General features: G+C 32.1%; 11 protein-coding genes and 1 pseudogene across 15 annotated transcripts in view; 5 read left to right on the top strand and 7 right to left on the bottom strand.

The window, feature by feature from the left end:
* The window catches only part of LOC107911258 (vesicle transport v-SNARE 11), a 3,098-nt gene extending 858 nt beyond the window's left edge, over positions 1-2,240 (bottom strand). Inside the window, exons 1-4 of the mRNA XM_016839131.2 lie at positions 2,105-2,240; positions 1,895-2,019; positions 668-726; positions 390-578 (exon numbers count right to left, since the gene is read on the bottom strand). Coding sequence (XP_016694620.2) covers positions 390-578; positions 668-726; positions 1,895-1,988 — 342 coding nt within the window. The 5' untranslated portion in view covers positions 1,989-2,019; positions 2,105-2,240. The remainder of the gene's footprint in view (positions 1-389; positions 579-667; positions 727-1,894; positions 2,020-2,104) is intronic.
* Positions 2,241-4,312: 2,072 nt separating this feature from the next.
* Positions 4,313-5,296, bottom strand: LOC121223627 (uncharacterized). The gene is made up of 2 exons (XM_041105509.1): positions 4,689-5,296; positions 4,313-4,587 (listed from the first exon to the last, which is right to left on the bottom strand). The coding sequence occupies exons 1-2, from the start codon at positions 5,226-5,228 to the stop codon at positions 4,507-4,509; spliced, it is 621 nt and encodes a 206-aa protein (XP_040961443.1). The 5' UTR covers positions 5,229-5,296; the 3' UTR covers positions 4,313-4,506.
* A 742-nt stretch (positions 5,297-6,038) lies between these two features.
* LOC121203491 (protein NEN3-like) lies at positions 6,039-9,548 on the bottom strand (annotated as a pseudogene).
* LOC107910910 (protein NEN2) lies at positions 6,241-6,972 on the bottom strand. Its single transcript, XM_016838833.1, has 2 exons — positions 6,572-6,972; positions 6,241-6,478 (listed from the first exon to the last, which is right to left on the bottom strand). The coding sequence occupies exons 1-2, from the start codon at positions 6,970-6,972 to the stop codon at positions 6,241-6,243; spliced, it is 639 nt and encodes a 212-aa protein (XP_016694322.1).
* Positions 9,549-10,913: 1,365 nt separating the features above from the next.
* Positions 10,914-12,521, bottom strand: LOC107912127 (NAC domain-containing protein 100). Its single transcript, XM_016840192.2, has 3 exons — positions 12,075-12,521; positions 11,686-11,963; positions 10,914-11,611 (listed from the first exon to the last, which is right to left on the bottom strand). Exons 1-3 carry the CDS (start codon positions 12,250-12,252, stop codon positions 11,069-11,071), a joined length of 999 nt encoding a protein of 332 aa, XP_016695681.1. The 5' UTR covers positions 12,253-12,521; the 3' UTR covers positions 10,914-11,068.
* A 21,759-nt stretch (positions 12,522-34,280) lies between these two features.
* LOC107912128 (GDSL esterase/lipase At1g74460) lies at positions 34,281-37,190 on the bottom strand. The gene is made up of 5 exons (XM_016840193.2): positions 36,697-37,190; positions 36,434-36,564; positions 35,770-36,009; positions 35,434-35,683; positions 34,281-34,671 (listed from the first exon to the last, which is right to left on the bottom strand). Exons 1-5 carry the CDS (start codon positions 36,935-36,937, stop codon positions 34,430-34,432), a joined length of 1,104 nt encoding a protein of 367 aa, XP_016695682.1. The 5' UTR covers positions 36,938-37,190; the 3' UTR covers positions 34,281-34,429.
* Positions 37,191-40,999: 3,809 nt separating this feature from the next.
* Positions 41,000-43,082, top strand: LOC107912129 (malate dehydrogenase, chloroplastic). Of its 2 annotated transcripts, none has more exons than XM_016840194.2 (2): positions 41,000-41,124; positions 41,619-43,082. In XM_016840194.2, the coding sequence occupies exon 2, from the start codon at positions 41,625-41,627 to the stop codon at positions 42,846-42,848; it is 1,224 nt and encodes a 407-aa protein (XP_016695683.1). In that variant the 5' UTR covers positions 41,000-41,124; positions 41,619-41,624; the 3' UTR covers positions 42,849-43,082. The 2 variants fall into 2 exon arrangements, with proteins under 2 accessions (XP_016695683.1, XP_016695684.1); XM_016840195.2 differs by lacking the exon at positions 41,000-41,124 and adding an exon at positions 41,133-41,192.
* On the bottom strand, positions 43,003-44,352 carry LOC121202960 (protein EMBRYO DEFECTIVE 514). Of its 2 annotated transcripts, XR_005920927.1 has the most exons (3): positions 43,700-44,266; positions 43,257-43,628; positions 43,003-43,083 (listed from the first exon to the last, which is right to left on the bottom strand). XR_005920927.1 is itself a non-coding variant. In XM_041105507.1 (2 exons), the coding sequence occupies exons 1-2, from the start codon at positions 44,060-44,062 to the stop codon at positions 43,341-43,343; spliced, it is 651 nt and encodes a 216-aa protein (XP_040961441.1). In that variant the 5' UTR covers positions 44,063-44,352; the 3' UTR covers positions 43,062-43,340. The 2 variants fall into 2 exon arrangements, 1 of the variants encoding a protein (XP_040961441.1); XM_041105507.1 differs by having other exon boundaries at positions 43,062-43,628; positions 43,700-44,352.
* Positions 44,353-48,031: 3,679 nt separating this feature from the next.
* Positions 48,032-54,669, top strand: LOC107912131 (uncharacterized). Of its 3 annotated transcripts, XR_001688078.2 has the most exons (9): positions 48,052-48,232; positions 48,687-48,969; positions 49,083-49,154; positions 49,323-49,390; positions 49,584-49,734; positions 49,821-49,901; positions 49,997-50,086; positions 50,268-51,119; positions 54,559-54,669. XR_001688078.2 is itself a non-coding variant. In XM_016840198.2 (8 exons), exons 2-8 carry the CDS (start codon positions 48,697-48,699, stop codon positions 50,634-50,636), a joined length of 1,104 nt encoding a protein of 367 aa, XP_016695687.1. In that variant the 5' UTR covers positions 48,032-48,232; positions 48,687-48,696; the 3' UTR covers positions 50,637-51,230. The 3 variants fall into 3 exon arrangements, 2 of the variants coding, with proteins under 2 accessions (XP_016695687.1, XP_040961440.1); XM_016840198.2 differs by lacking the exon at positions 54,559-54,669 and having other exon boundaries at positions 48,032-48,232; positions 50,268-51,230; XM_041105506.1 differs by lacking the exons at positions 48,052-48,232; positions 54,559-54,669 and adding an exon at positions 48,343-48,559 and having other exon boundaries at positions 50,268-51,230.
* LOC107910914 (protein EMBRYO DEFECTIVE 514-like) lies at positions 51,636-54,203 on the top strand. Its single transcript, XM_016838834.2, has 2 exons — positions 51,636-51,995; positions 53,916-54,203. Exons 1-2 carry the CDS (start codon positions 51,636-51,638, stop codon positions 54,201-54,203), a joined length of 648 nt encoding a protein of 215 aa, XP_016694323.1.
* Positions 54,670-54,779: 110 nt separating the features above from the next.
* On the top strand, positions 54,780-58,122 carry LOC107910915 (protein EMBRYO DEFECTIVE 514-like). The gene is made up of 2 exons (XM_016838836.2): positions 54,780-55,434; positions 57,835-58,122. Exons 1-2 carry the CDS (start codon positions 55,075-55,077, stop codon positions 58,120-58,122), a joined length of 648 nt encoding a protein of 215 aa, XP_016694325.1. The 5' UTR covers positions 54,780-55,074.
* Positions 58,123-59,732: 1,610 nt separating this feature from the next.
* LOC107912130 (uncharacterized) lies at positions 59,733-62,623 on the top strand. Its single transcript, XM_016840197.2, has 8 exons — positions 59,733-59,999; positions 60,468-60,749; positions 60,835-60,906; positions 61,071-61,138; positions 61,332-61,482; positions 61,569-61,649; positions 61,738-61,827; positions 61,939-62,623. The coding sequence occupies exons 2-8, from the start codon at positions 60,477-60,479 to the stop codon at positions 62,311-62,313; spliced, it is 1,110 nt and encodes a 369-aa protein (XP_016695686.2). The 5' UTR covers positions 59,733-59,999; positions 60,468-60,476; the 3' UTR covers positions 62,314-62,623.
* Positions 62,624-69,668: the final 7,045 nt, after the last annotated feature.

The raw sequence follows: 69,668 nt of genomic DNA, 5'->3' as shown, positions 1-69,668 counted from the left end.
TGCAAGTTGTTCCTCTCGAAACAAAATTTAAAAACTAGGACTGTTATCAATGAACAAACTGTCAAAGAGACATTTCAGGCCAAAGAGGTGTCAAACGCCAAGCATTTTAACAATATAAGTTCCAGTTTCAGCTCATAGAATCCTGTAAGCAGAACATTTCATATATATGGATGAGACCCTGAACTATCGGTACTTCAGAAAATTTTATACTACAGGCTTGGCTTTGGTCAAAGTGTGAAGGAAAGTGATGGTGAACGATCATGTGAATCAATAAGATTGCAAGATATGCTTAACAGATTTGTAGAAAGGAGAAGTAAATTATTTTACTGTAGATTATTTATAGCTTAACTAAATGATGACCATTTAGATAAATGAGTAGTTCCAGTTACCGTCATTGTTCCATCGATTCCTGACTCCAACAACTCGTCTCGGGCGGCCTGATTTGTATCGGTTGAAGTAATTCTTTTAACATCAGTCTTCAAGTTGTTCAGATAATGTTTATATTCCCTTAATTTAGCAAGAAGTGTGGCCTTTATGCTTGGCTGCAAACTCCTTGCTTCAAGGTCCATTTTCCGAATCTGGAACAATTCAGAAAAGGACCAAATTACAAACCCAGGAATGTAGAAAGAAATAAAAATTTACCAATGGAAAACGGCTTCTCCATTACCAAAGCATCAGCTTCATCCAGTCCCTCTTTTATTTCAGAAAGTTTCTGCTTCTTCAGCTCTGTTAATCAAGAGAACATGAAACAGATTACGTACTTGAATGCCCAAGACAAATCATCCAGTAGAAAATACATTGATAATCTCCAAACCAATCTTTAAAGAATGAACATATATCTATACATATAAATAATTCACTTGCACACACTGTAAATGTGTTGCCTGCAGTGCTAAAATGCAGTGTTTCTTCTGAATTCATCCAAAAAAACCTATAGAAACAGTGGCTGTAATCTCACAGTAACCTAGAAATAACATTTTACCTGTTGAGCTGAAACCTAAGCATTTGGAACTAGGGTGCATTTGGATTGCTCACCACCCGTAAAAACCTAGAGATACAGTTGCTCTAATGCCAAAGTACCCTCAAATAACATTTTACCAGTTGAGCAGAAACCAGAGCATTTAGAACTAGGGTGCATTTGGATTTCCCTGCACAACCAATGCAGGAAATCCAATGCCTTAATCGAAGCAAAATGCACTGCAAAGACATATTTAGTACCCCATTTCTTTCTTTCTACGCATTAGCACAAACAAAATCAATAAAGCATTGTAGAAACCAATCATGCCCAAATCAGATTCCGTCTTTTCTGCTACTTTCTGATAAACGGTTATATCTTGAATAATTTTTTAAAGAAAAGAACAACACAATGTATCATTTCTCGTTTTATGGAACTAATTGTCATCAAAGTGAGTTGTTATTATTATTATTTTTAGCCAAATAAACTTATATTGCATTACAATTTACAAACAAGATTGCATTTGGAAACTTAGATTTTAAAAGATGAATTTGGATTTCAAAGATACTTAATTTATATGATAAAACACATGCAAACGCAATAATCATACGGATTTGTTTAATGATTAATTTGAAATACTTACTACAGTTTGTGAATTAGAAATTCATACACATAATCATCTTAAATCTTAATTAATTCATATCATAATGCATGCATTTCATCGTAATCGAAATAGCAATTAAGATTCAAAACCAAAATTTTGAATTTATGTTTTCAAACACTATATAATGGAAAAGTAAAATCCAAACAGGCCAAAAGGAAAATAATAAAAACAACAATCAGATGCACCAGAGCTTCGATCCAATCTCGCTACAAAATTCTAACTATAAACACGGAAGGGGATCAATGACGTGATAAACTAGCACCGTGTGATATTACCTCCATGAAGAACGCTGGCGGAGGTGCAGCTGCGGGTCAAATTGTCGGAGAGCTCGCAGTATTGGCGTTCATAACCTTCGAACACCTCACTCATTTTGGATTTTCCCCAACTCTCGCCCGCCAACCTACATTCGTCACGATTTTTTTTTTCTAAATCAATGAAGAAAAATTTTCAGAGGAAATTTTAACATTGAAAAATGGGTGACGTACCGAATGGAATCGCGCGGGAGAGATCAACGGAGATTGAACGGAGAAATGAAAGGAAATTAATTATTTCTTTTGGTATATATACATACTGCATGAAATATTGGCAGTTTCAGATGGAAGGTCGTTAACGCCCTTGCTTTTCACTTGAAATTACACATAGGCAATAAAATCAGATGTTTTTTTTCCCTAAAATAACAAATAAATAAATCCTTTTATTTATATCTTAATATTGGTAAAAAAAAATTTATCAGTCTCCCTCAATTTCTATATTGAGTAAATTGGTCCCTCTGAAAAATTAGAGTAATTTAATTTAATCCTATCAATTTTGAATTTCAAAAGTAAGTAACTATAGACAATTAATCATAATGTTAATATTTTACGTCAATTTTATATTATTTTTATTGCTATAATAATAAATTTAGCTCTTAATGTCTATGTGTTTTATGTAAATGTTGACAAAATTTGTAAATATTGCAATCTAAGTTTGTTAAATCAAAACCAATTTGATAGTATGCGTTGACATTGCATGCTATTAAATCAAGACCAAATTGATAAAATATGTAAACTTTGAAGACTAATTTTATTAATATTTTAATAAAACATATGCATAATTGGTAAAAAAAACATTAGCGTTGTGATTCATTGTTCTTAGTTGCCCATTTTCGAAATTGACAAAAATTAAATAAATCAAGTTTTTTTTAAAGAAATTAATCTACTCAATATCAAAATTAAAAAACATCAAAGATTTATTTTTAGCTTTAATATTTAAGTCTATATACCAAAAATAAACTTTAATTATTAGTTTGCACCGATAAACTTAAGTTTTATATTTAAATAAACATAATGTTTAATCTATACGTGATTAAATATTAATATTGAATCAATTTTCAATAAAAAATATTTAAACAATAAAAATGAATATTTATTTAAATATAAAATTAATATTTTAATTTTATTTAAAATTGAAATAGTTCAGTTTTTTATATTTTATCCTTTTCTATTGGATTATAAATTTGATATCCTTACTCCATGTTTAGTTGGGTGTAATGGCTATTCCGTGGGCCTCACTTAATTCTGTGTTTGGTTCGGTGTATTGCCCTGATACGGGCATATTACGTTACGGACGTATTCCCCAAAATTCACGGATTTCTATTCCCTTCCTTTTGGTCAGTTTAGGTCCTGCTTTACTTTTACATCATGTTTGAGCCATTCATCAAGGATACCTTTGGTCAAAAATAATTTTGTTTTGGTGATATGTAAAATTTTTATCTCATAAATATGAATATTCAAAAAAAAAAATAGAAGGCTAGATATTAAGTAAGTATAATTTATCAAATTTAAATATTTATATATACTAACCACATAAATAAAGTTACAAAAGAGGTAAAAGTACTAAGGATGTCTCAATACTATGAGTTTGATTGCATCCTACCCCTCTAGTAAACTGGTGTGGCTGACGAAATAACCAAACAGTTACACATGTAATGCATTATTTGTATCTCATGCTGGCGTTCAAAGACCAGTTTTTAATAGCAGAAGTAGATGAAATTTTTAATAAAATGACCAGTTTGCTTTTTTATTAAAGGTATAGGGACTATTTACTCATTTTTTGAATAGAATGAACAAAATGCAATTCGATCCATAGCATCAAGACCTTCATGATACTTTTACCTTACAAAAGAAGATCTACAAATCTTTACTAATATTTTTGAAATCAATCAGACAAACCAATCAAACCGTTGATTTTTTATCTAATTATTTCAAATAAAATAAATTATTAAGAATTATAAAATAAAATCCAACTCGATCACATGTTCAATCGATTTTTTAGCCCGATTCAATCAATTCATACCAGTTGACAAGTCAATCAATTTTTTGCTTCTATTTGACCTAATACTCCAATCGGTCCGAGTCAATCAACCAAGTTCGATTCTGATAACATTGAAACTAACAAAAATAACTAGTGAAATCTCTTCAACGAGTGGAGTAGTCACACCAAACACTCTAAAGTAATAAGTAGATGCATCAATCCCACGTTAAAGAAAATGGGGAGCATTAATCCACATTGTAAAAAATAAAAAGGTCCTGAGACATGTCTTTGCCTAATTTAGGAGAGCTTCAAGAAAGATGAATCCTTGTTTATTATAGTATAATTAATATTCAAAACATTGATATTAATATCAACTAGATCAATCAAATAAAAAATTAAACTAATAATTAAAAAGTCCAATTGATTTGATCGGTATAAACTCATAATTTCCATAGAGATGAATAAATAAACCATATATACAATCTACTCACTAAATTAACTAAATTTGGGGGGATAAAATGTACTCTAAAGATCGCCACGGTCTTCATCTTCATCAGCATTTGATGTTGAAATTGAAGCAGATACCATCAATAGTTCAATTTGAAGCTAAAAGTTTATGGCGTTCTACCAATACTTTATTCATTTCAGCAATCTGGTTTAACAATCCTGTAATTTTCTGCACAAATATACTATGATTCAATTCAAATCCTAAAATTTTTCATTGAAAAAATATATATGAACTAATTTTCACACAAGCATTTCAACAAACACCTTTACCTCATCTTTCTCCTTTATAATCATCTTCAGCCGTTCCACGCTCTCCTTCCGGCACCTCCGCCGCCATAGCAGCTTACACAACCACCACAACAGCATCACGGCCGCCAAGTCAGTAACCCCTCGTAAAGACCGAAATACCTTTCCAGTCTTCGTCTCATTTTTGCAACCGAAATAGCCAACGATTTTAGCACGCAAAATCTCAAGCCCAATTCCCAACCATTCTCCTATCCCACGACCACAGGACGACGGGATGACGTTGCCGGCATCGCGAGGAGGTAAAAGATCCGATTTCGAATGCGGGTTTTGTTGCTGCTGCTGCGGTTGTTGCATTTGATGGTGTAGATTTTCATGGTTGACGGGAGGGAAAACGCAGAGGTCGCTGTTAGAAACGGAATCTCTGATCACAACCATCGACCATTGCTGCTTTATTTGAGGATTGTGTTTCGTTTCTGAGAATTGCTTTTGCTTGTGATGATTGTTGGAATGGAAATTTTCCCATTCAAGTAATAAGCTTTCTAAGATTCTATCGTTTTCCACCATTTTTGAAGCTTAAAAGAAGAAAGAATTGAAACAGTACTGTTGTGTATTTGATGGTTTCGGCTCCTTAAAACTCAAGTGCTTTTTATTAAAGAAGAAGCCCAAGTTTCAACGTATTGCTTCATGGGCTATTTTCATTGCTCCGAAATAGGCCCTTCTGTGAAGTACAACGCTATTACAATGGGTGATATATTGTAAATGTCGCTAGAAGCAAGGAAAAAAAACTTTTAATTAATTAAATTATAATTTTTTAAAGATCAAAATGTATATTTATTATTATATTAATTTTTAAAAAAATTTTTGAAAAGATTTAATTTCAATTATATGGGTTTGAGTTCGAGGTCAGATTATTTTTTATAGATAAGTTTATCGCATCAAATCAATTTACTATAATTACTTTTTTTTATTTATTGATTGAATTCTATTCGAATAGTTGATTTTATATTTTTTTCATAAATAAATTAAATAAGTTTAATTTTAATTTTATATACTGTTTTTAAAATTGAATTAGATTAGTCAATCGCCAAATACATAAATCCGAAACAAGATAAAAAATTAATTAATCCGCCAATCAAAACAAACCAATTGAATCATTAGATTCAACCGAATTTTTTAGTTTTTTTTACTTTACAAAATTTCAGAATGAACCGATGAGATGGAGAAAGACTTGCTTAGTTTGTATATTTTCAAGATCTGTTTTTATTTCCTCGATTTTGCTTTTCCTTCTGCTGATTGAACCGGCTTTTCAAACAGTTAATTGATCCTCGATTCATCCAGACGGTCCAGTCCGGTGTTCTCATCGCTAACTTTATATCCTTGCAAATTCTCCATGTAACACTACAGTTAAATTGCAGTAACATCAATACGAAGTATGGGTGTATTCATCTTAGGGTGTGAATTTGAGAAATCAATTCATATACATGTATCAAGCTTAAACATTAGACATTGCTGTAAATTGCATTGAGAAATTTTTTTTTCTAAAAATGGACTAAATCACCTATTCTACAATTAAATTCTACTGACTAGGATGTATAACTAACTTTTTCGCCACTAAATGAATACCGGCACTTTGTTGATAATCATAAGTATCCAAGCTGAAAAATGCGTCCACGGAGATTCTGGTTCTCAATAAGTTACTGAGTTCGGTAACATCGAATTTGTCAAATATGTACTGTTGCACATTACCGGAGTGGTCTTTTCGATGTATCTCCGTGCCATATTGGGCAGTATCACCGTTGACAATAGTAGGAATGCTGAAGGAAAGAGTCAAAGAAACAATGTATTGTTGAATTGTGATTTCATGAGAAAGTAAAGAAACGAAAATGTACCGAGTTACAAGAACTTACTGCAATCGGACAGTTGGGGTGTTGATGTAACTATAATTTCGGATCACGGCATGCCTCCACTCAGAACTGCTTCCATGATCCTCGGAAATTTTCTTCGCCACAGCATCGCAAGAATCAAGGATCTCACAAAAAATCGGAGAAGCATCAACCAGAAAACTCAAACATGGCCAACCTGCCTGATCGACAAATTTTGGATTGATTCCAAATCTCACTCGTGTAAGATTTTTGTGTAACAATTTTATCCGGTGAGTGCCGTGATAATGCAGGGTTATAGATGCACTGATGGAAGTTGTAGAAACTTCATCCAGCTCTAGGAATCCAGCATATCCACTACAACCTTCAACAGTAGCCCTCGCTGCAGAAATACCGGGAGACTGTGGCTTTTTCTTCGGCGATGGCATCTAATTTTGAGGGCCTCGGTTTTTATTTCGTTTTTGAGTTGAGTCATGTCAAAAGGATCAGATTGAGCTGGAGTAGTCGCATCTGAATTAACCTCACCAGTGACCAGTGTGACAAGTTTGAAGAGAGACTATAGGATGGTCTTCACCATTTTCAAGATCCATCAGAGATATATTAGGAACACTTTCAGAAGGCGAACTTGGAGAAAGGGTGTACATGTCAAGGATAGGCGACTCAGAATATAACTTGCTACTACTACTTGTCGTAGGTCCCGGGGAAACTGCACAATCTGCTGTGAATATATCTGGGAGGCTTGACTCCTGTGGGTAAATAAAAGAATCGGTCAAACTATGGATAATTAATCTTACAAAACATGCCCATTTAACCATCACGAAGATAGAGGTAATCCTTGACTTGTATAGACCACCAAGGTATTCAAAGACCAACTCGAAGTCACATCCATACAATGCAAACACTTTTATATCCATAGAGCAATTATAGTACATTTGCCATATTAAACGGACACAATTAAACTACATCAAGATTAAAGGAAATGGCGGTACACAGATATAAAGTAGTTCACTTATACTGCTATCCACTAAATGCAAGGACTACACAACCAGTAGGTCCAGCACCGACAATAATACAAGAAAAAAGTGACAAGAAAGGAAAACGTAGTCATAAAGAAAATCAGCTTCCTTTACGAGAGGAAAGAGGACTAGCAAAAGTTCTCAAAAGATTGACCTCAATAACTTGTAACCAAAGTGCAGACCATTATTCAAATAAGTAACAGGTAATGATCAAAAGAGGAGCTGCATTACAAACATGGTTGAAACTTGCTGAAGGATTGTAAATTCCCACTTCCAATCAAAAAGCTTATCCACATACGATATGAATAAAGCACCTATTTGATAAAATTCTCGGTTTAACTTGTCAGAAGTTACAGCAAGTCAAATATGGTTCTTAAATTTGCGAATTCGAAAAAAATAACTCCTAATTAAAAAAAAATCAAAGCCACATCCTTCAAAACAACAAAAAGGCTACTGAATTTGGCACTTAAAACTACCATACCAGGAACAAAACCGTTGCGCAGTACTTGAGAACTTCAAGGTTCATGCGAACATCATCCAAGCTCCTGAATAATCATAACAAAACGTTTATATCAAGGCAACATAAATTGCCACTACTATCATAGGTGAAAATAGTTTATATTCATAATCAACTTGCCTATGTGTCTGTTTTCCAAGCCCAAAATAGTTTGCAAGGGTTTCCATCTGCATAGAAGTACATAAATATGTCATCAACCAAAACTTCATATCAATCCTAAAACTTATAATGTGTTAATTAGCAAATTGCATGCTGTTAAGAAACCAAATGATTAAGCAAGAATCTCAAACTTGTTAGGCACCTGAACAACATATATTGCAACAGAATTTCCATGCCCCCCATGGTATGTTTATAACTCAGACAAACACAAAAGCAGCAAGATTGGAAGTGGTAATTGATCATATTGGATATTTTTGTAGATTTTGATAGTTTGGGTTGTATTTAGGTGAACTTTTACCACATCTATTCTATAAGTAGGAAATAACCGAGTCTAAATTAGGATCAGATTCGAGTTCAAGTTCAAGACATTTTCGGGCATAGCTTATAGTCTTTACCAACACAACCTGGCTGTGTGTCATAGTCCTAGAGAGGAACCATGAATCTCGTAACGGTTCAGTATTAAAGTTTGACTAGGTATTATAAGTGTTCAAACCATTTTCAACCTATGAGTCAACTTTAGTGCAGAAAGCCGTGTGACCCAATAAGCGGAAGCAGACAATACTATGTAGGTTAATGTCGAGTGTGACATTTGATATCAAAGTCGATTACGAGGGAATCAACTATGTGCTAAAGAGGAGTCATGAATCCTATATCGGTTGTGTTCTAAAGTTCGACTAGGTATATAGAAGTGATCACACGATTTTCATTTCAATATGAAGGTTGTCCTTTGTGTTTGAAAACTGTAAGCTCCAATCGGCCAAAACAAGCAAACATCCACATATTATCCAAAAGAAAACCCTAAACTTCAATAGTTTACTGAATTCAGTTTCCACAACTTATTTTTCATAAAATCGACGATGAAGCTAAGGTTCCTAATATGAACAAAACATACCTTCATGTCACCGGCTCTCCTGCCAAATTTTTGAGTCAACAACGCCAGTGAATCAATAATTCCCTTAGGTTCCGGCGCCGGCCTACCAATCTTCTCGAAAGCTTCCCTTATTCTCACGCAGTCAAACTTCACTATATTATGCCCCGCCCACACCCTTCCTACAGAAAACAAACTTATATTTTAAAGCTTCAAATATTTGAAAAAGGAAAAGAAAAAGAAGATGAATTTTAAGTGTGAGCGACGGACCGTGGAGGAAACGTAAACTTCTTCGGCGATATCGGAAAAGGAACGTGCCTCGGCAACGGCATCTCGGGTGATACCGTTACAGCGAACGGAATCGAGGGAAATGGAAGAGAGGTAGTCGGACAAGGGATGGTGAATTATTTTTAACAGATCACATTTAATAAATTTAAACTTTGAAATCTAATATTTATAATTTTATTTTAAAAATATATTATTCATTGCAAACTATGATTAAAACTTTAACCACTCCATAATGAAAAAAAAACACTTTATTGAGTCCCTCATTTTCAACGTTGTTTTCAAAATCAAATAAGTCGATCAAATAACTATTTCTACATAGTTTGGTCTGGGGGAACGACCTAGTTAGGGATGGCGGAGGGAGCGGTGGAGGGGGTAGGGCAGGAGGTCTATGTCTATCCATGTCATCAACCAATATGGGACCCCCATGGGACAATCATGTCAACTTGTCCGCCAGACATTGGGCGATAACGCAACAACTCAAAACGTGAAACGGGCTGGGCAGTGGGCCCCACTTGATTACGTGTCGACCGTTAAGAATGGCCGCCTAACTTCGACCTCATCTTTCTTTTGGGGGCTCACCCCAATCAAAAAATACTTGATTAAGACTTAGCGCTAGCGGTGGGGCTGCTTAATACGAATTGACGTATTTGGCCTTAAGGGTACTAATATGTGAAATAATGTAATAGAGCCATGTAAAATTTTAAAACTTTTTATTAAAGCCCTTTATTTAATCTTTAAAAAATCTTTGATTAGTTTGGTCCACTTAATCCGTGAACTTCCTTATAGTTAAAGGACCATGTCGTGTAGGTCTCTAAATTGTATTTTGAGTGGCATGTGTATAGGTTCTGGGACACTATTTTCTCACGTGCCTAAAAATCCTCTATTATTTTAACCTAACATAATTTTTCTATTTATTAATATTATATGTTGAAACAATTACAATTTATAATTATATTAATAAATGAAAAATATAAAAGAAACGGATAAAACTCACAAAAGATATAAACACATAGCAACTGAACATGATAAAACTAAAAAAGAGTACAAAATAATTATTTTGGTGAGATTAAATACTCATACATCCCAATTGTACTTGGTCGAACTAATTTAACAAAATATAAAGGAGTTAATGAATTACGAAATTAATGATTCGGTAATTTTTAACAAGAGTTTCATCGGGCTAATATACCTATTTTTTCAATATATAGGGATTAATCGATTTATTTTTTTAAATAAAATGAACAAAATACCATCCAACTTGTAATATAAATATTTGCATACTACTCTTACCGAGATTGATTTTATAATTAATAAGTTAAAAATCACCGTTCTTTTATTCAATTTTGTTTTTTATATGCTTTTTAATATTATATTCTATAGCATCCCCTGGTTAGGCTTTAATTCACTTTCTCTCTGTTTTTCCAATGTTTTTCGCACATCAACAATCTCAAGCCCCTCGTTATTTTTAAGTTGCACAGAATGTATAAAAATTACAATTAATTTCATCCCATTATGCTCCAATTTTCCAAAACAAGAAAAAAAGTTTCGATTAAGAAAAATCTATACAACGATTCAACTCACCATCTTTTCCAAACAATAACAGCAACATGAAAGCTTAATCTTCTAAGTTTATACATTTTCGTTTCAATCCATCGAATGTTTTTTTTCCCTTAAATTCAGTAATGCCAAAAACAATCAAGATCCACTGGTCCAGCTGAAGAAGAAGAAGGTGCATGTTGATCATCAAATGGCTTCTTTCCACTCTCCAGAGTCGATACAACAGATAACATTTCTGGTTTTCTAACAATCTCCCTCTCCGCTTGAACCTTCGATCCATGGTTTTCAATCAAAGTCCTCAACATCGACTGTTCTTGCACCGAACCAAGGGATTCAAACTCAGCAGCGTAGAACGGGTTTTGCGGGAGAACGTGACAAGGATTCGACGAAACGTGAAGAGTGCGATAATTGAAATTGTGATCGATCGTGATTTGTTGGTTTGTTTGAGAACCGATAGGATTGGAGAAGCAGGGCACGTATCTTGAATCGGCGAAAACAGGTTCGCTTTTGCGGCCATTGTATGGTGAAGAATCCATTAATGGTGGTAAACCAGTAGCAGGACCTAATTCATTGCTTAAACAACTAGCCTTAACCAGGCTTGAAATAGGAATTTTTTTCCCATCTGAACTCTTTTGAAATACCCTGCAAATCACCCATTCATTCTGCCAAAAAATAAAACCTCCATTAACAAGTTGATTCATATAATCATTCTTAAGAAAGTGAATTAATGATTTACCTTGGCAGTTTTAGGGAGATTTTGGATTGAGAATTTGCCATCAAGTCTATATTCATGCATGACCCAATTGGTTTTAGCTCCTTTAGGAGCTCTGCCTTGGTAAAAAACAAGAGTTTTCTTCATTCCAACCAATGATTTTCCCATGTAAATCTCTTTATCTTTCCCAGTGGCTTTCCAATACCCAGAATCAGTGGCTCTATTTGTTCTCAAACCAGTTGGGTATTTTCTATCTCTCACACAGAAAAAATACCATTCTTTTTCTCCCATTTTCGCCTTCCCTGTTTTCCAAGAAAAAAAACAAAGAGAAAGTGTTAGAATAGAAAATTCCCGGGAAACAAACACAACTAGGACAAAAAAAGGAAATAGAAAAGTGAAAGAAGAATCTTAACATGGTAAATCCCAGGGCTCAGATTTGTTCAAATCCACCTCTTCAATAGCTATTGAACTGAAATTGATGCCAAGAACTTTTTTGTATAAATATTGGTGAATTAGCTCTTCATCTGTTGGGTGAAATCTGAAACCTGGGGGCAAATCCATTTTATCATCTTCTTCACCAATGTTTGCCATTTCTTCAATTTGATCACAATCTTGGTTCCAATCAGAATTCTCAGCTTAAAATCCTAACAGAACCCACACTTTATATATAAACAAACAGCTGAAATATTTCCCAAAGCACCTAAAAAGAGAAAAAAAAAACAGCAGATAAAGAACTCAAAAGGGATTCAAATGGAAATATGTGCAACAAAGCAATAAGGAGAAAGGTTATATAAAGCTAAGTTGGAGGTGAAAAAAGCCAAGGATTTAGAGAAAAGTGAGAAGCCATGGAAGTAAAAAGTAGTAAACCTAAAATATGGATAGGTTTTAAAGAGAAAAGAAAATGAAAGAGGGCAAAATAATATGTAGTCCCTAAATTTGGTAACTTTTCTCATCTTGGTCCCTGAATATTTTTGTCCATATTAATCCTTGAACTTGGCATCTTTTCTCAATTTGTTTCCTGAACTTAGATATTATTAAGGAATGATGATCATGTGGCACTCCTTTTTTTTTTTGGAAAATATAAATTTTTCATAATTTATTTATAATTTATAGTTTTTTTTAGATTATATATATTTAAAACTTTCTGGTGATGATGTGGAATAATCTTAAAAGTGTCACTATAGAATTCAAGTTCAAAAACCCAATTGAGAAAAGATGCTAAATTTTGAGACTAACGTGAATTAAATAAATAAGGAACTAAATTGTAAAAAATTGACAAAATCAAGACCAAATGTTGTTTTATCCCAAAAGGAAAATAAATAAAAGCGTTGCTTGATATTATTCTGTCCGTGAAGACAGAAGAGAAAGATACGTAGTATTTAAGGCAACCCGGTAAGCTCTTTAATAATAATAATACGTGATGTAGCAAGAAGAACCTCTAAGTTAAAAGGAATTTGAACATGAATTTGATTTAGAATTTAAGGTTTGAAATTTGAGCTCGTTTCAAATTTAACTTTGACTTTTTTAAAAAAAAATTAGATTATTTAAAAATTTATTTAATTAGCTCAGTTTTGGTTCAATTGATATTAATATTGTTGTCAGTGTAGGAAGATGTGCGTTCAAATGTGTTGAAAGATTATGATAAATTATGAGTAATTCTAGACATTGTATCAACTTTACAATTTTAAAATACTTTCACAATTAAATTAGATTTATTTAATTTAATTTTTTTTAGTTTTTAATGACGTTATATTATTTGATTCATATATACATTATCGTAAATATACACTATAATATAATTATTGTAATACAACTAATGATGATGACTATAATTTTATTCTATCCTACCTAATTGTTTGATTAGAGACAATTCTGAAAAAATCATGTATCTAGTTTTCATCATAAGATGGTAAATGTATTAAACACAAATAATAATAAATAATGACTTCGAAATTTGAATTAATACTTACATTTACTGCATTTTCAATAAGTTTCATATGTTATGATAAATTATATAACGTTATTTAGGCTTAATGTATGGTACCTGACTTTGATTTTTATTTTTTAATGTCATATATGTTTTTTTTTTCGATGCAATATTAGGGGTAAGGAATGAGGTAATATGGTTTGAATCTATGTCAAGTAGGGGCTTGACAAGACTTTTAATTACCACTCTATTCAAGTCAAGACAATGGCATGTGTTATTTTTAGGTCTAATGTATTACTTGTATTTGATAAAAGTAATATATTTTGAAATTTGAAGATAACAGTGTTAACCTTTTAGTTTCAATTCAAGTTTTAAAGTTAATTTGATGAAAATTCACAATTAGTTAGTAATATTAGTAATTAACTTAGTTTTTTCACCCAGATAATATAAAATAAATAAATAAATAATTACTGAAATAGGATAGTAAAACAATTAATTATCGAACTAGGCATTTACTACAATAAATCACTGGTGCCGCCTGACCAATCGACGGCACCACCCTCACTTCCCTCCAATCATTGCAGCATGATTACTTTTTTTTTAATTTGGTGTCACCGCTGTGTAAGGCATTAGTAATAATTTTAGTATTCTTTTAGTTGAAAATTTAACAAGTTAGTTTAGTTGGTTAGATAGTTAAGTGTTAGAGTTTTTATCTCTAAGTCTCATGTTCGATTCTTCTTTTACTCATATTTGCATTTTTTGGTGCAGCCACTAGGCAACATCAGTAATATTTTTAATATTTTTTTAGTTGAAAAATTAATAAGCTAGTTTATTTGGTTAGATTAGACCTGTCTATGGGTCGGGCCAGGCCGACGGCCCGCCCGAAATATAGGAGGGTTTGGATAAAAATATAGGCCCGAAATATGGACTTGGACAAAAATTGAGGCCCGTTTAGAAAACGGGCCGGCCTCGAGCAATTTTTTTTTGGCCCGGGCCCGGCCCGAAAATATATTAAATATATATTTTTTAAATATAATAGTTTTTTATTTAAGTTTCATTTACTTTCATTTCCTTATTGGCCAACTAATTTATCCAACTAATAGTTTTTTATTTTAAGTTTCATTTACTTTCATTTCCTTATTTTTAAATTATAATAGTTTTTTATTTTAAATTTTTTTTATTTGTCCAACTAATTTATGTATAAATAAGAAATAGAACAGATTTGCTTATTGGCTAGGAAATATCAAAATAAAAATAGAAATGGAATAAATAAATCCATGTATTGTATGAGTTTAATAATACATAACTCCAGTTAAAAGAAAGAGACCCACTTAGCTTACTAACAATTAATACAATCAAGTTTGTTACAAAATAATAATAATAAAATAAGAATAAAACATCAAGTTTGTTTTACTAATCAAATGTTAGATTTTGTTACAACAATTAATACAAAATAATAATAAAAAATCAAGTTTATTTTACTAATCAAATGTTAGATTTTGTTACAACAATTAATACAATTAATAAAATTAATAATTTGATAATTTTACTAATCAAATGTTAGATTTTGTTACAACAATTAATACAATTAACAATTAATAATTTGATAATTTTACTAACAATTAATTTTAATAACAATTAGTTTTAATTTTATTAAAAAAATAATTTTAATTTTAATTAAAAACGGGCCGGGCCGGGCTGAGCTCGGGCCCCATATTTTTTCTCCAGGTCGGGCCTGGACAAAATCTCAGGCCCATATTTCGGGCCGGGACAAAAAAATTTTGGGCCCGGCCCATGGACACCTCTAGGTTAGATGGTTAAATGTTAGAGTTTTTATTTCTAAGTCTCAGGTTCGATTCTTCTCTTATTCATATTTGTATTTTTTGGTGCAACCACTGTGTTAGGCGACACAAGTAATATTTTTAATACTTTTTGTAACAGCCTGTTTTCAGTGAAATCGGAATAGTAGTTTCGGGACCACAAATCGAAGTTGGAAGAAATTTTATATTAATATTATTTTATGGTCTACAATATGATAAAAATATCGTATGAAAATTTCGTTAAGAAATTTTATCGATTACATGTCTAATTTGATAAAAAGGACTAAATTGCATAAAGTGTAAAAGTTGAATTCTAGTAGCTAAAGCTATCAAATAGCTATGGAATTTAAAACTAGAGGTCCTTATATGACAAATAGACCATTTTGTGTAGTTAGTAGATAAGAATGATTATTCATCAATGGAAATTTAATAAATTAGTAAGGTTAATTTTTTAAATTAATGAATTAGGTGATATTAAATCAAATAAAAAAATATATTATCATCATCTTTCATAAAAAAAAAGATGGAAACCCTAACCATGGAAGCTTGAAGTTAGAAAGCTTATTCTTAATCATTTGGGTAAGTATTCTTGTCCCGTTTTTAATGATTTTTATATTTCCGAGATCGTAATAGCTTAATCTAACTATCTCAGGGATTAATTTGCAAAACCACTAAAGCATTAGAGTTTTTCCATAGATGAGGGTTGTTGAATTTTGAAGTTTTATGGTAGAAAATGAAAGGTTGTTGTTAGATAAACAACTTTTGTAAAGAGAATTTTGATGAAATTATCAATTAGGGACTAAATTGAAAATATGAAAAATTTATGGAAAAATTCTGAACTTTGTGAAATACATGGGCTGCTATTGATATGTGTGAAAATCGGCTAGGCTTGAATAAGGATTAAATTGTATGAATTTTATTTTTCGAACCTAGGGACTAAATTGTAATTAATTAAAAGTATAGGGGCAATATAGTAATTTTTCCAAATATCTGTGTTGGATTAAATTGAATATGAATTATATTAAATTTTGTTAAATTCATTTGTATAGATCCGGATAGACCTAATACGGAGTTAGATCGAGGCAGAGAAAAAGTATCGGATTAGTATCTTTCGTATCTACATATACTTGTCGAGGTAAGTTCGTGTAACTAAATTGTATATTTAAATGTTTTAAATTGAATATTGTTGTGTGTGATTTGCACAAAATGTCATGTGTAATTATGATCACATATCCGATAATTTCTGCATCCCGTTTGAACCTTAGAAATTAGAAGGATACAAATGATGGTTCCCGATTTGGTTGTGATCCTGCATATGTTGCAGACACACCACAACTCTCATGAGCTTCCCAATTAAAGGCTCTTTTGAGCTTCCCGATATTTGACTCGCAAGAGCTTCCCGATATACAACTTGTATGAGCTTTCCGTTACTTAGCTCACATGAGCTTCCTGTTATATGGCTCGAAAGAGCTTCCCGTTTACATGCTCGTATGAGCACATATGTATATGAATTGACGGACTACAGTTTTGTACACCTCGTGTGTACCACCCATGTATCCAACGATATTTTAAATGGTTCAACGAGGAAAGTTCTAATAAGAAACAATATGAGTTCGAAATGAACAAATACGGGTATATACTTGAATTACATGGAAATGATATTACATGATATATTGAAATATGAGATGGATGATACATGTATGTGAATCTTACCTAGTGATTATGTACATCCATGTTTATTTGTTATGAAAAGTTTCACATGGCTAACATATTAAGGACATGTGTTTAGGCTTTTGGCCAAATTGGTTTGGTTATGTTAGCTTGCTTGCCTTAAATGTGATTGAATGATAAGTTAATTTCCGTGTTACACAAACTTACTAAGTATTAAATGCTTACTCTATGTTATTTTTTATTTTTTATAGTAATTCGGAAGCTCGTCTGGGTTGGAAGCTGGTCGGAGTTGATTCACACTATCCATCGGCCTTTTCGGTACAATTAGCAAATTAATTTTGGTTATAATGACATGTATAAATTAGTTTGGCCAATGTTGGCAAGTGTTTGAAATGGTTGAATGATGGAAATCTTATAGGTATATTGATGGTTGGGTTGAATTGGTATATTTGGTAAAATATGCATATATGTGTATTTAGTCAATTAGGTAAGTTTGGATATTTGGATTTATGTGAAGATATCTCATTTATAAGACTTGAGTTTGGCTTGATTTGAATGCCTTGTTATGGCTTGCTGATGTTCAAAAATGTTGATGACAAATTGGCTGAGAAATATGGCTAGGAAAATGACCTATATTTGTCCACATGGGCTGAGACACATGTGTGTCTCAGCCGTGTGTGACAAACGGCCAGGTGACATGACCGTGTGTCCCCTGTATCTTTAAAATTGTGCAAGTCACTATGCTCAACACGGCCTAGCACACGGGCGTGTGACTTGGCCGTGTGACCCAAGTTAGAGAGTTACACGAGTTAGGACACGGCCGTGTGCCCCTATTTCGAATATCCACATGGCCTGAGACACGTGCGTGTCTCTTGACCGTGTGAGCCACACGGCCTGGCCACACAGGCGTGTGTCCCCTGTATCTTTGAAAATTTTTTAGTGTTTTCTGAAAAATTCTTTAAGTGCCTGATTTAGTCCCGACTTATTTCCAATGTGTGTTTTGAGCCTCGAGGGCTCGCATAAGGGACAATATGATTGATCTTGATTGGTTCCCGATATGAATGTTAGATGATATGAAATATTTGTTAATTAATCTGTAAATTTTGGTAATGCTGTATAACCCTATTCCGACGATGGATACGGGTTAGGGGTGTTACACTTTTTTAGTCAGAGATAAAAGTTCTAACATTAAATCATCTAACCAAATGAACAAGCTTATAAATTTACCAACTAAAAAAATATTTTAAAAAATTCTTTTTAAAAAAAAGTAATCATGCTGCAATGATTGGAGGGGAAGTGAGGGTGGTGCTGTCGATTGGTCAGGCAGCAACGGTAGTTTACTATAGCAAATGCCTAGTTCGGTAATTAATTGTTTTAATTCTTATCCTATTTCAATAACTAATTAATTATTTTATATTATTTGAGTAAAAATCTCAATTAACTTTCATCAAATCAACCGTAAAGCCCATATTAAATCACACCCATTAAACTGTATTTGACAAATTAAATGTAAAATTAAACAAATTCACAATTAACACTAATTTTGTTCTATTAACAAGATCATGAAAAATTAAAATATAATAATATTAGTAATTAACTTTCACTAGGTCAATCCTAAAACCTGAATTAAATACTAAAAAATTAATATTATTATCTTTTGGTACCAAACTCTATAACGTTTATTAAATGTAGGTATTAAATTGGACAAAACAAATACGTATATCAAATTAATTCAAAATATAAAACTCAAGTGTCTATCATTTATTAATAAGTAATATTTGTAATTTTATTGGAAAACTTGAAATTTTACATTTTTTTATTGGTGGAGTGATATTTAAGAGAAAAAAAATATTATTGTAATGCAATGACGGAGCCAAGGGGCTAGTAAGGGACCTGAATTCTTTTAAAATGGAAAATTTTTCATTTAAGCCTTTTATAATTTATAAAATTTTAAATTAGTAATGATAAAAAATTTGATTTAATCATTTAAAAATTATAAATATATAAATTATTAAAATGGTGAAATTGTACTTTTACTATCGTAAAAATATACAATTTAATTTCGACCATTTAAAAAAAATTCTGACTCCGCCACTGTTGTAATATATACAATCTCAAATAAAAACCTGAAATAGATTTAAGTTTTTGATAATGCTAGTTGCTATATTATTATACAGCAAATAAAAAGTGATGATGTATTTGGGTAATGACACAATTACTGTACAGTTAAACTATGCAAATTACATTTACCATATATCTCAATAGAGAATATAAATAAAGATAAACAAATTGTTCCAAGGCAATTATTTATATATTTAAGAGCATGTTGGTAATTTTTATTTTTTTTGGTTAATTCACTTTCGTTTGATTTTGATATTTGTTAGAAGATATGGTCCAATAAGGTTTTAGGGTTGTTGATTTTATTTGCTGTGTTCGGCCAACATGTATTATTTTTTCTATTTTTGTGAAAAAAAAAGAGTTTATAATATAATTTAGTAGGGCACACTTCGTGTGTAAAATTTTACGTAATAAAATAAAAAATAATATAAAATTTAAATGTGATTTTGATTGGAATGATAAAGTTGTTATAATAAAAACTGTAATTTATTGGATTCAAATTTTATGATTTTCCGTATATATATATTTCTAGATTTATTAAGGTTTGAAATAAAAATTCCTTAAATAATATTTATTTATAAAAATTAAATACTTTTATAATTAAATTAAGATCGGAGTGATACCAATTCAATTAAACCCGTAAATATATATATTATCCCCATTTTGTGATAAAAAAAAGGAGCTTTCTAAAAGCAAAATCTTCGTTTTTATTCTATTTATTGATCAATACAAAATTGACTCATTTATCCCCATTTTGTTTCTAGGATGATAAAACATTGAAATGCAAAAAAAAAAGTTTATTCAATTATAAAAATGTAATTTTACTACTTTAATAGACTATATCTTTATAAATTTTAAATGATTAAATCAATTTTTTATATTTTAGGAGGGTCAAAGTATAATTTTACATTTAACAATTTAAAATTTTAAAAGTTCTAAGTGAAAATTTTACCATTTTAGGGGAGATCAAGCCCTGATAGTCCTCCTAGTTTCGTTCCTGATCTAAGCTTCACTTGGTAACCTATTTATAAGTTAATTAAAATATTAATTTTTTATAGTTAAATTTAAACAAAAATAAAATAAAAAATTCTAACAGGACTAATTACTATGGGTAATGAGTGTCTATTTTTAGATTGATATCGAAACATTACAAATAGACAGTTTATAGAATAATTTTTTTAAAAATTTTATGCTCAATTAAATTTTAATCAAATAAAGAAAAAAGAATATTAGCAGCACACAGTTTTAGAAGAAAAAAGTAACATGTCTTCTCCTAATGAATTCCAAATACAATTTTTTATATTATTAAATGAGTTATTTGTACCATATATCCTCCAATTATATTTTTATTTTAATTTAGTTCTTAAATTTTAAAATGTTTAATGTTATATCAAACATATCATTCTATTATCGAAACCATTAATTTATGGAATAATTTATCATTTTTTATTAAAATATAATTAAAATGTTTTAAAGTTGAAAGACCAATTTAAAAATATTACCATTAATATTTAAAATTTAGCCTTTCCTATTAAATGGAATAAATTTCTTGTTGATTAAGATTAAATTGAAGTTAGGTATACGATGTAGCTCAAAAAACAAAAGTTAGGCGAGTGAACGTCCAAGCATAGGTCAAATTTTTGTAATAATCAACCCGTAATGATAAATGATTTCTGTTGAAATGAAATTTTAGTTAACATTAGATATTGGGTTCAATCCCGATTAAAAATGATGATAAATAAAAGGGGACGATTGGGAAAAAAGTGTATATATTATAAGTTTTTGAATATGTGTTTAAACGTTTGATTGAAGAGAAAGGATTGTGTGAAAGAGAGACGTCACATCATTTTGTATCCATTATCAATTATTTAATATCATTTCAACATTTTGTTTCATGTCATTGATATATTATTTTAGTAATTTTTTTAACTTGAACTTTGGACTTTGGATCTTAAATCTTAGATTACGAACTCTAGACCCTAAACTTTAGACCAGAGACTCTAAACCTTAAACCTTGGACCACAGACTCTAGATTTTGGACCCTGTTTCCAGGTCCATGGTACAGGGTTCAAGTTAAAAAAATACTAAAATGATGTGTCAATAACATGAAAAAAATGTTGAAATGACATTAAATAATTGATAAGAGATATAAAATGATGTAGCGTCTATGTTTCATACAATCATTTCCTTTGATTGAATTGGTTGAAATGGGAATAATTAGTTTTTTAATGGGATGAATATATTAAAAATTATATTTGTAATAAATCAATAAAAAACTATTTAATTAGTTAAAATTCAATAAGAATATGAATGAATAGATAATAAATTGATTTTATATATTTTGTTTTCAAAATTTTATTTATAGATAATGAAATTTATACATTTAACCAAAAATGTTAAATTAAATGTTTATTTTTATTAATTATTAGATGATTTGATATTTATTTAGGGTGAATATTTGGTATTTGATAGTAACAAGTGGTTTTAAAATATTAAGGTCGTTTTCTTTCAAAAATATATAAATTTTAATAATTTATTATACTCCTGACTCCTGATTGTGAAATTTAAAAACTCCAAACAACATATCAAGTAATTTTCCATTTATTTAATGTTATAAACAATTTCTAACGATCAAGGATGTTCACTGTCCCAGGTATGACCTGGATTCAAGGTGCGTTTGTTGTTTAAGCTTTACCCTATTATTATAATTCACGACAAAAAAGTAAACGTCATAAACAATATCATAAATACTGTCAATTCAACAAGTTGAAACAATTAGGTCGAAAATCACATACTTGATGGGTTGGAATTTTTTAATTTCCCCAAATCCAAATTCTAACCCTAAGTTCCACTCATTAGTGCAGCACAATCTGAAAGCCAATTTGACTAAAAAAGTAAAAGAATAAAAGAGGAAAGGGGAAGAGATAATAATATAAGCTTATCTTTACTATAAAAAAGTAGTTTTAATCATACATTGTTTTACTGATAAAAGATTGGATTTAAAAATTTTATCTAAATTAAGTCTTATTTTATTAATTGGATTTTTTAAAGGATAATTATCTAATAGATTATCAGTGAAAATTTTTAAACCCCATAAATGGGTTGAGAATGAGATAACTGTCAAGTTTATTTATCTTTGTTAAATTCTCAATATAAAATTTAAAAAACTCCGCTAATTATATCAAATAATTTTTTATATAAAATATAAAATGATTGTAACTTATTTTTCATATATTTAATATTTTATAGATGTGGTTAAATTTACATAATATCCGTATATTTACAAAATTATTTATCAATATTTAAATTTAATAGAATTAAAATAAGGTACTAAGTTTAAAGTTTATAGATTTTGTTTGAACTAATGTAATTTTACTCTATTTTGGTTAGGATTTATTTTTATGTTATACTTTTTCCAATTTTTTAGTTATATTTTGATTTAATCTTTTATCAACTTAATATTTGATTAGAAATATAATTTTTTGTTTACAATTTCACAAAAATCTAAAATAAAGAAGCAACAAATAACATTATATCTAATATCAAAATCAAATGTCATTCATCTTTGAACGAGAACATTATATAATTTTAGCTTTGTACTTTTAATTTGATTAAATTTTTTTTAAAATATTTTAAAATCTACATAAAACATATTATTTAAGTTTAATTATAAAAATAAAAAATAAATTTTACTGTTCGAAGGTGACTACAGACATCAACTTTTCTACTGTCAAGATAAAACCCAATAAATGCGTGACACGCATCAATTAATCAACATCCCTATCTGCCACGTACGTATGGCAGTTTTTGTTTATTCCACATGGTAGCTTTTCATTGTATTTGCTAAACTTACTTGGGTTACTTTAATAAAACCCAAGAGTTGACTATTTCCCTCGGTTAGAGTTGGAGAATAAGTCGATAAGTTCCTTATTTTCTGACACGTGGGCTTAGACGACACTTGGCTTAATTATATATACAAATCCTTTCTCCATTCTCGTCCTCCTAACACTTGCGAATTTCTAAAATTTCTAAATAAATATAGATAAGTGTATGAATTTTTTAAAAGCGATTATCCTTTTTAAAAGGTTTAATTTATAATTTGAATAATTACATTTATTTATTTGAATAATTTCATTATAAATTTTTATCCTATCTAATTTTTTTGATACACCTAAAACTACCCATAGTCCCTCATCAATCTGTAAATGTGATGATAATGCGCTTCAATACAGTCGAGCTCACATCTTTTTTTATTGACAACAATATCTATACTAATTAAATTAAAATTCAATCAACATAATTACATTTATTTTTCATTTTGATATTTAAAATTTTATTAATTTTACAAGAATATAAGCTCATCTTTCTTTTCCCACTTTTTAATCTCAATCTAAGTGCTACATGACCAAATCAAACTTACATTTTAACTATGCATCATTATTTTTCATGGTTGAATTTATTAATCTAATAAATAAAATAAAATAATGTTTTTCGATGTGTTAAATAAAAGGATAAACAATTGATAAGAAATAAAGGATGTATTTAATTACCTTAATCAAACTAAATTTGGTTGTATGTTAATTTGTCACCATGTACTTACAAACAAGCACTGACAAATTATGTACTTATAAATTGCAGGTCAAATTATGTTATTAGACCTTGTACTTTCAGTAAATTGTGAATTTAGTATTTATATTTTAATTCAGCCATTTTCAATCCTTGCACTTTTAGAATTTTAAAATTAGTCCTAATCAAATGGCAACTATTAAATTCATGAAGTTAAGTTTTGTTCTTTTTAAAATTTAATCCGTCAAACATTTTATCAAATGTGTAGTGCTGTGTCAACTTGTCATATTCACATATTACTCACAACAAATCCAATTAATAGATTTAACTTTTTTCATTTACATAAGACTAAAATTTTGAAATCCGAAAAAAAAAAGACTAAGACTGATCCTGTTGGAGAACATGAACTAAATATCTAACTTTACGCATAATACATGACTATAGTAAAATTTAACCAAACAAAATTAACTCTTACTGTTTGGTCAAACTAAATTATTAAATTTTGAAAAGTATAGAGACTAAAATTAATCAAATTCAAGTACACATATTAAATTCACAACTTATGCAAAATACATGACCTAATAGCTAGCAAAATTTGACCTAAATTATATCTAGAGGTATTCATGGGTTGGGCGGCCTACCCGACTTGATCAAATTTACCCGCTTTGAATCCGATTTAAGTACATGTTTCTTAGCCTTGAGCCGGTTCAATTTAAATATATATTTTTTTATTTTTTAAACAGTAAAAAAATAAACTAAGCTTGTACTTAGATTTAAACCTTTTTTTTAAATCAAACCAACTTAACCTAACCTGAATCACTAACACTTTTAGTTGCTTCATGTGCAAATCTTGTATAAATTTTCTCAAAATATTTTTATTTAAGTTCCAGAATGTAAAACCTCTATTTTATTTTGTTCCACCTGTAAAACCTCTATTTAAAATTATTATGATTGAAGTTCATATATGTTACGAATCATGTAAGTACTAATTAAATAATATTTAAGAAATTGGATTGGAAATTGAACTCATTGGATCTTCCAAGTTTCTTCAGTTAGATTAATTTTTTTAATAATTAAAATAATTTCAATGTTAATTTTATTAGTTAATAAAAAAAAAGTTATGGGTTCCAATCTCATCAATTATGAACCATAAATTATTTATGCTATTGTCATCATCTGTATTAAAATATGACACTCAAACACATGACGTGAAAGAAAAATTTTATGTAATTTTTCAAACTAAATCGATATCTGTCCGATTCACTCATGACACAAATTCAATCAAGAACTTCGATGTAAATATGAATATATATGTTTTATACGTATATTTCATATTAAAATTACCTACATAAATGCATTATAATTATATACTACATCTCCGGTCCTACTCCAAACAAGGAAATCAGACACCAAATTATTGTTCTATTCATAGCAACGGAAAACATCAGCATCGCACTGCAATAAAACCCATGCAATGTTGCCTAACAACACTAATACCACAACAATACATTATACTTTAACCTAAATTTACTCATTACCAAACATACAGCTTACAACAATTTAATCTAAGAAACCTTTTTCTGTTTCTTGTCCTGCCACTCCTTGATTTCGGTTTTGATCTTTGCATTTACGCGCATGTGAAAACCAGGATATGGTTCGTATTCGAAAAATGATTGAAGAACCTGTACCAAATCAAAAGCTCAAATCACACTGTTTATAACTTTGCATGAAGGAACATGGAAGATACTTCGCCCTACCTCGAGCAAAACAAAGAAAGGAGCCATTAGAAAAGCTTGAACAAGATTGTCCAACAACGCGGGTGCTCGTTTCTACAACGAATATAAGCAAGTGGTTTTAAAAGAGTTCGAGAAAAGACGATTAAAGCAAAAAAAAAGAAATTAATTCTACAGGTTACAACATTGCTCACCTCGAACATTCCATGCCAAGAAACTGTCCTGTCCAACAAAGCAATTGAGATACCAGCACAACCTGAATGGAAAAGTATGGAGTCACGATTTGAAATAAAAGGAAAACCGTGTTTTGCAAAAGCGGATAACCAAATGTACATAACTGAAAACATGGAAGGTTAAAATGATGTTTGCAATCCGAGAAGCAATATAGACAAATTCTTCAACATAACAAGTAACTCTTCCTTTTGTACGATAAGTTACTCTTCGATTCGCTGTTTTGATTTGAGTATAATCCGAGTTTTCTTCGCCTTCCACCACCACCCACAACCAATCCATTCCTCGATGAAGCATTTCTAATTCTTTAACTTGATTTCTCTTCTTTTGGCTTCTCCAAATTTCGTTAATCGCTTCATTTCCCACTCGAAGTCTCCACTTTCCTTTCTTTGCTATTTCCATTTAAGCAAAACCCGAATGTGATTCACTTGTGCACGAGCAGATTTTGCAGGCCGCGAGCCATGTGCTTCCAATATTTTTTGTGTTTCATAGGTTTTTCGATTTAGTACAAATTTAGGAAACATAGGTTTCGTGTAGTAAGGTTTGAGGTGAATAAAGTTTTTGTTATTTTTATCATCGGCGAGAGCTAAGAAAAGGAAAGGGGCGGGATTTAGTTTTGTAGGTTGTTTGGCTAGCCAGAAAGTGAAGCAAAATGCAAGAAAATTTGGGCACAGACTCAGAAGAATGAATAAACCCTTAAGAAACCAAAGTGAGAACAGTAAGATGACCTACAACATTTTCTATTGAAGATAACGGGCTTATTTTGGTTAATCAATAGCGTTGAAAATTGGGGGTTTGATCAGGTTCCCGTTAACACTGCAGTGAGCTTGGGGTTGTAGCTACAATAGTTGGGTATCAACTTGGCATTAACAGCACCATTGAAATGCTCTTACGTTTCTCCAATGAGAGAAACAAAGCTGCATTCAAGCTAAAAGCATCCTTGGCAACATCCTTAAAACGCAATACATGACAGTGTCTAAAGCAGCAATACAATATGGCATTAGCGGCTCACCGCCTCTTTCCCCGGCCTCGACCACTGCCTTTTCCACCACTACTGCCATTGGATGCCTTGTTTGTATCAGGTTGCTTCATTTCATACGGCAGGATGCCAAAAAATAAATTATTTGGTCTACAGGTTCGTGTTAGTAGCTAGAAACTACAACTAACTGAGCTGGAAAGCCAGTTGCTTCATTTTTCGAAAGAAAAATATATGAAGCTTTTCTTCATTGGTTACAGGATAATATTTTGAACTTTTGGATTAAGAAAAGAAAGGATAATATTTTAATTTTAGCTCCTCTAAAATATTAATGATTTAAATTTAATTTTTTTAACACCTTAATTAAATGAAAAACATTGTATTTTTAATATATTTTAAAAATTAATGTATTGTGTTATCCACCTTCTTTTCCTCCCATATGTATTGTATTTTAGATGCTCGTATACAACCTTACGATAATGCCAGTTTATGTTGACACACTTCTTACAGGGGAAAGAATCATGTTCTCTTGGCTTGCATATTGAAATGCAAAATTTAGAAAAGATTGCACTCTAATTCGATAACCGTTACTAACCCTTGACAAATTCATCCAAGACCGGTCCATTTCTTAATTCTTGAAGTCTGACGTTGACAATAATTTGCACGGGCAAGTTAAAACGCCAGATATAACTATAAATGAGTTATGTAAGTTATGATATGATATATTTTTATGTATTATGTAAGTTATGTAAGTTGTGTATTATGTGAGTTATGTAAGTTATGTAAGCTATGTATTATGTAAATAATGTAAGTTAGGAGAGTTATGTATTATGTAAGTTATTTAAGTTATTTAATTTATGTAAGTTATTTAATTTATGTAAGTTATGTAAGTTATGTAAGTTATTTAATTTATGTAAGTTATTTAGAAAAAAATTATGTAAGTTATGTACTAAGTTATGTATTATGTAAATAATGTAAGTTAGGAAGGTTATGTATTATGTAAGTTATGTAAGTTATTTAAGTTATGTAAGTTATTTAATTTATGTAAGTTATGTAAGTTATGTAGGTTATATGTAAGTTATGTAAGTTATTTAATTTGAAATATAGGTTATATATCCTATTTACATTTATTCGATAAATTATAAAATTTATTATTAATAAAATTGGAATATAGGTTATATGTCCATATTAATATATGTTATATATTAAAAATGTAACAGCCCGATTTTGGGTCTAGTCGGAACAGTGGTTTTGGGACCACAAATCCAACGAGGAAAAATGAAATTGTAATGGCCAGAATTTTCAGTGGTGTCGGAATGGTGATTCGAGATCACTAAATCTGACAAATGAGTAGAAAATATTATTAATTTAGTGAGTATAAGTTAAATTAAATGTGAAGATAGGAAAATTTTTGAAATAGTGAATAGTGTACTAGGAATAAATATTAAAATAATTAGAATCGAAAATGAGGTATTGAAACTTCAAACTCATAAATCGAGCCATAAATATTTCTATAAATATTTTTAGAAATATTTATAGCGTGTCATTGATTTGGTATTAAATTTTCGTTAGAAAATTCTAACGTTTGGGTGGTCAATTAATTAAAAAGGACTAAACTGAAAATAATGTAAAATTTGTTAAAAGTGATTAAATAGCTTAAGTGGTAAATAAGGAGGGACTTAAGGAATAAATGTGCCAATATGGAATAGTTGAGACGGCATAAGAGAAGAAAAATCTGGAAAAGTGATGTAATAAGGGCAAAATTGGAAATTTTGCAAAAGTTAACAAATAAAAATCTTAATAAAAGAGTTTCTAGGCAATTCTTCATATTTCTCAGCAAAAAACGCCATTGAAGGGTCCCTCCAAGCTGGTTTTTTCATATATTTGGATCATGTAAGTTCAATTCTTGATTATTTCTTGAAATTTTTGTGTTTTTGTGATTTTTACAACTAGGTCCACTTGTTGAATTCATTAGTTTTTGATTTTATGAACGAAATTGAAAGTTGCTATGAATATGTGTTGTAAGTTTATGATGAAATAGCATGAAATGGAAGCTTTAATTTGTTTTTGAGATAATTTTATTAGGTAATTTCGATAGAAATTGATTTGTAGGACCTAATTGTAAAAAAGTTTGGAATTAAAGTCTAGTTCTAAAATTCTGATTTTTAAAGGTTATAAAGTAGTTTAAAGTGATGGAATAATGTGTTAATTGAGAAAAATCAGCTCAATTGAGAGGTTAATTGAGCAGGGATGAAATTATCATTTATTGAAAGCTTAGGGAAAAATGGTAATTAACATTATGCACTAAAAAAGTTTGGACAGCTGCAGTAGGTTAACTTTGAAAAATCACCATAAATTGTAGAAATTGAATTAGAGGATGAATAAAATATGGAATTAAAGCTTATTGAGCCTAGTTTCTCATAGAAGAAACGGTGTAAGAAATAGAATTGTAATTCATGAGATATAATAGGTTTTGTGAGACAAGGTCAGAATGAATTCGGGTTCCCCTGTTCTGACTTTGGAAAATCATTAAAATTTGTACAAAAATAATTATGAATTATAATTTATAAGCTTAGAATCCTTAATGAGTCTATTTTCATAATAAACAAACGGAAACATCGTCCAAATTTTTTACAATGAGATAATTAATTTTTAGTGAAGAAGGGTCGGAACTGTCAAACAGTGAAACATGGGAAACTTTAAAGAATAAACTGTACTTATTGGCTGAACCAAAAATTCTGAAAAATTTATGGTAAGAATATATGTGAGTCTAGCTTCAGATAAAATTTACAGATCTTAATTTTGAGTTTTGTAACTCAAGATATAAATAATTTAGCGACTCTGACTCGGATAGACAGATTTGAATTTACTTACAAGTAAATAGTGAAAATATAGTTAATGTTATTTTAGCGTGTTATATACATTACGGATGTAGAATGGAGAGGAGGAGGAGGAAAATTGGAAAATATATGAATGACTTGTGTATAAATCGGTCATATATTCAATCATAATTGATAAACGTTGAGTTAAATGGTAAATACGTGTTAGTATTGAACTTAATGATATTGAATTGTATGAGAAGTAAATGGAAATTTCTATTGCTAGTGATATGACTTGAATTAAAAGAATTATGGTGATATTGAAATGTATATTGGACTGAGAAATTGATTTGAATTGTGAACATGAGAAATTATGAATTGAATGAAAAGGAAATGAAGCATTGAATTGTTAAGACTTTGTGAATTGCATGAATATAAATTGGGTCTCGTAGGCCCTATTTATTATGAATATAATATTTAGAGGATATATTGTTAAAAATTATAAAAGCATGTTAAATAAAAAAATTTGAAAGCTTTAATTTAGTTGAAATTTTATAATACGATTAAATACGTTTACAAGTGTATGTGTTCTGGTAATGCCTCGCACCCTATTCCGGCGACGGATACGGGTAAAGGGTGTTACAAAAAAGATTTTTTCTTATAATATATGAGTAATAATATTTGTGTCCCAAATTGATTGCGTTTTTTGCACGAAAGGTTGCGTACATGGTTCAAATTCAAGTAAAGGAAAATATTTTCAGCAAAGAAAACCGAACACATGAAGTACAATTTGAGATTTAAGCAAAGTCTAAATTCGGTATCCGTACATGGTTGATTTAGCAACAAAAAACAATAAAATGTACCATCTTAGCAGCAAAAACAGAATAGAAGGTACAATCTAATTAGCTGCAAAAACCAATTAAAATCCTTTATATCCTAAATCCAAAACCATTTAACTTACAAAACCTAAATTATGTTTTGTAAACTTATGCGTTATTTAATCATTTGAAATATATAATTTCAACGAACCCAAATCAAATCTGAACCTGAAACAAATTTACATGAACTAAAAACTTTAAATTAATTCAGTTCACAATTGCAATTATATTTGATTTCAATTTGGATCTTTACAAACCATAAGAATACTGTATAATATTTGCAATTATACTCCATAACCGAAATTAATTCAAACACTTAGTAGAAAGATGGAGCAAAAAACATCTTGAAGACCAGAACAATAACCAGAAATAAATACAATAAGCAGCAACATTAACCACAACGTGCAACAAAAAAAGAACTTGCAACAATATTAACCCCTAACATTAACCAGCAACATTAAGCAGAACTTCCAGCAAAAAAGAACTTGCAGTAGCATTAACCAAATACCAAATTAAAATAGTCCCAACTACAAATATACCAAATATAAAAACAGTCCAAAATCACATGTAAATTTATAAAACGAAAAGACAAATAAAATAAAGGATAAACTAACCTTCTGGTTATCTACCCTTTCTATGTATTGCTTCAAACCAGTGAGAGGTACCAAATTTGCAGACTAGATTGCTAAAACTAAATTGCTGCAACCAAAGGAAAGAAAAAATTAACTAAGAAAAAACTAAACTTGTTCAACTTCATCACTAAAACAAATTTACATGAACTTAAGTGAATAATCAACGGTCAAATTATCTAAATCAAAATATTATAATAGCGTATTTTATATATATAATTTTCTTAAATTTTATACTGATTAAACCTAAATAGAAAGACAAAACAAACGTCCTGACTCCTTTAAACAAAAGCAATTAGAAATACAAAACAAGGTTTAGAATATGCTGCAAAATCGTTTTTAATTTCGAAATTAACTTTAACCACAAACAAATTAAAAAAATACATCAATACAAAAATTACTTAGGCATTCGAAAGCATACAATTTATTGTCAAAATATAAGACAGTTACTGCTTAAAACCCTAAACAAAATAAATTGGTAAAAGCTAGAATTAAGAGAAAAGAATTTCATACCTTTACGAAGACGAAGAGAAAGTAAATCGGGCCGAATGTGATTCCACGATACTAAAAAATGAGATTGTTTTATGTGTTCAGAAACCCTAAAACCATAGACGAACATCAATGTTAACGATATTGAACCCTAAACACGAAAAAAAAAGAGGGAAATCAAACCGGTTCATGCTTACCCAGAAAACTATTCCACTATTCGTCTTCCTCTAAATGCTGTGAAGAATTGAATAACTAAACCGACGAAATGAAGAACCGAATAAACTAAAAGACTCAGTGAATGTCTGGAATTAGGGAACTGGAGGAGATTTCGAAAGGAAATTAGGGATTTGGAAGGGGAAGGGGAAGGAAGCTGAGTTCAGGGGCTGGGTACGAGTTTTAAGGTTCGAAAGGGGAAAAATATGTGACGCCAAGCAGAACAACGACGTTCTGAATAAGTGAACTGTTCCTCAAACGAAACGGTGACATTCTGAACATTTTGTAATACATAGTTACAGCATTTTCAGAAAAAAAAAACGCCACTAAAGCTTACAATTTGCGGCGTTTTAAATAAAAACGCCACTAAAGAGTTAAAATCATTTAAGAAAACGACGCCGTTTTCGTACACACAATAATTTATGGATTTGCGGCGTTTCTATAAAAAACGCCACTATTGCATACCTCCTATGGCGTTTTTATGAAAAACGCCACTAAAAATCAAATTCCTGTAGCCAAACGGCGCCGTTTTATATAATTTTAAACACATTTTTGTTGCGTTTCTGGCCCAAACGCCACTACTGGAAAAAATTTCCAAATATTTAATAATTTTAAAAAATTAAAATATCATACAACAATATGACAATATTATTTTTAATTCTATTAAATGGGAAATTTGATTTTTAGTGATGGTATTTTTCTTAAAATTTAAGGTAGGAACTTAATCCGTATAGTGTGTTTGTATTTTTCTAAAACTTTAATTTAAAAATTTAATTCGGTGAAGTCAGGTTGTATTTTTCAAAAATACTAAATAACCTAAACCCTAAACCAGAACCCTATCCACCGTAAACTCTATTCCTTAGACCTTAAACCTTAAACCATTAACCTTTAACCTTAAACCCTTAACCCTAAATTGACCTAGACCCTCTTATCCCTTCAACCCTAAATCTTAAACCTATAAATCATAAACCATGACCCTTAACCCCTAACACGGCCTACACCCTAAGCCCCAACCTCAAATGATAAACCACAAACCATAATACATAAACCCTTAATTAACCATATCCCCTAAACCTTCAATCATAAAACATTAACTATAAACCCCTAAACCCCTAACCATTAACCCTAAACACTTAAACTTTAGACCCCAACTATTGCACCATAATCCCTAAACCCCTAACTCGGCCATATTCCCTAAACCCTAAATCATAGAATATATATAAATCTTAAATCTTAAACCCTAAATCATAAAACATATATAAACTATAAACCTTAAACCTCAACCCTTAAACAATAAACAATAAACCGTAAGGCCTAAATCCATAATCCCTAAACCGCCAATGCGTTGAAAGCTCAACAAAAAAAAATTGTTTTGCTTAACGATTTGAGGCGCTTTAAAAAAGCGCCACTAATGTCTCTAAACCTCCACAAGAAAACGATGCCGTTTGCTTAAATCTTTTTGCGGCGCTTAACGTAAACCACCGCTAATGCTTAACTTATGCGGCGTTTTTAAAGTTGCGCCGCTAATGTACCTAAACCTTAACAACAAAACGTTACCGTTTGCTTAAAAATTTTTGGGGCGCTACCGTAAAAGCGCCGCTAATTATTGAATTTTGCGGAGTTTTTAGCTAAGCGCCATTAATATCTCTAAAATCTAAAAAAGAAAACGTTGTCGTTTGCCTAAAACTATTACCGCTAATGCTTGACATTTGCGGCGTTTTTAGCAAAGCGCCACTAATGTCCCTAAGCACAACAGAAAACGACGGCGTATGCTTAAAACTTTTTGCGGCGCTTCCTCCAAATTGCCGCTAATGGTTGACTTCAGCGGCGATTTCTTTAAAGCGCCACTATGGTGTCTAAAACTCAACAAGAAAACGATGTCGTTCGGTAAAATCTTTTGTGGCGCTCCAGGGAAGCACCGCCACTATTGTCCCTAAGACGGCGTACGCTTAAAACTTTTTTCGGCGCTTCCTCTGCAGCGCCGCTAATGATTGACTTCAGCGGCGCTTTAAAGAAAGCGCCACTATTGTGTCTAAAACTCAACAAGAAAATGGCGTCGTTCGGTAAAAACCTTTGTGGCGCTTTGGGAAAGCGCCGCTAATACATGATATTTTGCAGCGTTTCCCTACAAACGCCACTAATGTCATCAAACATAAATCAAAACGGCGTCGTCTGTGTAATCAGTTTTGCGGCGCTTTTACAATGCTTCACTTTTGCGGCATTTTGTTTAAAGCGCCACTAATGTCTTTGAAGCTGACCAAGAAAACGGTACCGTTTACCTGACTCGTTTGCGGCGCTTTTGGGAAATCACCGCTGTTGCTTATAATTTCCGGTGTTTTTTAACACTCGCCACTACTGCTCGGTTTTTTACGGCGTTTTGTGTTAAAACGCTGCTATAGACACCGCTAAAGGCCTCTTTTGGTGTAGTGGGTATTGGGTATTGAATATTTGTATCAATAGTTATAATTAAATAATTAATTCGTTAAAATAAATTTAAATTAAATCTGATGATATTTAAATATGTGACTTTAAAATTATAAAAAAAAATCTTAAATACCAATATAAAAAAGTGATATAGATTATAAAAGTAAAATCATGCTTTAAACCAAATATTTATTACAATGGAGAAACTCGTTGAAGATGTTAAACCAAACAAGCAAGTTGATTTTTTGACAAACATTATATGTATATATATAAATTAATTAGATGGAGAAGGAGCAATGTCGGATTCTGGAGCTGGAGAAGGAGAACCGACTCCTGTAAATCCAAATTTTTTTATAAGCTCTTTAGCAATAAGTTCATTGGCACTGTCCGATGGATGATACTCGTCCCAAAACACATATTTAGTTCTATCTCCACATAATGTTGATGCCGGTGTACATGTAAGCGCTGGTCGAATCCTCCCCAACGAACAGCATGGCGAATCAGCATTAGTAAATCCTGCAGAGTTATTCAATCATGACTATGATGTACTATCCATTTTTCTTCCAACGATATCATTTTAAAAGAAACTATGAAATTACCGACAAAATTATGATCTTTGGGACAATATATTTCCTACGTCGCAAGTACTATTTGGTATGATTTTCTTCCAACGAAACAGTTTTGGTGACGATATAAACTATTTCCATAGAAAATTTTGATTGAAAAAATAGCGCAAAAGAATAATTTATTCTATTTTAATTTTAATTTTAATCATAGTCCATATATATATTTAAATGATTAGCATTTGATACGTTGAAACTGATTTTTTTAATTTCACAATTAATTTTAAAAAAATTATTGCATATCTTTTTTTAAAAAAATATTTTATTATATTTCTGTAAGACACTTATTAACCCTTGCCCTTATTTGTGGAGTCCAAAAATTACATTAACAGTGTACCAAATATTATTCCTATTTATATTATTATTTAAGTTTCGGAGTTAGTGTTATGACTCAACCTATCAATAACTCAATTTGAAAATGTGTAAAAAAAATTTATTTTTACAAAGTAACAAATATTAATACGAGAGTCTTTTTATCTTTTTCATATGTTCATAAAATATTATCATAATGAGATTTAGACTTAAGGTACCATGATCTCTAAAGCTTTAATTTAACCATTTTAATCGATTTTTATATAATTATTTTGTAAAATTATTTCATAGATAATATTTTTTTGGTAATTTAATATTATTAATGTTGGGGTAATAGACTCACCATATTTGTAGGGATTACGAATCACATCATCTACAACATCATAAGCATCACCAAACTTGAAGCTAGCATTGGTAAGTTTAGGTTCCAAACTGATTAATAAGTTGTTTGCAGCTTTATTGAAACTAAGAGCTAACTTATTTGCTCTGTCTCGGCACTTTCCTGTTGTACTTAAGACCCTTTGTAGTGGTATGCAACCCATTGGTCCTAAACCAAACACCATTAACTTCCTTGCTCCTAACTTGTGCAACACCTTCAAAGAAAAAAAAAACCCAACATAAACATACACTTAATTAGCATTATATTAGTTAATGAAAGCAAAGATTATTATATATTTACCAGGAGTTGTTTTTCAAGTGTTTCCATCAAGTATTCGACAAAAGTTTCATCATTGTATGTCCAAGAATCTCTGTAAACTGGCATTAAGTAATTGTTAATGAAATCATTGCTCCCTAAAGCAACCACATAACGAGCTTCTTGAAAGAATTCATCGCTTGCTTGTTTCCCAAGTTTCTTTGTTATCGATTCAGTTGTCCCATGAAATAGTTCAATTTGTTTCCAAAGTGACAACCTTTGAATCTGCAATAACCAAATACAAGTTATAAATATTCATTCTAAGATGGTAAAAGTACCATGGAAGCTATCGCATTAGGAATTAGATTGTATTTTGCCTCCCTATATTTAAGATCAATGAGCAGTTCTTTCTATTAAAAATTAATCCATTTTACACTTAAAAACTGTTATAGCTATATAATATGTGTATCTCATTGTGACGTATAATGACCAGCTTTTAATAGTAAAAATAGATAATTTTTTTAACAAAAGGATCAACTTGCTCTTTGATCTAATGTGTAGGGACTAATTTGCCTATTTTTTGAGTAAATGGGGAAAATTTTAATTCGACTCTTAATACAAGGGCCTCCAATGTACTTTTACCGTTTTAAGATCTAACTCAATGTTGGTGATCAATCATGTATAATTAGGGTTAAAAAGCAAAACTTACAAAGTAAGTTCCTGTTTCATTCAAAATCCCACCACCCCCAGAGGCATAATTTACCCCATTTTCCAATATAACATCCTCATTTATAGATGGATCCAAGAAAGCTGGTGGCCTTGGGAGACCTGTGCTGTCACCTGATAAATACCAATACAACATTACACAACATGAAAGTACAAATGTCGTAATATTGATTATAACATGATAAAATATATGAACACGATTCGGATATTCTAACAGCAATGTATTCATTCTTTGATCAAAATTACCTATTATATCAGCAACGGTTCGGCCATTAGTGAACCTTCCATTAGGCAGACCATTGCCAAAATCAATGCCGTAATAAGGCAAGTTTGCCTTAGCCAATGTCATCGAAAGGCGATTGTTGTTACCGTTATCGGACAAGGAATCTCCGAAAATGAATTGTACGGCCTTGCCATTACAACCTTGAATGATGGTGATTCCGACAAGAACCACAAGTAGTAAACTCAGTGCTATCTCAAACTTCATGTTTTTTTTTAAGGCAGGGGGTTGCTGTGTTTTTTCCAAGACCTTCAAAAATGGGTTACGAGTTGGAAATTTGATGCTGCAAAGCTTGGGTTTTAAACACTAAGGGAAACATCACTGTTTAAACGAACATGTTTGTAATAAACAGCAAGAAATGTATAGGATATATTTGTCTGATAAACCAACGTACTTTGTTCTCTAGGGTTTTCAAACCTAACTTTAACTACCTTTTACTGTTGCAGAATAAAAAAGATATTCCATTCATATATTAACGTTGATTATAAACATTTTTATACCATAAATTATCATTTATAATGGAAATTTGGAAGGTTTTTTTTCTTTCTGGATTTATTCGAGTTTTACCTAACATGTTTAGTTTCTTGCCTGGAAGAATTGGAGGCTGCTGCTTCAAATGTTGGGCGAGAATCTTGGTCCAAATAAATATATATAAAATGTTGGGCAAATGATTTTGTTAAAACTTCGGTTGAAATAATTGTTGGAATGAGTCGTCTTATTTGATAAACTCAGCAAATGAAAGGAAACAACACTCATAAGATATGTTTGGTGGATGATTATCATGCCATGTTCTCTATGTTTGGTTGGCAAATAAAGAGAGAATTGGATTGGAATGATTTTTTTTAATCAATCTATTCTCTATCGGTTTTATGAGCTAAATAAGGCTTATAGGTCGATTTTTAAATTTATTTAGACTTTTAAGTCAGTTTTAAAATTATTTAAGGAAATATGTTGATTTTAAGAGAAAGTTCGTTCAAGAGTTCGACCATGTATTATCTCATACATAAACTTTACTTACTATTCTAAACAAATCTTGATAATTTATTAAATTGTTTTTTTTTTAAATTATCTCTAATTGAATTGTGTGGTAATTCAAGTTCAAATTCGAATATTTTAGGTTCAATTTATTTTATTCTTGGATTATTTTTTGCTTTAAATTAATTTAAAAATGATGTTATTTTCATATTGATTGTGAAAATAATAAAGTCATTCCATCTAAAAGCTAGCTTTACCAAGCATAAACGTTGAATCTTTTCAAATTTTTTATTCTAATTAATGACAAAAAAAAATCTTACCATTCTTATTCTTATTAACAAACCTGAATTAAAAAAATTTTCATAAACTATAATATTTTTTCTTAATTATTGTAATAATAATCTCAATTAAAATAAAAGTCAATTCGCTTCACAACACGAAAGGCCTCGTAATTTATGTATTAATGTTAAACTCATATATATTTTTTCTTATCATAATCCTATTTAAAGTATTTTTATTTATATATATAGTTTTTGTAAATTACCAATTTATATTAAATAATTTTGGTTAAAAGACTTTTTACATCCCTCTTAATATCAATATCGAGCAAATTAGTCATCGTAAAAAAAATTAGTGCAATTTAATCTCTGCCAATTTTAAATGTGAGTAACTATAAAGACAATTAATCATGATGTTAATGTTTCCAATCAATTGTCATAATTTTAATTGGCATAATAACAAATTTAACCCTCAAAATTTGCATATTCTATCAAATTGATCATAATTTAATAAATTTAGCTCGTAGCATTTGCATAAATGAGTTAATGAGAAGGTTATAAATTTGTTGAATATTTTAGAATCAAAACCAAAATGATAAAATATATAAATATCGGGGGCTAAATTTGTTATTATACTAATTAAAATTATATACAATTGATAAAAGACATTAGTAATTATCTTTAATTACTCACCAGATTAAATCGGATGTCTTCATATTTAATTAACTCTTTTCTCACCGGATTCGCATCGTTTGATTAGGTAAGGGGTGAAGTCAGGTTGATATTAGTAATAATAATTGAAAGGAAATTATACCAAATTGGTGAGCTCATCAGCCTATGGCTATTGCTTTCAAACTTTTATTTATATTCAATAATCAATGTACCATTCCGATACTCAAAGGTTCTTACCCTTACAAACTAAGCAAAAGACAAAGCAATTCATATATGCATACCACTCGTTTTGCCCCCTCGTATTTGTGTTATGTTGTTTGGTTAAATTATGGTATTAGTCTTTGTATTATATATAAATTGTGGATTTTATTCCTATACTTTAATTTAGATATTTTTAGTTCCTACATTTTAAAATACCATGAAGATCCTTGTACTATGTATGTGTCATATTGTATTTTGTTCCTTTTACTTAAAAGTGAATAAATTAGCCCTTGTATATTAGATCAAAATGTAAACTGGACTTTTTTGTTAAAAATTTACATGACTAACGAAATAACCAAAACAACGATACGTAACGTGTCACGTATACCTTGTGCTGACGTACAATGACCAATTTTTAATAGTACAAGTGGATAAAATTTTCACCAAAATGACCAATTTATCTTTTGATCTAATGTACCGGGATTAATTTGTATATTTTTAAGTAAAGAAAACAAAATGTAATCTAACTCATAATATAAGGACCTCTAAATATTTATTATGTGCAATATTTTATATATTGTGTTAATTATTATTATTATTTTGTGTGTGTGTTGTAAAATTTGTCTTTAGTTCAGAACACAACTATTGTAATAGTTTTATATATGTTGCGCATGGAATGTAGGGCCTTGTGTTGCATGAGCATGACATTATTAAGCACACGTAAAACAAGACAACAAAGGATATAGAATATGACATCGACGTAAAAAATATATCAATTTTTATATAATATAAATTTTAAAATGATTTATATGGCTTTAAGATTAAAACAATTATTTTTATATTGGAATCAATTTATTCGATTTAATTAAAAATAGGTTAAAGATAACTTTTTTTAAATAATTTTTTATTATTTGAATAATACCCAATTCACCAATGTTGGAACAGGTGTTAAAACCAAAATAAACTATCAAACAAAACAGAAAGACAAGTAAAAAAAATCATCCCTCAACTTTTACATTTTTATCAATTTAGTATTTATTTATTTATTAGTTAAAATTTACTGTCAATATTTAAAAAAAAATTAAAATTAACCATCAATTTTTCAAAAAAAACTTAATTATTATTTTTTAAAAAACAATATTAATTAAAATAGTAAAATTTTAAATATGGTAACCCGTATGGCAATAAGACATATAAGTTGAAATGTACTTCATATATATTTTTCTGAATTTTTTTATATTTTTTATATTTTATTTTTAAATATTTTTATAATTTTAAATTATTTATTAATATGACATATGAGATTACCACACAGATTATCATATCAATATTGTTAAAAAATCAATATTTTAATCAAAATTTTCATTAAAAAATGATTTGACACTTTTGAGAGATTAATAGTTAAATTTAGTTAAAAAAGAATAAATGTTAAATTGATAAAAATATAATTATTGAAGGCTAAATTTGAGATTATACCAAAAAAACGATAGCGTAAAGATGCAAAAACTTTAGATCTCAGCCGTATAAATAATGAATTGATCATCGGTCACCATTAACAACACGTGAAAAACAAATCCAGTAAAGAATCAACTCATTTTTGGTCCAGACAACAGCAGTGTATTTGGGCACACAGAAGACATAATCACTTATTTGAACTTTTAATTTTATGAAAAAAGTTATTTTAGTCCTTATAATTTAATTTTTTTGTTTTTTTTATCTTTTAAATTTTGTGTTTTTTGTCAAATCACCTTAAGATGAACGGAAAAGTTAACATTTTTTAATTTTGTTGATGTTACAAACACGTAGATTGCCATAGATGATACGTCAATATTTAATTATTTTTCTAAATTTTAAAAATTCAAAAGAAAATTATAAAACTATTTAAAAAAAATAAAAATCATTAAAATGAGTATAAAAATATTTTTAAATTTTAAAAAATTAAGTAAATACTAACGTGTCATTTACGAGGGAATTCACATGTATGTCACATCAATAAAGTTCATTTTAGTGTGATTTGATAAAAAATGCAAGCTAAATAATTAAAAGAGAAAAAAATTAAATGAAAAGTAAGTAATTTTTTTTGTAAAGATAGAGGGCAAAAAATAATTATGCTTTTAATTAATTAATTATGAAAAAAAATAGTGATTACAATACATTACATTGCTGCAAAAAGCAGCAGGTGGGGTTGAAAATTTTGGTTTTTTTTCTTTTGCAAAAATATCTCTATTGGCTGATATCTTCCTATAAATATCAACAGCAGAATACAGGGTCAGTTCTTTATATATTGCTCTGTTTACTTTTTAAGCTACCTTTCTCTATATTCAGATCTCAAAAAGGTTCATTTCGATCTTCATTTGGTGTTATAAGATTCTTGAAATCTAAACTATGGGTTTTGTTGTTTGTTCGAATGTTAATCTGGGTTTTTGTTTGTTCATCTAAACTATGATTTTGGGTTTTGATTGCTTTGCTTGTTTCTAGTTGTTTATTGTATCGTTTTCTTCTTTGTGGATGTTTAATGTTATTGACATTATTGTTTGTTTCATGTTTGTGAAAATTACTGCGAGGAATTTGTTGATAGAAAGAATATAACTCAAACCAATGGTGAAGAAGCTTAATTAGTCTAGTTTGAATAGTTCGTTGTCAACTAGATATACGCTACTAAGGCAATGGAATCTCAGTATTTTTTCAGCCTTTGATTTGAAGGCTCTGTTAGTTCCTTTAGCTAGGCTAGCCTTTGACAAACCTTTCTCCCTCCTTTACAGTGTGAGATGGCAGCACCATCCACAGCTACCTTCTTGTCGTTCCGAAGCCAGGGGAATGCACTGCCACAAACAAGGCCTTCGGCCGTAAGGTTTGGCTCCCGATATTCACTTGTGAGTTTCAGTGGCCTCAAGGAGGTGACATCTGTGAACTGTGAGACGGAATCCTCCTTCATCGGCAAGGAAAGCAGTACAGCTCTTAGAGGCTCTTTTGCGCTGAAAGCACGGAAAGCAAACCGGGGGTCTCGTTCTGGCTTACAGCTGGTGGCGTCGTACAAGGTGGCTATACTTGGAGCTGCAGGAGGGATAGGTCAGCCATTGGCACTTCTAATCAAGATGTCTCCGCTAGTTTCGGCACTGAACCTCTACGATATAGCGAATGTGAAGGGAGTTGCTGCTGATCTCAGTCACTGCAATACTCCTTCTCAAGTTCTGGATTTCACCGGTGCTTCGGAATTAGGAGATTGTTTGAAAGGTGCAAATGTAGTGGTTATTCCTGCCGGAGTTCCCCGAAAGCCTGGTATGACTCGTGATGACCTCTTCAACATCAACGCCAACATTGTGATGACCTTGGTTGAGGCTGTTGCTGATAACTGTCCCGATGCCTTCATTCATATTATTAGCAATCCAGTTAACTCCACGGTACCAATCGCTGCTGAAGTTCTGAAGCAGAAGGGTGTTTACAATCCGAAGAAGCTTTTTGGTGTTACCACATTGGATGTTGTTCGAGCTAACACATTCGTTGCTCAGAAGAAAAACCTCAAACTCATCGATGTGGATGTTCCGGTCATAGGGGGACACGCTGGTATCACCATTTTACCGCTGCTGTCAAAGACGAAACCCACTGTTAGATTTACTGATGAAGAAGTGGAGCAACTAACTGTCAGAATTCAAAATGCCGGGACAGAGGTTGTGGAGGCAAAAGCAGGTGCAGGGTCTGCCACCCTGTCCATGGCCTATGCAGCCGCGAGATTTGTCGAATCATCCCTTCGCGCTTTGGATGGAGATGGAGACGTCTACGAGTGCTCTTTCGTACAATCCGATCTGACCAATCTTCCATTCTTTGCATCTAGGATCAAGCTCGGAAGGAATGGGGTTGAGGCACTTATTCCATCTGACCTCATAGGGTTATCCGAGTACGAAGATAAGACATTGGAAGCTCTTAAGCCAGAATTAAAGGCCAGCATCAAGAAGGGAATTGCATTCGTGCAGAAGCAACCAGTTACAGCTTAAAAACCCAAGTTTTCGACATACCAAAACTAAGCCTCCTCTCGAGAGAGAGCCAGGCCTGCATCAGTAGTTTCAGTTTTGCAGAATCGAAGTTTTTTCGGTTTCTTTTTCCAATTACATCACAGAAATACAAAATTTAGAAGGGCGTATCGATGTTGTAAACGACAAAAACATAAACATTTCTGAATCAGAACTTTTGAAATCTAAAATAAAGGCTACATTTCAACTTTCTTTTAATCTTTGGCAACATCCTTAAAACACAATACATGACACAGTCTAAAGCAGCAAAACAAAAGCAGAATACAAAATTTAGAAGGGCGTATCGATGTTGTAAACGACAAAAACATAAACATTTCTGAATCAGAACTTTTGAAATCTAAAATAAAGGCTACATTTCAACTTTCTTTTAATCTTTGGCAACATCCTTAAAACACAATACATGACACAGTCTAAAGCAGCAAAACAAAAGCAGAAATACAAGATGGCATTGGCGGCTCACCGCCTCTTTCCACGGCCTCGACCACTGCCTTTTCCACCGCGACTGCCATTGGATGCCTTGTTTGTATCATGTTGTTTCATCTCATCCGGCAGGGGAAGTATATGATCGACACACTTCCGAAAGCTAAAATCATCGAAGGTATCGTCGTCCTTGATGACAAAGAAACATTTACTTTTCCACACCGGATGGATTCGAACTTGGAAACCTTTGATCCCTTTACCAATCTTCTTATCAGGCTCTTCGTGACCTTTTTTAAGCAATTCAAGCAGCACCATGTGTTCGTACTGTAAAATATAAGGTGAATTATGAACCAGAGCTAAAAATTCCCAAGAAGCAATGATCGTCTTATAATTACCTTATTAAGGTTGAGATGAGTAGCCCAATAATGAAGCAAATTGTAAAAATAATCAAACATCTCCACGGACGACCCGAATTCCTTCGGGCCAAGCCGGACCCGACTCGAAACTGAGGGCACTGAGTTTTTCTCGATGATTTCATCGTCGACGGACGACTCCGCCTTCTGTTTCTTGGATACCTCGTCGCTTTCTCCGCCGTCTTCTTCTCTCTGGCGCTTCGATTTCGAGCCGCCGTTGTAGGCCAACCCAGCGTCGACGCTGTCATCGAAAATCGGGGAGGGCGGGACTTGGGTTTCGGGATTCATGTCTTCGGTTGGTGGATTGGTCTCGACAGGCTCCGCCGATACCTCTTTCTCTGCCATTGCAAAAGCTAAAACCCTAAGGTTTCTGTTCTTGATTTTCTGGTTTTCGGAATAAAAGGAATTAATCTAGGCTTTTTTACTTGAAAAAATACTGTTAATTATTTTAAAACTAATTGCTTGAAGCACAAATAAGAAATATATGGGGGAGCACTGAGCAGGCCCAGGTCCCTTTTAATGGCAATTATTATTTTAACCACTGCCAAAAATAAATTATTTGGTCTACAGGCTTCCAACCTGCGACCTTCTTTAAACTTCCGGATATTAAAAAAAATGATAATATTTTAATTTTAGCTCCTCTAAAATTTTAATGATTTAAATTTAAATTTGATTAAAACTTGGGGCTGCACCGGTGATAGAAGCAAAGGTAACTTGAGAGACTGAACTCTAGAAGAAAAGACAAATCTTTATTGAATAACTTCTCTGACAGAGGTAGTCCACATGGAGAGGACCAATCTCCTGATGCAAGCTGGAAAAACAAATGCAAAAGATGAAAACATAGCTTGACCTAATACCCTATTTATAGCTTTAAGAATCAATCATTTGCAGCACAACAAAATCTGAAGATAAGCAAATAAAGTAGGTGGTATAGGTGGTAACATATCAATAGGTTGTGGACAAGGTGGCAGACCCTGCACCTGCCTTTGCCTCCACAGCCTCTGTCCCACCATTTTGGATCCAGACAGTAATTAGTTGCTCCAGTTCTTCATCATTAAAGCTAACAGTGGGTTTCGTCTTTGACAGCAATGGTAAAATGGTTATACCAGCATGTCCCCCTACAACCGGAACGTCCACATCAATGAGCTTGAGGTTTTTCTCCTGAGCAACTCCCTTGACCTTCACTATATATATCGTAGAGGTTCAGTGCCAAAACTAGCAGGGACATCTTAATTACAAGTGCCTAAAAGAAAATTGAATTGGCCCATATTAGACACATTATTTGGAGTCCGTATTCACCACCGAAGCCTCTTGCCAGTGAAAACGACTGTCATAATATTGAAGTGATGCCTCCCGTTGAGGAGTCGCGGAAGGTCCCAGTGTTGCTATACTGTAATGTATGGTAATTATTTTTTTAACCACTGACAAAAATAAGTTATATGGTCTACAGGCTTCGAACCTGCGACCTTAGTGGTAGTAGCAAAATGATCCAGCCAACTATTTGTAGAAAAAGTAATAAATGAAGGTTTGTTTTATTAGTTAGCTGGTAATATTTAAATTTAAATCATTAATATTTTAGCTCCTTTAAAATATTAATGATTTAAATTTAAATTTGATTAAAACAAAAAAAAAATGCACATTCCTAGTGGTGAGTGGAGAAACTAAGCCGCTAACACATCTTGTATTGCTGCTTCTGTTTTGTTTTGTTTTGCTATTTATTGCGTTTGAAAGATGTTGGCAAGGATTAAAAGAAAGTTAAAATGCAACATTTATTTGAGATTGTCAAAAGTTTTAATTCAGAAATGTTTATATTTTTTTCATCTACATTCTATAAACATCAAACTGCCCTTCTAAATTTTGTATTCTATGATGTAATTGGAAAAAGAAATCGAACAAACTTCGATTCTGCTAAACTGAAACCATTGATGCAGCTCTAGCTATCTCTCGAGAGCAGAGTTTTGATATGTCAGAAACTTGGGTTTTTAAGTGATAACCGGTCCGGTTGCTTCTGCATGAATGCAATTTCCTTCTCGATGCTGGCCTTTAATTCTGGCTTAAGAGCTTCCAAAGCCTTCTCTTTGTACTTTGCACTTGGATAAGCGTACGAGGTCAGATGGAATCAAAGCTTCAACCCAGAATGGAAGATCAGTCTGATCGGACTGCACGAAATAGCACTCCTAGATGTCCCCATCTCTATCCAAAGCGTGAAGGGATGATTCTACAAAACTTGGGGCTGCATAGGTGATAGAAGCAAAGGTAACTTGGGAGACTGCGAACTCTAGAAGAAAAGACAAATCTTTATTGAATAACTTCTCTAACAGAGGTCGTCCACATGGAGAGGACCAATCTCATCATATAAGTTGGAAAAACAAAAGCAAAAGATGTAAACATGGCTGGACCTAATACCCTATTTATAACTTTAAGAATCAATTATTTGCACCACAACAGAATCTGAAGATAAGCAAATAAAGTAGGTGTGTATAGGTGGTAACGTATCAATAGGCCGTGGACAATGTGGCAGACCGTGCACGTACCTTTGCCTCCACAACCTCTGTCCCGCCAAAGATAAAAAATAAAAATAAAAATAAATTATTTGGCCTACAAGAGTTGAACCTACAACCTTCATGTTAATAGCATGAAGCTACAACCAACTAAGCTAGTAAACTCAATTGTTTTGTTGGTATAAAAACTAATATATGAAGGTTTTCTCTAATTGGTTAGATGAGAATATTTTAACTTTCGGATTTAGAAAAAAAATAAATTTAATTCTAGCTCCTCTAAACTATTAATGTTTTAATTTTAAATTTTTTAACACCTTAATTAAATGAAAAATATTGTATTTTTAACATATTTTTAATGATTAATGTATTGTGTTATCGACTTCCTTTTCCTCCCACATGTATTGCATTCAAAAAATGGTATTTGGTATTGAATATCATATTAATAGTTATAGTTAAAGAATTAATTTGTCAAGATAAATTTAGATTAAATCCTATGATATTTAAATATGGGACTCTAAAATTATCAAGAAAAAACTTTAAATATCAATGTGAAAAAAGTGATATAGATTAAAGGTAAAATCATGCTTTAAACAAAAACATTTATTACAATAGAGAATCTCATCAAAGATGTTAAACCAAGCAACAAACCGATTTTTTTGACCAACATTTAAATCTAATTTTTTTAAGCTCTTCAGCGATGAGTTCATTCGCACTGTCTGGTGGATGATACTCATCCCAAAACACATATTTGCTTCTATCTTCACACAGTGTTGATGCCGGTATGCATGTAAGCGTTGACCGAATCCTCCCCAGCAAACAACATGGCAAATCAACATTAATAAATCCTGCAAAGTTATTTAATCATGACCTTCATGGACTATTCACTTCTCTTCCAACGATGTCATTTTAAAATAAATTATGAGTTTATCATAAATTAAATTAAATTACAAGACAATCACTGTTGGATAATGTGATTTAAGTTTTAAAGGATTTAATTAAAACTCCTAAAACTTATGTGAGATTTAATGAGAAATTTTATAAATTTTGATAGATGTAATTAAAACTTTAAAATATTTTTAAAACTTGATGAGAATTTATAAAAGGAAAAACATTAGGAGGAGTCTAATTGAAGATTATATAAAATTTGAAGGAGCTAATTAAAAATTTTAAAAGTTTAATGAAATTTTTTATTATAAAGTCAATCCATGCTCGTATTTTCCATCAACTTTTACATTGTTTCTTCATCAAACATTTTCTATTTAATAAATGTATTGATTTATAAATTATTTTTAAAATTCATCAAAATTAAAATTAAAGGATCGTTAAATGTGCATTTTAATAGTAGTTATTTACGAGTAAATAATTGTCGCATAGTGCTAAAACAAATTTATAGAAGGATAATAATGAAACCTTTAATCCATATCTTATTTTGGTGCAATCAAAGATCTAGAAGGGAAAAAAATTAAAGCTTGTTTTATATAAAAATAATTAAAAAATTAATATTATAACAATAAAAATAATAATTGTCGGTTTTCACGAAATCTAGATGATTTATATAAAAAAAAAACAAATTTTATATATCTCTCCAATGTGTTATGTAGTTAAATCCGTCAACAAAAATTAAAAACCATAAAAGAAATTTTCTTTTCCCAAAAAAATATGTTTATTTTTCATGTTTTCACGGATCACATCTATGTCCGAAATTTAGTGAAAGGGACAAAAATGGAATTTCAATTCATAACCATTGACGTCCGTTAACAAAAAAACAAACAGAGAGCCTAAAACTCCAAAGCTTCGTTTAAAACAGAGCCCTACTAGTAAAATACTTACCTTTTCTTTTATTTGGTTTTTTTAGTTTAATTTTACTAAATTATATTTAAATTTAATATATTAAAAAGGGGAAAAAAAAAAGAAAGGTCTTCAATTTATATCGATTTGATTAATTTCCAAGCAAAGGAACTCATTGGCTTACGAATCGGACTCTCCCACCAGGGAAAAAAGTTTCATCTTTTAGGTAAGTTCTTTTTAATTAATAGGTTTGTTTAGTTCTGATCATGACTGTGGTATTTTCTTCTTTATTATTATTATTTTTTAAAGTTCTCTTTTCATTTTGGGAATTTTGTTTGGTTGTTTGATTGTTCTGAAAAGTAATGAAATAATTTGGGTTTTTTTTTCCCGGTGGATATTTTTGTGGCATAGCCTGAAGGAATAAATTTTCGAAATTTAATTTGAAAAGAAGACTTTGAATTAAGAAAATAAAGAATAATTGTTAAAAGAGAGAGTTACTATGGATCTTCATATGGAGTGATTTTAGTAACTACAAAAACAGAGTTGATTTGTTGTATGTTAGTTTTTGAAGCATATTTTGTAATTTCAGCCTCATGTTATTATGATTTTAATGGGGATTTTATTTTTGCTGCAATGTTGTATGTTAATATGTTATAACTTATGAAAACCTTCCCTTTCAGATAAAAGAAAATGCGTGATCATCTCGTAGTATGTGTTGACCGCCTTACGAAATCCGAAAGTTTGAAACCAGTGAATGAACCCGAGGTTGCAGGACCTTCGGGTGAAGGTTCTTTTATAGTTGCTGAGCCACATGTTTGTGCTATTGATGTTGAAGAAGTGGAAGAACACAGTTCATGTGATGAAGAAGAACCGCTTATCCAAACGGTTGAATGCCGAATCTGCCAGGATGAAGACAACATTAACAATTTGGAGACACCTTGCTCATGCAGTGGCAGTTTGAAGGTATTCCTTGTTTTGGGAAAAATTCGAGACTTAATAGTGTAACAACTTAATCATGATATCGGCTATTTTTTTACGGTGTAATGGTTTTGGCTGACAAATTTGTTATTATCCAGTTTGCTCATAGGAAATGTGTTCAAAGGTGGTGCAACGAGAAAGGAGACATAACGTGTGAGATATGTCATCAGGTATGCATTTTGTAATACTTTGTTAGTAGACGTTACACCTTGATGTTTGTTGTCCTTGTAGTATATCTGTGTTTTCGATTTTATCTCACTAATTGAAATAGTTTAGCTTCAGTTGAAATATTGGGCCTCTTTACTTAACTTTTTCCTGCAAAAATATTTGATTTGCAGCCTTATCAACCAGGATATACTGCACCACCACCTCCCCCTCGGCCAGAGGTTGCTACAATTGATATCAGGCCAGTATTTACTATCATGCACTTACCTAAAAATAGACACGATGAAGATTGGTGTTGCTCAAACTTTGCTTGCTTTGTCTTTCCTGTTTGTGAGGATCTATATATGTCGGAACCTGTTCGGTGATCCGTAGAGATGGGTTACTATTGTATGCTAATCACCTCTGACCTCTTATTCCCCCCTTTCTTTATACAGTGAGTGGATGGTCGCTGGTGCTCCTTTGGGTTTACACGACCAACGGATTTTAGCAGTAGCAGCAGAACACCGTATTTTGGATCATGGCTATGATGAATATGCCGAGCCCGATTCTAGTGGAACTGAATTTTTCCGTGCTGCTGCCTTAACCGTAAGCTTTTTGTTTCCTCTATGAAAATAAACCAGTTCATTGGATGTCCTATGTTTTTAGATCTTATTTTATCTGTTTATTTGCAGCTAATGGCTCTTCTTTCCTTGAGGCATGCTTTGTATCTAACCAGTGGAGAAGAGGATGATGATTTATCTCGATTTATCTCTGTAAGCATAGCTGGAATTTTTATTAATCCTTTTCTATTTCTTTTTTTCTTTTTTTTTTGGTAATTGTTTGATTCTAATTTTTCTATGCTATCTAGCTTCTCCTGCTTCGAGCTGCCAGCTTTCTTCTCCCCTGTTACATTGTGGCCTGGGCTATCAGCATATTTAAGCACCGTGGGCAGCGGCAGGTAATAGCTCTGACTTTCTTGAAAAAATAACAGCTCGGTTTTACTTAATCATGTCTAGGTTGATCAAGATAACAGAAGAAGAATACTGAAAATGTAGATTTGTATCTGCTTTTCAATATTACTTGAGAACTTTGGTTTTGATAATTAGTCTTATACATTTTCTTTTCTCCAACCAAACCAGGAAGCTGCAGCTATCGCAGCAGCTGATGTTGCAGTGATGATACAGGGAACACGACCTCGGGCTGTACATTACAGTATAGCAGCGGGACCTTCAGCAACTCTTCAACAGGAGGGACCTCAGGCTATACATTACAGTGTAGCATCGGGACTTTCCATGACTCAACCAGAGCAACCTCATACCATACATTACAGTATAGCAGCACCAGCACCTTCGGCTACTCCTCAACAGGAGCAACCTCAGGCCATACATTACAGTTTAGCACCAGGACCTTCTGCGACTCCTCAACAGGAGCAGCCTCTTACCATACATTACAGTATAGCAGCACCGGGACCTTCCACAACTCCTCAACAGAAGGCATCACTTCAATAGTGTGACAGTCATTTTCACTGGCAAGAGGCTTCGGTGGTGAATGCGGACTCCAGATAATGTGTCTAATATGGGCCTATTCAATTTTCTTTTGGGCACTTGTAATCAAGATGTCCCTGCTAGTTTCAGCACTGAACCTCTACGATATATATAGTGAATGTCAAGGGAGTTGCTCAGGAGAAAAACCTCAAGCTCATTGATGTGGGCGTTCTGGTTGTAGGGGGACATGCTGGTATCACCATTTTACCATTGCTGTCAAAGACGGAACCCACTGTTAGCTTTACTGATGAAGAACTGGAGCAACTAATTGTCTGGATCCAAAATGGCGGGACAGAGGCTGTGGAGGCAAAGGCAGGTGCAGGGTCTGCCACCTTGTCCACGGCCTATTGATATGTTACCACCTATACACACCTACTTTATTTGCTTATCTTCAGATTGTGTTGTACTGCAAATGATTGATTCTTAAAGCTATAAATAGGGTATTAGGTCCAGCTATGTTTTCATTTTTTGCATTTGTTCTTCAAGAGATTGGTCCTCTCCATGTGGACTACCTCTGTTTTAGAGAAGTTATTCAATAAAGATTTGTTTTTTCTTCTAGAGTTCAGTCTCCCAAGTTACCTTTGCTTCAATCACCTGTGCAGCCCCGAGTTTTGTAGAATCAGCCCCAAGTTTTAATCAAATTTAAATTTAAATCGTTAAAATTTTAGAGGAGCTAAAATTAAAATATTATCATTTTTTTTAATATCCGGAAGTTTAAAGAAGGTCGCAGGTTGGAAGCCTGTAGACCAAATAATTTATTTTTGGCAGTGGTTAAAATAATAGTTGCCATTAAAAGGGACCTGGGCCTGCTCAGTGCTCCCCCATATATTTCTTATTTGTGCTTCAAGCAATTAGTTTTAAAATAATTAACAGTATTTTTTCAAGTAAAAAGCCTAGATTAATTCCTTTTACTCCGAAAACCAGAAAATCAAGAACAAAAACCTTAGGGTTTTAGCTTTTGCAATGGCAGAGAAAGAGGTATCGGCGGAGCCTGTCGAGACCAATCCACCAACCGAAGACATGAATCCCGAAACCCAAGTCCCGCCCTCCCCGATTTTCGATGACAGCGTTGACGCTGGGTTGGCCTACAACGGCGGCTCGAAATCGAAGTGCCAGAGAGAAGAAGACGGCGGAGAAAGCGACGAGGTATCCAAGAAACAGAAGGCAGAGTCGTCCGTCGACGATGAAATCATCGAGAAAAACTCAGTGCCCTCAGTTTTGAGTCGGGTTCGGCTTGGCCCGAAGGAATTCGGGTCGTCCGTGGAGATGTTTGATTACTTTTACAATTTGCTTCTGTTAGAGATCGACCCGATTAAGCAACAAGTAACAAAAATAGTAGAATAAATTGAGAAATGAACACACAAATTTAACGTGAAAAAACTCCTCCAAAGAGGATAAAAAACCACAGGCAAAGATAATTTTACTATAATGGCAAAAGAAACAAAGAGTACAAAAAGATAGAGATAAAAACTAAACCCCGAAAACAAAAAACTCTCAAAACGTAAAAACAAAATTCTCTAAATGTGTTATGAGCTCTAATATCTAATGAGTGTTTTTTTTAAGGTTGTAAAAGAGTCTATTTATAGGCTAAATTCATATGTCAAATAATAAAATAATCTAAACTAAGCAGTGTTTGATTGAAACAAATAAACAGAGTTTAACTAGAGGATTATTTCTCAAATTTGACTGAAATAGGAGTCATACTTGACAAATCTCCACCTTGACTCATATTTCTACAACACCATCTTTACCAAAGCACGCTATGAGCCTATCTTGAACTATGCAGGGAATTAACTAAGTCGAATATGTGCTTAGGAACTAGAAGACTTCTAGCCTTCGACTTGTACACTGCCAAATTAAAACTAACCTGGGTCTGATTTTCACGAACACAGTACCCTAACTTTTTAAAACCTGCGTCCAAAAGAGAACCTCTCTTCAACGAAATGGTCATACATTTTTCCCTCCTATAACCAAGTTGTCTCCGCTCCAAACGAGTTGACTTAGACTCTGTAACGGACGAGGAACGTCCGATTTCACCAGTCACTGTAGAACCTTCCAGAATATAAAGACTTCCAGTTCTTTTACCTTTTAACAAAACGAGAGCTCCACGAGATACTTTAATGTCGCTCAATTCGATGTTGATTCTGCATCCTTTCAAGTCTAAAATACTCAAGGAGATGAGATTCTTTCGTAAATCAGGTACATACTTGACATCTGAGAGTGTCCTAATCGTCCCATCGTGTATCCTAATTTTAACAGTACCAATACCAATTACCGTACTAGATGAATTGTTTCCCATGCGCACAATTCCACCTTCAACCGAATTGTATGTGAAGAACCATTCTCTATTGGGACAGATGTGGAAAGAACATCTCGAATCTAGGATCCACTCAGACATGAGCTTGGAGTTATCTCTCATTGACACTAACAAGAAGTCATCACCGCTTTCATCAGCCAAATTAGCATCAGCTACATCGTCCTCGTTACTCTCAACAGCTCTTTTATTTCGCATTTTATAACAATCTGCTTTGACATGACCTAACTTTTTACAATAGCGACACATTTTGTCTCGTTTCTTTGATGCTACCAAAACAGAAGCTTGTCTATCTGTCTTGTTATCCAAATGAAGCTCATTGTCGAGTTTGTCTCCAAATGACCCTTCACATCTTCGAACGAGAGTTTGTCTCTGCCATAAATCAGGGTCTCCCTGAAAGACTTGTATGAAGGGGGTAAGGAGCACAATAATAGCATAGCTTGATCTTCATCATCAATATGAACCTCAACGTTCTTTAAATTATTTTAAAAAGTAATAAATTGACTGATGTGATCTCTAAGAAGCTCACATTCGTTCATGCAAAACGTAAATAGACGTTGTATCAACACTAAACGGTTAGCCAGAGACTTAGTTGCATAAAGAGTTTCTAACCTTTTCTATAAGGCAGATGAGGTATTCTCCATCAATACCTCCTACAATACCGTATTCGCGAGGCACAACTGGATTGCAGACAAAGCCTTTTCATCAAGCTCTTCCCATTCTGTTTTATTTAGATTCTCAAGCTTTTTTCCCAGTAACAACCTTTTTCAAACCGGATTAAACTAGAATTGCCATCATCCGAACTTGCCACAGATTGAAATTTGTCTCACCATCGAATTTCTCAATTTCAAACCTTGTTGCTGCCATATCTAAATGGGCTAAAAAATGAATTTTTAGCTCTGGTTCATAATTCACCTTATATTTTACAGTACGAACACATGGTGCTGCTTGAATTGCTTAAAAAAGTTCACGAAGAGCCTGATAAGAAGATTGGTAAAGGGATCAAAGGCTTCCAAGTTCGAATCCATCTGGTGTGGAAAAGTAAATGTTTCTTTGTCATCAAGGACGACGATACCTTCGATGATTTTAGCTTTCGGAAGTGTGTCAATCATATACTTCCCCTGTTGGATGAGATGAAGCAACCTGATACAAAGAAGGCATCCAATGGCAGTCGTGGTGGAAAAGGTAGTGGTCAAGGCCGTAGAAAGAGGCGGTGAGCCGCTAATGCCATCTTGTATTGTTGCTTTTGTTTTGCTGCTTTAGACTTTGTAATGTATTGCGGTTTAAGGATGTTGCCAAAGATTAAAAGAAAGTTGAAATGTAGCATTTATTTGAGATTGTCTAAAGTTCTGATTCAGAAATGTTTATGTTTTTCTCGTCTACAACATCGAAGTGCCCTTCTAAATTTGGTATTCTGTGATGTAATTGGAAAAAGAAACCGAAAAAACTTTGATTCTGCAAAATTGAAACTACTGGTGCAGACCTGGCTCTCTCGAGAGGGGGCAAGTTTTGGTACGTCTAAAACTTAGATTTTTAAGCGGTAAGTGGTTGCTTATCTTCAGATTGTGTTAGGTCCAGCTATGTTTTCATTTTTTGCATTTGTTCTTCAAGAGATTGGTCCTCTCCATGTGGACTACCTCTGTTTTAGAGAAGTTATTCAATAAAGATTTGTTTTTTCTTCTAGAGTTCAGTCTCCCAAGTTACCTTTGCTTCAATCACCTGTGCAGCCCCGAGTTTTGTAGAATCAGCCCCAAGTTTTAATCAAATTTAAATTTAAATCGTTAAAATTTTAGAGGAGCTAAAATTAAAATATTATCATTTTTTTTAATATCCGGAAGTTTAAAGAAGGTCGCAGGTTGGAAGCCTGTAGACCAAATAATTTATTTTTGGCAGTGGTTAAAATAATAATTGCCATTAAAAGGGACCTGGGCCTGCTCAGTGCTCCCCCATATATTTCTTATTTGTGCTTCAAGCAATTAGTTTTAAAATAATTAACAGTATTTTTTCAAGTAAAAAGCCTAGATTAATTCCTTTTACTCCGAAAACCAGAAAATCAAGAACAAAAACCTTAGGGTTTTAGCTTTTGCAATGGCAGAGAAAGAGGTATCGGCGGAGCCTGTCGAGACCAATCCACCAACCGAAGACATGAATCCCGAAACCCAAGTCCCGCCCTCCCCGATTTTCGATGACAGCGTTGACGCTGGGTTGGCCTACAACGGCGGCTCGAAATCGAAGTGCCAGAGAGAAGAAGACGGCGGAGAAAGCGACGAGGTATCCAAGAAACAGAAGGCGGAGTCGTCCGTCGACGATGAAATCATCGAGAAAAACTCAGTGCCCTCAGTTTTGAGTCGGGTTCGGCTTGGCCCGAAGGAATTCGGGTCGTCCGTGGAGATGTTTGATTACTTTTACAATTTGCTTCTGTTAGAGATCGACCCGATTAAGCAACAAGTAACAAAAATAGTAGAATAAATTGAGAAATGAACACACAAATTTAACGTGAAAAAACTCCTCCAAAGAGGATAAAAAACCACGGGCAAAGATAATTTTACTATAATGGCAAAAGAAATGAAGAGTACAAAAAGATGGAGATAAAAACTAAACCCCGAAAATAAAAAGCTTTCAAAACGTAAAAACAAAATTCTCTAAATGTGTTATGAGCTCTAATATCTAATGAGTGTTTTTTTTAAGGTTGTAAAAAAGTCTATTTATAGGCTAAATTCATATGTCAAATAATAAAATAATCTAAACTAAGCAGTGTTTGATTGAAACAAATAAACAGAGTTTAACTAGAGGATTATTTCTCAAATTTGACTGAAATAGGAGTCATACTTGACAAATCTCCACCTTGACTCATATTTCTACAACACCATCTTTACCAAAGCACGCTATGAGCCTATCTTGAACTATGCAGGGAATTAACTAAGTCGAATATGTGCTTAGGAACTAGAAGACTTCTAGCCTTCGACTTGTACACTGCCAAATTAAAACTAACCTGGGTCTGATTTTCATGAACACAGTACCCTAACTTTTTAAAACCTGCGTCCAAAAGAGAACCTCTCTTCAACGAAATGGTCATACATTTTTCCCTCCTATAACCAAGTTGTCTCCGCTCCAAACGAGTTGACTTAGACTCTGTAACGGACGAGGAACGTCCGATTTCACCAGTCACTGTAGAACCTTCCAGAATATAAAGACTTCCAGTTCTTTTACCTTTTAACAAAACGAGAGCTCCACGAGATACTTTAATGTCGCTCAATTCGATGTTGATTCTGCATCCTTTCAAGTCTAAAATACTCAAGGAGATGAGATTCTTTCGTAAATCAGGTACATACTTGACATCTGAGAGTGTCCTAATCGTCCCATCGTGTATCCTAATTTTAACAGTACCAATACCAATTACCGTACTAGATGAATTGTTTCCCATGCGCACAATTCCACCTTCAACCGAATTGTATGTGAAGAACCATTCTCTATTGGGACAGATGTAGAAAGAACATCTCGAATCTAGGATCCACTCAGACATGAGCTTGGAGTTATCTCTCATTGACACTAACAAGAAGTCATCACCGCTTTCATCAGCCAAATTAGCATCAGCTACATCGTCCTCGTTACTCTCAACAGCTCTTTTATTTCGCATTTTATAACAATCTGCTTTGACATGACCTAACTTTTTACAATAGCGACACATTTTGTCTCGTTTCTTTGATGCTACCAAAACAGAAGCTTGTCTATCTGTCTTGTTATCCAAATGAAGCTCATTGTCGAGTTTGTCTCCAAATGACCCTTCACATCTTTGAACGAGAGTTTGTCTCTGCCATAAATCAGGGTCTCCCTGAAAGACTTGTATGAAGGGGGTAAGGAGCACAATAATAGCATAGCTTGATCTTCATCATCAATATGAACCTCAACGTTCTTTAAATTATTTTAAAAAGTAATAAATTGACTGATGTGATCTCTAAGAAGCTCACATTCGTTCATGCAAAACGTAAATAGACGTTGTATCAACACTAAACGGTTAGCCAGAGACTTAGTTGCATAAAGAGTTTCTAACCTTTTCTATAAGGCAGATGAGGTATTCTCCATCAATACCTCCTACAATACCGTATTCGCGAGGCACAACTGGATTGCAGACAAAGCCTTTTCATCAAGCTCTTCTCATTCTGTTTTATTTAGATTCTCAAGCTTTTTCCCAGTAACAACCTTTTTCAAACCGGATTAAACTAGAATTGCCATCATCCGAACTTGCCACAGATTGAAATTTGTCTCACCATCGAATTTCTCAATTTCAAACCTTGTTGCTGCCATATCTAAATGGGCTGATTTATGAAATTTAACCAAAATAGCGAAATAAATTGAGAAATGAACACACAAATTTAACGTGAAAAAACTTCTCCAAAGAGGATAAAAAACCACGGGCAAAGATAATTTTACTATAATGGCAAAAGAAATGAAGAGTACAAAAAGATGGAGATAAAAACTAAACCCCGAAAATAAAAAACTTTCAAAACGTAAACACAAAATTCTCTAAATGTGTTATAAGTTCTAATATCTAATGGATATTTTTTAAGGTTGTAAAAAAGTCTATTTATAGGCTAAATTCATACGTCAAATAATAATAAAATAATCTAAACTAATCAGTGTTTGATTGAAACAAATAAACAGAGTTTAACTAGAAGATTATTTCTCAAATTTGACTGAAATAGGAGTCATATTTAACAGCTTCATTGTTGGGCTACTCATCTCAACCTTAATAAGGTAATTATAATGTCTAAACTTATTGTCCATTAGACGATCATTGCTTATTGGGAATTTTTAGCTCTGGTTCATAATTCACCTTATATTTTACAGTACGAACACATGGTGCTGCTTGAATTGCTTAAAAAAGTTCACGAAGAGCCTGATAAGAAGATTGGTAAAGGGATCAAAGGCTTCCAAGTTCGAATCCATCTGGTGTGGAAAAGTAAATGTTTCTTTGTCATCAAGGACGACGATACCTTCGATGATTTTAGCTTTCGGAAGTGTGTCGATCATATACTTCCCCTGTCGGATGAGATGAAGCAACCTGATACAAAGAAGGCATCCAATGGCAGTCGTGGTGGAAAAGGTAGTGGTCAAGGCCGTGGAAAGAGGCGGTGAGCCGCTAATGCCATCTTGTATTGTTGCTTTTGTTTTGCTGCTTTAGACTTTGTAATGTATTGCGGTTTAAGGATGTTGCCAAAGATTAAAAGAAAGTTGAAATGTAGCATTTATTTGAGATTGTCTAAAGTTCTGATTCAGAAATGTTTATGTTTTTCTCGTCTACAACATCGAAATGCCCTTCTAAATTTGGTATTCTGTGATGTAATTGGAAAAAGAAACCGAAAAAACTTTGATTCTGCAAAATTGAAACTACTGGTGCAGACCTGGCTCTCTCGAGAGGGGGCAAGTTTTGGTACGTCTAAAACTTAGATTTTTAAGCGGTAACTGGTTGCTTCTGCACGAATGCAATTCCCTTCTCGATGCTGGCCTTTAATTCTAGCTTAAGAGCTTCCAACGCCTTCTCTTTTGAAAACTTGCTAAAGCTCTAGGTGTTTGTGGGCTGCATAGATATTTTACAATTAAGAAGAAAAAAGTCGGTTAATTTTTTTTATTAATCTCATTATAGATTTTGATCATATATGCTCTTTTTAATACAATGTTTAGAATTACCTATAACATCTGTCCAACTCATAAATAGGATGATAATGCGATTCAACATACTGAAATCTACATCTTCCTATATTAACAACAATGCCTATATTAATCGAGTTAATACTTTATCGACAATCTATCTTATTTTCTAGTAAAAAATTTAATAAATATATTCTCGATATCTACAACAATTTAATTTTTAATATACTGGATATCTAAAATATTTTCTTTTGCGACTTCAAGGACATCCAATAAAATATCTTTTAGCTATTTGGATCTCTTTAATTATAATTTTTTTAAATAATCAATTTATCGTGATTAAATTACAAGACAACCAATATTGGATACTCATATTAAATTTAAGAGTCTAGCTAAATTATAAAATTGTTTAAGATTTAGTGAGAAATTTTATAAATTTTGATAAGTTTAATTAGAACTTTAAAATATTTTAGAGGTATAATGAGAATTTCAAAAATGTTGAGGGACCTAATTAAAATTTTTAAAAGTCTAATGAAGATTTTAAAAAATTCATGGGGCAAGGCCCCTAGCCGTAATGACCGCGATCCCTGAAGTCAATCCATGCTCTATTTTCCATCAACCTTCACATGATTTCTTCATCAAACATTTTTATTATATTCATTTGGTGCAATCATCAATCAAATTAACAAAAAAAAAACAGAAGAATTTGAAGGCAAAAAAATAACAAATATTAACGTTTGTTTTTTTTTTATACATAGATTTTTTTTCTATTTTATTAAAAAAACGGATTTAAACATAAAAAATTGGTAATAACAGAGTTTAAAAAGTATGTCGAGATGGTTATACTAACAAAATTTAAAAATTAATATTATAACAATAAAAACAATTATTGTCGGTTTTCACGAAATTTAAATGATTTATTAAAAAAACACAAATTTAATATATTTCTCCAATGTGTTATCTAGTTAAATAATTTTATTTTCGCAAAAAAATAATTTTTCATGTTTTTGCGGATCATATCTTTGTCCGAAATTTAGTGGAAGGGACAAAAATGGAATTTAAATCGTAACCATTGACGTCCGTTAACCAAAAAAACAGACCCTAAAACTCCAAAGCTTCATTTAAAACAGAGCCCTACTAGTAAAATACTAAACTTTTTTATTGGTTTTTTTTAGTTTAATTTTACTAAATTATACTTAAATTATATATATAAGGAGAAGAAAAAAAAAAGAAAATAGAAAGGTCTTCAATTTATATCGATTTGATTAATTTCCAAGCAAAGGAACTCATTGATTTACGAAGGAAAATCTTCTGATAAGAATATTTCGACTCTCCCACCAGAAAAAAAAAGTTCCATCTTTTAGGTAAAATCTTTTTATTTTATTATGTTTTGATTCTTTTCAATTAATGGGTTTGTTCAGTTCTTCATCATGATTGTGGTATTTTCTTCTCTCTCTCTTTTTTAAAAAAATTCTCTTTTAATTTTGGGAATTTTGTTTGGTTGTTTGATTGTTCTGAAAAGTAATGAAATGAATTGGGGGTTTTTCTTTCGGTGGAAAATTAAGAGAAAAAAAAAGGAGAGAAGCTTTGAATTATACATGAAAATAAATAATAATTATTAAAATAGAGAATTACTATGGAATTTTAAAGCACCTGATGTTTATATGGAGTGATTTTAGTAACTATAAAAAAGAGTTGATTTGTTGTATGTTAGTTTTTGAAGTATGTTTTGCAGTTTCAGTCTCATATGTTATTATGATTTTCATAGGGATTTTTTTTTCTGCAATGTTGTATATCAGTATGTTATAACTTTTGAAAACCTTTCCTTTCAGATAAGCAAAATGAGTGATCATCTTGTTGTATGCGTGGACCGCCTTACGAAACCCGAAAGTTTGAAATCAGTGAATGAACCCGAGGTTGCGGGACCTTCGGGTGAAGGTTCTTCTGTAGTTGCTGAGCCACATGTTTGTGCTATTGATGTTGAGGAAGTGGAGGAACACGGTTCGTGTGACGAAGAAGAACCACTCATCCAGACGGTTGAATGCCGTATCTGCCAGGACGAGGACAACATTAACAATTTGGAGACACCTTGTTCTTGCAGTGGCAGTTTGAAGGTATCCATTGTTTCTAAAAATTTAAGACTTAATAGTGAGTTTTTACGGAGTAATGGTTTTGGCTGACAAATTTGTTATTATCCAGTTTGCTCACAGGAAATGTGTTCAACGTTGGTGCAACGAGAAAGGAGACATAACGTGTGAGATATGTCATCAGGTATGCATTTTGTAATACTTTGTTAGTAGACGTTACTCCGTGATGTTTGTTGTCCTTGTAGTATATCTTTGTTTTCAATTTTATCTCACTAATTGAAATAGTTTAGCTTGAGTTGAAATATGGGGCCTCTTAACTTTTTCCTGCAAAAAATATTTGATTTGCAGCCTTATCAACCAGGATATACTGTGCCACCACCTCCCCCTCAGCCAGAGGTTGCTACAATTGATATCAGGCCAGTATTTACAATCATGCACTTACCTAAAAATAGACATGATGAAGATCGGTGTCGCTCAAACTTTGCTTGCTTTGTCTTTCCTGTTTGTGAGGATCTATATATGTCGGAACCTGTTCAGTGATCCGTAGGGATGGATTACTATTGTATGCTAATCACCTCTGACCTCTTATTCCCCCCTTTCTTTACACAGTGAGTGGACGGTCGCTGGTGCCCCTTTGGGTTTACACGACCAACGGATTTTAGCTGTGGCAGCAGAACGCCATATTTTGGAGCAAGGCTATGATGAATATGCTGAGCCTGATTCTAGTGGAACTGAATTTTTCCGTGCTGCTGCCTTAACTGTAAGCTTTTTGTTTCCTCTATGAAAATAAACCAGTTCATTGGATGTCCTATGTTTTTAAATCTTATTTTATTTGTTTATTTGCAGCTAATGGCTCTTCTATTCTTGAGGCATGCTTTGTACCTAACGAGTGGAGAAGAGGACGATGATTTATCTCGTTTTATCTCTGTAAGCATAGCTGGAATTTGCATTAACCTTTTCGTAATTCACATTTTTTTTAAAATTGTTTTGATTCTAACTTTTTTAATTCTTCTAGCTTTTCCTGCTCCGAGCTGCCGGTTTTCTTCTCCCCTGTTACATTGTGGCCTGGGCTATCAGCATATTGCAGCGCCGTAGGCAGCGACAGGTAATAGCTCCGACTCTCTTGAAAAAAATTACAGCTCAATTTTTCTTACTACTTGAAATCTTTGGTTCTGGTAATTAGTCTTGTATATTTTCTTTTCTCCAATCAAACCAGGAAGCTGCAGCTATCACAGCGGCTGATGTTGCAGTAATGATACAGGCAACACGACCTCGGTCCATACATTACAGTATAGCAGCGGGACCTTCAGTGACTCACCAACAAGAGCAACCTCAGTCCATACACTACAGCGTAGCTCCGGGACCTTCCACGGCTCCTCAACCAGAGCAACCTCTGACCATACATTACAGTATAGCAGCACCGGGACCTTCGGCAATTCCTCAACAGGAACAACCTCAGGCCATGCATTACAGTGTAGCAGCATCAGGACCTTCCATGACTCCTCAACAGGACCAACCTCTTACCATACATTACAGTATAACAGCACCGGGACCTTCCGCGACTACTCAACAGGAGCCAGCAGTTCAATAGTGTGACGGTAGTTTTCACTGGCAAGAGACTTCAATGGTGACAAAGACTATGTTTTCCAGACTCCGGATAATACTTGTCTAACCGTATTCAATTTTCTTTGTAAAAGTTTTTTTCATATATATGAAGGATCATATCTCTATATAATGTCCGTATACCTATCGGATATAGGTGTTGAACGGAGGTATTTTAGGGAGAAAAAAAATGGGATAATGCAGAAAGAGGATAGTAGGTTGTGTTCCTTGTTATGTTAGTACTTTTTAAAATTCTTAGCCAAAAGAACCCTCAAAAACATCACATTTTCCAAATTTCACAGTTAGTGATTGTGCATAAATCTTGAATCTCATTGCTGTACGTATTATCATGGTTATGAAGATGAATGTATAGTAAAAAAAATGGATATATGATGCTATATAATTTGAATATGCTTTGGTTTTAATGGGTATATTTAGAACTTTGAAAACTAAAAGCATAAAGGAAAGCCATTAATAACAAGGAAGCATGGAGAATAAAGGAGCTTGGAATCCTAAAGTTAGGGTTAGCATAGCATAAAGCAAGTGATTGGATTTTTATTTTTTATTTTTCTCATAATGATAAATTTAGCTATTCTCGTTTATTTATTTTGTCACTTTAATCTTTATTCTTATTTTTACTATTTTGGTCGTCAACCTTTAAAATTTAATAAAATTGTTCTCTTAAACAAAATAATTAATTGAATGTATAATTTTTAAATTTTTAAAATTAATAAAAAATCTTAAAATTTTAAGAAAAATTATCCATGTTGACAATGAAGCATACATAGATTGCCACGTGAGCTGTTACATTAGTTCCATCCAAATTTTAACAGTTTAGTCAATTTTTCTATCCAAAAGAAACCAATGCAACTAAATTCTGAAGGTTGAAAACCAAAATGATCTAATAAAAAAAATAAAGATCAAAATAAGTAAATAAGTAAATACTAGGGACTAATTTATCTTTATGCCTTTATTTTATTAAAGATATCACTGTTCCTCAGTCATGGTTGCTTTAATGGCCTTTTTGTATGCATTTGTGCCCATTGAATTCTAAAGTTGGGCTTAAGTATAAATCAATTGAATATAGTGTTGTGTTTAATATAATAATATTGAATGTATCAACCAATGGAATTAAATTTAATGATCAATATATTTGAATAATATGATGTCGAAATTAAATTTTTTTTATATAGTTTTATGCATTCAAGGCAATAATTTATATTCATACCAAAAACTATATATTAGAACAAGGCTTGGTTGTATTTAGTTTAAGCTATCCCTAAAATTTCCAATTTTCTATTTAATCGATTCATTTAATTTTTTTAAATAAATAATAAAAATAATTAATAATTGCATATAATTAAAATTTTTAAAAGTTTAATTTTCAATAATTAAAATTTAAAAAATATAAAAGAACCTTTTTTTATCTCGTTAAATTTTTAATTATTTTTTAATTTATTACCAATTTTCGGTTCAATTAGTCTTTTTATATTCAGGATGGAAATATATGCAAAGGGCAAGGCATAGTTAAAAGACAAGAACCGAAGTACAAGTGAGCTAGGTGGGATGACTGTTAAAATAAGGATCGGTCATGGTCATGGTCATGGTCATGGTCTTGGTAGGGAAAGAAAAACAAAACCAAAGTGAAAAAGATAACTGGTCTGCCAAAGGATCTGTTCAAACCTGTCAGAGTGTCTTCTTTTTTTAGAGTCTTAATTATAATTGCTTATGATTGAAAATGAATCATAAACCTTCCTACTTTTTATACTTTTATTACAACTCTTCCAAACCCCATATAAATAAGTGCAGTAGAAGTAACCTAGTGCTGTCGTCTCAGACAACACAGTAACAATTTTCTCGTCCTTGTCTTTTCAAATCTAATTTTGCATTAACTATATTGTGTTTTTTAGTGTATAAAGATGAAGATGGTTTTTGGTGGGAATAGCAGAGGGTCTATCGTTATCGTCATTGCTTGTTGTATAGGTCTCATGGTGGTGGTTCAACCAGACAGGGTTTCAGGGTTGGCATTTGTTGGAAGATCAGGCATTGTGAAGGCTGTTGTTACGGTGGAGGCTTTACAGACCAGACAAGATTTGGGTCCTGTTTCTTCTTCTTCTTCTTCTTCTTCTTCTGTAATGTTCGATCCTAATCGTTCAAACAAAAGGAAATTTAAAAGAGGATCTGACCCCATCCACGACAGATGTTGACATTTTAATGCTGTTCTTTCTTCTTCCTTTTTTTAAGAAAAAAATATTTATTTGTTTTAGTAGAAGAATTACAGTCAAAATTTTATCAGTTGGTCCATGATTCATTCTCCAAATTATGAGTATATTTAGTTTTTCATGTGTCGAATACAAAAGATTAAAAAAAATATAAGTGACCATCAATTATTGATGGACTCAATGGTCAAAGAAGCAATTTATAGATAATGTACACAAGCTATCTGAACCCTTCTTCCCCAATTGGCAGCACATTGATATTTTAATGTCATCCAAGTGGATATGGTTACAGATAATGTTAATTGGATCCAAAGATGATTATTTTAAATCGTATATATTAGACAGATTATTAAATATTTTTAAAAAATGATTCCTGCTTATCAACCTTTTGAGTTAATTGATTTAACTTGTTTAGTAGCGTGTGTGTGATCTATTTGACATTTTCTGAATGAAACTGATATATGTTGACGCGGTATAAATGTTTCATATAATTGTGGTTTGTTGCACTCGTTGTCCACTTCTCAAGTTTTGTGTTCATTTAAATCCAACATAAACAACTTACGAAAAGTTTTTTTCTTATTTATTTGTTAAGCTTATAAAAGGGTTAAATTATTTTTTGGATCTGAATCTGATAATTATTCATGAAAAGTTAGGCTCTAAATTGAACAATTATTCCCACATTGGGGCCTAAAATTTTTTGTCCAAATTAAGCCCTAAACTCGACAATTGTTTGAACATTGGGGCTCAAACTTTATTTTGTCCAAGTTAATCCTTAATGTTTCCTTGAAAACCTTAAAGTCTAGAATAATTGTCAAGTTTAGGGATTAACTTGGACACAAAAGAAGTTCAAGCCCCAAAGTGTAAATAATTGTCAATTTTAGGGTCTAATTTGGACAAAAAAAATTCAAACCCCAATATGAGAATAATTACAAATTCAAGCCTCCAATAATAACTTAACCTTTAATAAAATTATAAAAAAAATTTAATGTTAATTAATTGAACTAAATTGAGTTCGAATATCCTTTATTTAAGCCTGTAAATAAAATTTAAATCGACTCGAATCGAAACGAATAATTTGAATGAATCAGGATAATGAGGTTGGGTCACTTTTGTTATCTGGGCTGTAACTCCCTTTCCCAAATTGAAAAGGCCAGAAATGCATGTTAGGAAACTTAAAAGCTTTGATAACAATATAACATGATTGGATATGTGTGGGCCTTTGAAACATAAAATATATTCCTAATGCTAAATGATTGTTCCAAGGATAAAAACTACATATCCTGTTAACAAAGAAAACTTCTGTTTATTCCCGTATATATACACATATATATATTATAAGAAACAAGAAATAAAAGGTAAGGACAGGGACACCACCAATATGCTACGCAACTATATATTTAAACCTGTTCCATTATCATTAAAAGAAAATTGAAGAAAGTTCTACATATATATATATATATTTAATACGCAAATAAACCAACCAATATTAACTCGTGAAAAATAAAGTTAGTTATGTTTATACTTTCAAAGTACATGTTTATGAATTATCGAACTCTGAAAAGATTAATTTTTCTCGACCGTAAAAACAGAAAAAAATAAATAAATGAAATTGAAAGCATGTGAAAGAGGAATCTAAAGCTATAATATACAAATAGCATTCAAATTTATTAAGTTTTCTTTTTGTATTGGTTTCCTATTTTTGAGGCACTCATTGCATTTGCATTGCATATGTTGATATAATAAAATTCCCTAGTTGCAAAAATAATTAAAGAATCCAAGAGGGGTATCATCATCTTCATCACATTGAATCCCAAACATAACTTAGAATAGATTGCAAAGACAGCTCATGCTTCAGAAGAAAGAAAAAGATTCAATACACACACAACACCATGCAGGTCTCATATGGAATTTTAAAATTGGGACAAATGATAAAAGCATATCCAGCTCTTCATTAGTTGTTTATTCTAATACACACATGTATCTTAATTTATATAAGATTTCGTTTCAATGTTGCTAACTTTTATGAGTATAATATTATGTTGTAGGGTAAGTAAATGTATGATGACCATTTGGGGGCTTTCATTTCCTCCATTTCGATTTATGTGTTTATATAAAAACGCAAATATTTAAATTTATGGATTGTCTTGATAAGACAAGAAACAATAGTCTGTACTTTGTACCATTTTAAACAACTAATTATGATACATTTGAATCAAAAGGAAAAAGAAAAGGGGAAATTTGAAAGACTCAATCAGTACTCAAACCTTGCTGGAAGAAAGCAAATAAATTATATTATAAAGTTTGATATATAACTTACATATATATATATTTCAATCATCCACATTTGAAGAATTGAAAAACAACAATTTCAAGAAGCAAACAATCAGCCTAAATTCATCTATATCATTACCTATTTGATGATATGACCATATGAAAAACAAGAAACAAATAATTAGGTATACTCACAGAGGGCCTCAGTTTCCACTTCTCTTCTGTGAAAGTTCCGGTGACAACCACAAGCGGCACACGTTAAAGCCCCAGTCGTCCCTTCGACGTCACTGGCCATGAACTCCCGACAGCCGTCGACGGCATACCCTCCGATGTTCGCCGCGTGATTCTTCTGACACTCACCGTACCTCACGTTGGTAATCGCCGTTGAAGAAGAAGTACAGCTTCTTCTTCCACTTTTCCTCACTACTTGACATTTCTTCATCCCTTGGACCAAAAAAATAAAAAAATAAAAAAACCCTAATTATTACAACTCCCTTCCTTTGAAATGATCGTCCAAGAGAGGTTCCAACAAAAATGAAAAGCTTTTCCTCGTTAAAAATAAGATAGGTACCAAAATAAAGAAACGTAAAAGAAGTAGCTAGATTTATGGGGTTTGATGACTAACCCTAACCCTAGCATTTGTATATTTATAAGGTCCAATTTGCATTGCTTTGGTCCATGAAAAATGGCCATCATATCACTCCTTCTCTCTCCTTTACTAACACGTTTTATTTTTTAAATTCGAATCGGATCAGATTAAGCAAAACAATATTTTTCAACATTTTCTTCGTTCATATGATTCAAAGTTAGATAAGATTTTTACTTGAACTACACCAATCATCATTGACCATATATTATCATAAAATATATAATAAGATGGGATTTTAAGTATTTATAAATAAAGGATTTGATTTAGCAAATAAAAGAGTATACGTGGAAGACTCTTATTGTAAATCAAGAATTAGACAAAAGCTAAATGGGGGAGTGAGTGGAGGAAATCCTTGTCCTTTGCACAACATATTGGAAGTGACATTGAATTATCTTTAGAAATGATATTTCAACTGCCTTTGATTCTCAAACTATATATTATATCTATTCAAATATTATAATTACAATTTAATTTTAGCGAATTTAGAATCAAAATACTAGTTAAAAAAAACAGAAATATCCAAGTTGCCGTTGATGTTTAAAAATTAACAACAAAAAAAAGTGATGATGAAGATAGATAATAGGGTTGATTATGATGACCAGAATTAGTGATGAAATTATGAGTAAAAAAAAGTATGAATTAAGATGGGCTGCTTGCTTTTAATTAATAGAGTGGGTCAGTGATGATGCCTTAAAGAGCAGCTCCCTATGGCCCTTGAAACTGTGGCAACAACTCCTGTCTAAGTACCTAAGATTCTAACTTAATTATTAAAACCATTGCCAGCCAGCCCACCATCTATGTATGAATCAACTACCCTTCTCTTTTGTTGTCACATCATAAATATCATTTCGTTAATTTAAACCATTCGTTCAATCGACTAATAAAAAATTCGATATTTTAAAAAAAAAATTAAATTTTAGTAAATAAGGGTATGTTCAATAGGAGCATATGGCACATATATTTATTTGGGGGAAATAAAAAAAGAATCTACAAAAAGGTGATAATTGAGGTAAAGGCAGGTTGGGCCACATAAGGGGAGACTGAAAGTGGAGAAAAACAGGGTTTATATGATTGGTGGGGTGGGTACATGGTCCTCTCAATAGAGGAAATTTGTTTTGGACAAAACAAGAAAATGGGGCCAATTTTTAGCCCTTCACTAAAATCCCAAATGTCTCTCACAAAGAACAAAGAAGACAGAACTGATTGAAGTGTGTTTGGGCCTCCACCTCAACCCCCACACTTTACATTATCCCTATGGTGGCCGATAAAGTTATGAGATTATTAAGATGGATTTTATTAAATGGTTGAGCAGTCTTATTAATTTTTGTATTTTATGGATGTTGCGGATTTAGTTTTTATATTTTTTTTCCGTCATTTAATTTAATTTTGATTTAAACACTGCAGATGAATTTGTAAAATTATTGTTATTTTTTATGATATTATGTGATAAACGTATTATCTGTCTAAAGGTTGGACTAATCACCCAAGCTCAAAGACTAAACCAAAATATGAAAGGGTTTGGACAAAATGATAATGCTCGAAAATAGATTTGGACAAAAGTTTAAGACATTTTCTATTCAAGTAGAGTAAACCTAAGTTATCCTATTTTATGTAAGGACAAGCTTAGATAAAATATCAAGCCCATACTACGGGCCAAGTCGGGCTTGGGCAAAGACAGTATCTAGAAACCCTTTGTCTTGATCAAAACCACAAATAATTTTATATTTGAGTTAGGATTAGAATTTCAAATTTTGAAAATTAAAAAATTAAAAATAATCAACTTGCAGTATAATTGAAATCCAGTCAAATTGTTATCACCCTAATAATAATTGTGGAAAAGGATTTGCGACTAGGCCCAATATGATTAATTTCCTTTCTAACCCGCCAGGCCCAGCATCATCCTGATATTAATGAACAGACAAAACGAACACAAAGAAACCGAAATATATGTTACTCACATTCAATCAATTAATTGGCAAAAGTCATCCCTTCTTCGCTTTTGTGTTTGTTGAGGTGGTGGTGTCTTGATGCGCCAAGAGTCCTTTGGTGACCGAAGATGGGTAGAAAGTGATTAGAGAAACTGTGGAGGTTCAGTTAGGGGAAAAAGTAAAGTATTTCGGGTTACTTGGGCCCTCATGTCAAGGTTCCAGTTTATACATACGGGCTTTTCCTATTTCGAGATGTCACGTGTCATTACAAGATTGG

Source organism: Gossypium hirsutum, chromosome D11, assembly GCF_007990345.1.
Source record: "Gossypium hirsutum isolate 1008001.06 chromosome D11, Gossypium_hirsutum_v2.1, whole genome shotgun sequence".
NCBI classification, from domain to species: domain Eukaryota; kingdom Viridiplantae; phylum Streptophyta; class Magnoliopsida; order Malvales; family Malvaceae; genus Gossypium; species Gossypium hirsutum.
This window is presented reverse-complemented; position numbering and strand designations above follow the sequence as displayed.

Coding starts and splice junctions, on each gene's coding strand:
- LOC107912127 (XM_016840192.2), bottom strand. CDS start 12,252: ATGGCAAACATTGGTGAAGAAGATGATAAAATGGATTTGCCCCCAGGT. Junction 11,964..12,074: donor TGAGCCCTGGGATTTACCAT/GTTAAGATTCTT, acceptor CTTGGAAAACAG/GGAAGGCGAAAATGGGAGAA. Junction 11,612..11,685: donor ATCTCCCTAAAACTGCCAAG/GTAAATCATTAA, acceptor ATTTTTTGGCAG/AATGAATGGGTGATTTGCAG.
- LOC121223627 (XM_041105509.1), bottom strand. CDS start 5,228: ATGGTGGAAAACGATAGAATCTTAGAAAGCTTATTACTTGAATGGGAA. Junction 4,588..4,688: donor TTATAAAGGAGAAAGATGAG/GTAAAGGTGTTT, acceptor ATATTTGTGCAG/AAAATTACAGGATTGTTAAA.
- LOC107912128 (XM_016840193.2), bottom strand. CDS start 36,937: ATGAAGTTTGAGATAGCACTGAGTTTACTACTTGTGGTTCTTGTCGGA. Junction 36,565..36,696: donor AACCGTTGCTGATATAATAG/GTAATTTTGATC, acceptor GGTATTTATCAG/GTGACAGCACAGGTCTCCCA. Junction 36,010..36,433: donor ATGAAACAGGAACTTACTTT/GTAAGTTTTGCT, acceptor TGGTTATTGCAG/ATTCAAAGGTTGTCACTTTG.
- LOC107912129 (XM_016840194.2), top strand. CDS start 41,625: ATGGCAGCACCATCCACAGCTACCTTCTTGTCGTTCCGAAGCCAGGGG.
- LOC107910910 (XM_016838833.1), bottom strand. CDS start 6,972: ATGCCATCGCCGAAGAAAAAGCCACAGTCTCCCGGTATTTCTGCAGCG. Junction 6,479..6,571: donor ACCCCAACTGTCCGATTGCA/GTAAGTTCTTGT, acceptor TCTTTCCTTCAG/CATTCCTACTATTGTCAACG.
- LOC107912131 (XM_016840198.2), top strand. CDS start 48,697: ATGCGTGATCATCTCGTAGTATGTGTTGACCGCCTTACGAAATCCGAA. Junction 49,391..49,583: donor GTTGCTACAATTGATATCAG/GCCAGTATTTAC, acceptor TTCTTTATACAG/TGAGTGGATGGTCGCTGGTG. Junction 49,735..49,820: donor TCCGTGCTGCTGCCTTAACC/GTAAGCTTTTTG, acceptor GTTTATTTGCAG/CTAATGGCTCTTCTTTCCTT.
- LOC121202960 (XM_041105507.1), bottom strand. CDS start 44,062: ATGGCAGAGAAAGAGGTATCGGCGGAGCCTGTCGAGACCAATCCACCA. Junction 43,629..43,699: donor CTCATCTCAACCTTAATAAG/GTAATTATAAGA, acceptor TATATTTTACAG/TACGAACACATGGTGCTGCT.
- LOC107910914 (XM_016838834.2), top strand. CDS start 51,636: ATGGCAGAGAAAGAGGTATCGGCGGAGCCTGTCGAGACCAATCCACCA. Junction 51,996..53,915: donor TCGACCCGATTAAGCAACAA/GTAACAAAAATA, acceptor TATATTTTACAG/TACGAACACATGGTGCTGCT.
- LOC107910915 (XM_016838836.2), top strand. CDS start 55,075: ATGGCAGAGAAAGAGGTATCGGCGGAGCCTGTCGAGACCAATCCACCA. Junction 55,435..57,834: donor TCGACCCGATTAAGCAACAA/GTAACAAAAATA, acceptor TATATTTTACAG/TACGAACACATGGTGCTGCT.
- LOC107912130 (XM_016840197.2), top strand. CDS start 60,477: ATGAGTGATCATCTTGTTGTATGCGTGGACCGCCTTACGAAACCCGAA. Junction 61,139..61,331: donor GTTGCTACAATTGATATCAG/GCCAGTATTTAC, acceptor TTCTTTACACAG/TGAGTGGACGGTCGCTGGTG. Junction 61,650..61,737: donor ATTTATCTCGTTTTATCTCT/GTAAGCATAGCT, acceptor TAATTCTTCTAG/CTTTTCCTGCTCCGAGCTGC.